This window comes from Mus caroli, unplaced genomic scaffold (assembly GCF_978045245.1).
Source record: "Mus caroli unplaced genomic scaffold, Mus_caroli_1 scaffold_8, whole genome shotgun sequence".
Lineage (NCBI taxonomy): Eukaryota > Metazoa > Chordata > Mammalia > Rodentia > Muridae > Mus > Mus caroli.
In genome coordinates this window covers 72,088,478-72,160,566 of record NW_028227263.1, presented here as the reverse complement: position 1 = coordinate 72,160,566, position 72,089 = coordinate 72,088,478, and the positions used below count along the sequence as shown (strand labels likewise).

Here is a 72,089-nt window from a genome sequence, read left to right as displayed (position 1 = left end):
AATTACCAGAACTAAGAGGCCCAGATATGAATAATGGACATTCCCTTTCCCTCCAAAAGAGACTGTAGGGCACCAAAGGTACTGGAATGGAGAGAACAGTGAGTGTTCATCATTAGCCTCTAAGCACTGTATCATGGTATAACAGAATGTTCATAGTGGCCCTAGGTGTTCATACTCAGCTGGCTCAACACCTCCTGTTTCAGGGAGTCTATGGCAGAGGAAAGGGCTGGGTTTTTTTAAAATACAATTATGAGCAAGGAATATGTCACTAGACATCTTTCAAAAGAAGCTGTGTGAAGTGCTTTGCATTCCTTAGAGCCTAAAATAGTGGAGGGAGAGCTATTTTCCTTCTCAAGGACAATGAATCCAAGGCTGAAACAGCTCAAGGTCTGGGCATCAGCAGTAACTGCAGAGATGGCAGATGCCATTCTGAAGAAGTTATTCATGACCTGCTAGGGCTAGGTGAGACACATCTGTGTATAGATACCATTCTCTAACTGCAAGTGATAAAGAGCCAATCATGACAGAGCAACTCAAAGACAAATGTTTTAGATAATAGAAACCATATATATCTCATAGAGACACGGTGTGAATGGTAGAAGTAAGTCAGGAGTAAGAGAGCATTTAGAATCGAGACATTTGCTCTCCAGAATGTCACAAGCCTTTTGCCCTCTGCACATGTATCTTCTCTCCTTGAGGGATGCTTCAGGGCACTCCACTTCTATGAGCTGATGATGAAATTTAGGCCCCACAGACCTTTGGGGAGTAATCCATTGCTTCAAATTCAGCCCATGTCCCCACTAACACATATAAGAGAGTACCTTACCTGCAATGTCATTAAAATAAGATCACTGCAATTGTAATCATTTAAGATTAGGATCTGCTGAAATAGGATGAGTCCCTTAACCAAAGGAGGGAGAGGAAGAACAAAGACATAAATATTTAGGCTGAAAAGAGTCATGTGACAACTGAAGCAGAAACTGAATGATATCTTCACAAGCTAAGAACCATCCCGGGTCACTGCCCAATCCAATACAAGGAAGGGGCAAGGAAGAATTTGTTCACCGTTGATCTCAGAGGGCAGCATAGGCTTGCTAAAACCTTGAGTTTGGATTTCTGCTTTCTAACAAACCCCCGCTGTTTAAACCATGTGGGTTGTGGTCTTTTGACATTAAAACCTTAGCAAATGAATATTTCAGGCTTCAGAAATTTTCACTGAATATATTTGGATCAGATCTATCAGCTATGACAATTCTCAAAGTTCTTGGGATTGCTAGAAATGTAGATTTCCAATCTCCAGCTCAGCCTTATTGAATGGGGAAACTCTGGAGATAGGTCCAAGGAACACATTAGCACAAGCTCTCTAAATGATCCTGATGAAGCCACAAATTTAGAACCCATGGGGCAGTTGCAAGAGTGGGTAGGTTTAAGGGGTGTGGGGAGAAGGGTTGTGCTGTCAGTGACAGGACTTCAGAGCTGTGAGTGTGTGGAGCTCTGACAGTTCCTGGAGAAAGAGGAAGATAAATTCAAGAAACTGAGTGGCCCTCTCCCTAGAACAAATGAGAGGCAGCTGAGGTGTCAATAATGCCACTAATAGGACTGGAACCAGAAATACTGTATTTTTGTTATTGCTGTTAAAGAGACAGCCATATTCCAAAGCTCATCTGGAGTAAGGCAACATATATTACCAATAACGAGTTGGCATAATTGCTCTAGTTACCTTAGTTTTCCCCACTCTCTGGAGCGGTGTTTCTGTACTAAACTTTTGGGTATATATTGAAACCCACTGGAGAGCTTTCCCAAATGGGTTCTGCCCACCAGTTCTCCGTCCATTGATTCATGATGAAACTTAGGCATTGGGAATTTAAAAACCTCCCCAGATAATTCCAGAATGCAGTTATATTTGAGAACTATTAGTCTTAAAATGTATCATCTCACATGTGAGCTTTAGTTACTTATTTTACTTTATGGTTTGCTCGTGGTAAGGAATACAATTTCCTAGGTTTGAGTTTCACGAGCAAAGGAAAAAACAGACAGGGCTTAACGAGCAAAGGAAAAAACAGACAGGGCTTAGCTTATCGGTGGTGTTTGCTTTGGTGGCATGAGGTTGTGTCTGTTATTATAGGAGACGAAGTTTAGCTCATTGAATCTTAATTAAACAAAAGGAACATGGTGGGACATTTGTCACAGTTCCATGCTTCTTTCTCTCTGTCTCTGTCTCTGTCTCTGTCCCTGTCTCTGTCTCTCTCTCTCTCTCTCTCTCTCTCTCTCTCTCTCTCTCTCTCTCTCTCACACACACACACACACACACACACACACACACAGAGCAATCAGATGCAGTGAGAACTGGGATGCTGTACTGTCTCCACTCTGCTAGTTCTCAGTGTTAGTGCAAACATGTATGTGACAGCCAGCATCCCATCATTGTAACAGAAGAGCTGAGGTACACAACTTAGGGGGATGAAAAAGTTCCCTTGGCCCATGGTTTAAGAGGGTTCAGTCCATGACTAGCCAGCTTCATTGCATTTAAGTCTGCAGCAAGGTAGAGACTTCCCAGTGGCAGGATGACGGTGTAGCAGAGAGACTGTTCATCTCACAATAGCCAGGAAGCAAAGAGAGAAAAGAAATGGCTGCGGATGAGACAGTCTCTCCTCAGATACCCATCCAATAAACGCCTCCTCCAAGAAGGCTCTGCCTCCTAAAGTTTCCACCACTTCCTAATGATTCCATTAAATGGCAACCAAGCCTGTAAGGTGCGCTTTTAAGAACATTTTAGTTAGAAACCACAACAGTGCATTGATTGATGAGACTGACTAGTGCTGTGCACGTTATGAGCCAGAGTGAAAACACCAGAGATTGCAAGTAACTTAATTTAGATTTAAAAGCTTATTATATGCTCAAAACCATATCCAAAAATCATGTCCACTTGAGCACTTAAATCTTAGTGTTAAATGAGGATTAGAGATGGAATTGTGATTAGTAATTATTTGTCAGCTACAAAATACAACCCGAAATTAATCTAAAATTACAGATAAAAGATGGAGTCAGATCTGTTGTTGCAGGATATTTGGTCACACCATGAACCCTGATATTACATTATTTACTGAAAAAACCTGATTTTAGTTGTGGTGTAGCTCAGCCTTAACACATGCCTTGAATCCAAGAACTTTCTGTTTGAATATTTTAAACAGAATTTTCAAAAGTGAGTCATAGGTCAAATGGTGGAAGGAGCAACCAGTTGACAGGAAGTGAACATAGGATTAATAAAAAAAAATGTAAAGACTAAGAGGGAATCAGGAGGATGGACAAGAGACACATACGGGAAGTAGAAGGGAGGGTCATTCCGTTTGAAGGAAGGTTGTCTTCAAAATGGCATTAGAGAGGGTCACTGTTTCTGGGATGTTGGCTGAGGAAGGAGATCAGCTGGGTGCTTTTTCTCCCTCTCTGAGCTAGCAGGCTTATATATATATATATATATAATATATATATATATATATATCAAGATATATGAGGAATACATAACTATTGCTTCAGGAGTATGGATACAGGTCCGTCATTCTAGCCACTTGGGAATGAAATATGAAAGATCAATCACAAGTCAAGTTCAAGGTTCTCTCTGACCAGGTCAAGTTCAGGGTAACTTGGGTAGCTTGGTGAAATCCAATCTCAAAACAGAAAGTGATATGAAGAGGCCTGAGATGTAGTCCAGCAATAAATAGAATACCGATCTGCACGGGCAAAGGCCCTCCATTCAGTCCCCAGGACTAGAAAAAGAGCAAAGAACTGAAAGACAGAGAAAGTACTGCTCTTCCAGCACTGGATGACAGAGTTGAATGAAGTTAGTGAGTCTTGTGGCCAAGCAGCACCTGAGGTGTTTCTGAAGCTGGGGCCTCCACTCTGTGTCCCCAGTGGTGTTCAGCCACAAGAGGTGCTGCTGGAGTGCTGTGTTGTCACATTTTAGTGGATCAGGACAGGAGCAATGGAAATGGGAAGCCTTTTCACAGTGGTGCACTCAGGTCACATGTGCTTTGTTGCTAAGGCATTACTGTCCTGCAAGGCTCTGAAGTCGTGTGTGTGTGTGTGTGTGTGTGTGTGTGTGTGTGTCTTCACAGCGGCTGCTCTAGGGACTTGTGCTCTTCTCTTCACACTGTAGCAGAAGGTAAATTTCTGTTGTAACAGTAAGTTCCTGGGGGCATTGGTCTAAATGGGCCAACTTCATATGCCCAAAGGGATACTGTTAATTGCAAAGGACAATTCACATATTCAGCTCACGAGGAAGAGTGTAGGTTCAGACAAATTGGCTAAGTGGAGAAGGGATGATGCCATTAAAGAATCGGTTGCTCTTTTTAACTCCACCAGTAGATGTTTGTTTTTGTTATTGGTGGTGGTGGTGGTGGTGGTGGTGTGTGTGTGTGTGTGTGTGTGTGTGTGTGTGTGTGTGTACGCGTGTATGCATACACATGTGCACATGTATGAGCTCGCATATGCCCACATACATGTGTTTAACTGGGTATAATGTAAAGTGGATACTATTTAAAGTGCTGGATGTTTACACAAAGTAATTTCAAAATCAGAAAAGAATGTGCACTCTGACTGCTGGCCATCTGCAGCCTGGGTTATGATTTATGATCTAGGAGGCTCAGGCAGTGTAGGTTTCAAGCCTCTGATGCACATGAAGATGCCATCATCAAATTAAAAAACCAAAAATTGCTTAGTCCCCTAGCTTCAGACCTTTAGTCTGGTATCCTGTTTGACTCCTGCTAGGCAGTTTCTTCTGCCCAGGACACCTATCTATCTGCTCTCACTAATGCCTCTCTTAAGAAACATCTTCCCAGATCCCTTTCTCTGGCTTCCACAGTAAAACACCACACCCTATTCATGACACTTTCTTGAAAGGTCTTCTGGGATACCTGCTGTACTAGTTTTATGTCTCAGTGACCAAAATACCTGGCAGAGAGGACTTAAGAAAGATTTGGCTCACAGTTTTGAGAAATTTCAGTCTGTCCCAGTATGGGAGGCATGGAACAGTGGTACCACCTGTGGTAGTAGGAGTTGGAGATGGAGGCTGTTAACATGCAGAAGACCAGGAAGCAGAGAGGATGTCAGAATCAGTGGCCTGCACAGGTCTATTTCCCAGAGGCTCTATGGCTTCCAAATTCATTTCATCAACTGATGAACAAGCTCACAAAACATAAGCCCAAGGGCTGGAGAGATGCCTCAGTGGTTAGGGGCACTTTCTGCTCTTGCTAATTATCTGAGATCTGAGTTCTGTTTCAAGAACTCACACACTGGCTCTCAACCGTCAGTTCCAGGGATTCTCTTGCCCTCCTCTGTCCTCCATGTGCACCATGGCATGCATGTGGTATACATTGCTTACATGAAGGCAAAATCACTCATATTCATAAAATGTTTTTAAAAATTAAAATATGAACCTGTAGGGGTCATTTAAGCATAAGTATACTTATGCAAGATCACCTGACATGACTGCCTTGTGCTATTGATTATTTGTATATCTTATCTTTCAGCTGAAATGACATTCTACATACAAGACATTCTCAGAGTAATTCTGTACTTTTCATGGTCTCCATGGTAGCAAGCATATTGTTAACTAGGAGTATATATCTGGTCTATTCCTGTTGCATAGATAAATGCAGGACCTATGTTATAAGGTCCACATGTGCCAAGGGTTTCCTTGTTGATTTTTTGAACTCTTCAATTACAATTTTTATATTTGGGGCAATATATTACCTTGTGGTCCCCAAATAGGATATTAATTGCCCTATGCCATCAAATGTGGAAGATTTCTCCAAGTAGAGACATGGAGAGATAAAGGTGTAAAATATATTGCAGGCAGATATTCACCTAGAATTGCAAGGGCCATAAACAGTGCAGTAGAGGACTGGCTAGAAATGTTCCATAGTTTCCCTGGTCCTTCTCCTCTGGGACATGTTGACCACTTTCTTGAATGCTGAAGAGACATTGAAGTTGTTGTTAAGCTTTTACTGATAAATATTTAATTAGAAAAAGCCACCTTCAAGTCTTCAAGTCTCTCTAATGCTATATGGACCAAATACTTGTGAAATAATAGACTTCTCTTAAATCACTCTGGGTTACTCAAACAAAGAAAACTCAACTCTGCAGAACCTACACAGCTATTTCCTTCACGTGGTAGCCTGGCTATCCCCTTTTCTGTTGGGTAAATCTTTAAGTACTGTATGTTTTTCTAATTATGTATAAATGCATTTTTTTACTTATTGAAATTATAATGTATGCTCATTATGGAAAAGGCACAGAAATACAAACCAGAGGGGGGAACACATCCCCATAGGAGCATTTTCTTTTGTAGAATTCTTAAGTGCTTTGACCAAGGATTTTGAGTGCATTCATAGAGAATTGCTAATTTCCTTCTCCCAGTATGTCTCGGCATGTGCCCCCACTGAGACCTTAAGATGCTATTTTAGAACAATTGGAGAGAAACCATCACTTCACCCACCCGTAGAAAAAGCCTTACCAATCTGTTAATGAACATGATTTAGATGAAGCTAGCAGGCTGGAGAAGTAGGTGTACGTATGTCAGGGAAGATGGATCCAAGCCCCGTGGGCCAAAGCTGCAGGCGACCTGATTTGCATGCAGAATCTAACTACATTTCAATTTCCAAGAGCAAATTATACTCTGAAAATATCTATTGTTAGAACGGCTTCTGGAATCTTTTGGTACCATTGTTAATTTCTTCCAATAAGAGACAAACCTATAAGAATTCTGAATTGTTTAGAGTGAACTATGAAGAGAAATGTAGTTTTGTATCAGGAATAGGTGCTAGAAGGCCAGATGTGGTGGGCTGGAGTGGGGAGTAGGGTTGGGACTGAGGAGTTGGGGATGAGGAAGGTATAGAGGAGGGATCAATTTCCACTGACTACTTCTTTGACCTTGAAAATCTACCATTTCTCAGGCCGTTGTGGATGTCAATCAATATCTAGACTAAACCTAGGCAGCACCAGCCTGGACTGTAAAAGTCATTGCCCCATAACCATATTCTTCAAACTTAGTGTGCCTTCTTTTCTCTTACTAACATACCACCCCTACTCCAAATTTTCAGTCTGCAATTACAGTCATTTGAAACTTTGTGAAAAAATATTTATTCCATATTTTTTAAAACCACTTTTTTGAGAAATGACTGACAAGTAATAAGCTGTGCATAGTTAATATACACATCTTAATGACTTTGGGAAAGTGTGCAGCTATGGAACATTTCCACCTCAAGGCTACATTCTAATACCACCTCCCAAGGGTGACTCCCACCCAGCCCATTCCCTTTACTCCTATTACTATGGTTATTTTTCATGAATTTTGTCTACAGTACAATATTAATAACTATAGGTATTGTGAAATATAAATATGTATATCAAGACTTATTTATCTTAGCATAACTGATATATAATAACTGATGTAGCTGACATAACTAACATATATACATGCACATACATATACATATATGTATACATACACACATATATGTGTGTGTGTCTCTCTCCATATATATATATGGAGAAAGACATGTGCTTTCTCCACATGTTAATTTCTTCCAATAAGAGACAAACCTATAAGAATTCTGAATTGTTTAGAGTGAACTATGAAGAGAAATGTAGTTTTGTATCAGGAATAGGTGCTAGAAGGCCAGATGTGGTGGGCTGGAGTGGGGAGTAGGGTTGGGACTGAGAAGTTGGGGATGAGGAAGGTATAGGGGAGAAAGCACATGTCTGATATGCATGAAGAGGTCATAGAACATTTTCCAGTCTTGCTTCCTAGGCACCAACCACCTTCTTTCTGAGATAGCGTCCCTCACTGACCTGGAGCTCAACAAATGCACTAGAACACCTAATGAGCATACCATAGGTTTTTGTCTTTCTCAGCCTTCTCAGCACTGGGATTACAAACATGAGCCATCTTTATTAGTCAATTAATTAATTAATGTTTTTATTTATTTATCAACCAGAGTGCCAATATGGAATCCTGGCTGCCCTCACCTCTCTATATAGACCAGGTTAGTCCGGAACTCATAGAGATCCTCCTGTTTCTACCTCACAACTGCTGGGGTTAAACATGTACACCACCATGCCCAAAACAATGCTTTTGTATATATGTTGGGTGGTGGTGAGTTTGGGGCTTAAGGTTCAGGTTTGTGCTTGTGAAGTATTTTACCAATTAAGCTATCTCTACAGCCCTGAAATATATGAGTCTTTCTTATTTCACTTAGCACAATGCCCTTTAGGCTATGTACATGTCTATCCATGCAGACTTAACAAACACAGGTCATTTTGGCAGCTTCTGTCATTTACCTTCTACTACAACCTATACAACAAGTGTTCCAGTCCTTGGTGTTCCAGGTTGGGTCATAGAGGGTAGGTTAAACACAGGGACAAAATAAACTGCCGTCCACAATAAGCATGCTTGTGGTATGTGCCTAGGTTTTCTGAATAAAGGTAAAAGTGACTCAACCCTTGGACTCTTATCTTACCTGATAGCTGTGTTTCAGTCTTGTTCATCAAACATTATCCCTTTAGCTGTGAAGTCATGGCCCCTTTGAGTGTCTTGATCCTCTTGTATTTGATTGAGCAAATGAATTGTGAATTAACATGAAGCTGAGAGACAGGGAAAAAGCCTTACCAATATGGGTATTTGGGAGGAATTGGAAGGATGAGAGGGCAGTGATTATAGCACTTCTTGGTTTCTGCACTGTAAACATTCCCATCCTATTGTGGCTGATTACAAACTACCACCACACCATTTGAAGATGTGGAGTTGTACACATTTGGCTCTTGTGTGCCCATGTGAGCTATTCCCAGCAATGCACACTGTGAGTCACTTTGGTGTTAAAGCCTTTAGGTCCTGACCCCCAAGAGCTCACCTTTCCTATATCATGGCAATTGCTATAATCTGAAAGTGTATCATTTCAACAAGGCTGCATGCTACTTCAAAGAGCAGAGTTCCCAGGTTTCTGGCAGTGATCAGGTCATATGAAAGAGAAATAAATAGTTGTTCAATTTCTTTAAGTCATGAGAATAACAGCCCAATATAATTAATACCAGTGACAAACTGACTTCTATGTTCATGTGTTCTTCAGGACTCATTGCTAATGAAAACCATTTAATTATTCCATTCTGCCCCTTTCTCCACACACAAAAAAAAACCCAAACAAACAAAATAAACACACACACACACACACACTGTTCAACTTTTTAGTTCAGCACCCTATATTCTGCAAATATGTTTACATGTTGCATTTTCTTAAGATTTATTATTGCTGTTTGTGTTTGTCTGTGTGCACTCTTGCATGGTGTATGTGTACATGATGTGTTGGGGGAGGGAATGTACAAATACCAAAGCATTCTTGCAGAGATCAGAGACCAAATTTGGGGAATTCTCTCCCTTCCATCTTTATGTGGATTCTAGATATTAAACTCAGGTTGCCAGGCTAATGCAGCAAGTACCTTTACCGGTTCAGCCCCCGCCCCCACCAGCCCTACCTTTTCTCTTACTGCCTACTTTCTTTGTACCCCCTCAGCTCCGCCCATGATGAGTCTTTTTGCTTTTTCATATCTCAATGCCTCTACCAGAAGCTTGCACAGTATCTTAAACTTGGAATGTTGTGAAATATTCTTTAGTTTTGTCTCTACTTACCTCATCAGATGACTCTTCCTTCAAATATAATGCTAAATATGAACATGTGCATTGGCATTTGCAGAGAATGTGTTCAGGTTACCTTCAGAAAAGGTAGGCGTGGGATCTACAAATAAAAGAACATATGACTTTTTTCTTTCTGGGTCTGGGTTACCACACTTAGTATATTTTCCAGTTCAATCCATGTACCAGAGAATCTCCCTATTTCATTTTCTCTTTACAGCAGAATAGAATTCCACTGTGATGGGGTATGGGAGTGCACACCTTTAATACCAGCACTCGGATGGGTCTCTGTGGGTTTGAGACTAGATTGGTCTACACAGTGAGTTCTGGGATAGTCGGGGCTACACAGAAGAATTTGGTCTTCAAACAGACAACAAAAATCAACAACAAAAAATTCCATTGTGTATATTTATCATGTTTTCATAATTCATTCATGTGTTTAAAGGCATTTAGGTAGTTTCATTCCCCATTATTGTGAGATAATTGATTTGCCTGAACAGTGTCTATGGAGTAGGATATCTTTGGGCAAATGTCAGTGAGTGCTATAGCTGGACCAGGAAGTATATGGAGCACTCCACATTGATTTCCAGAGTGGCTCCAACAGTTTGCAATCTCACCAACAGTGAATAAGGGTTCCCTTTGCCCATGTCCTCACAAGCATTTGTTGTCAGTTACCATTATTGTTATTTTTGCTATCTTACTTTTTCTGACTGAGGTAAAAGAAAATAATTTCCTTTTCCTGATTTCTAGAGATATTGAATACTTCTAAAGGTATTTATTAGCTATATTCTTTTGGGAAGTCTCTGTTCAACCCATAGTCCAATTTTTATTGGGTCATTTGTTTCCTTTATGATGTTTTTGAGTTGTTTTGTATATTCTGGATTTAAATCTTCTACTGAATGTACAGTGGAAAGGGATTCTCCCCCACACCGGTGGGGTTCCCTCCCGTTAGGTTGATGGTTTCTTTTGCCTTTATAAGTTTCATGAGGCCTCATTTGTTAATTGTCGGCCTCAATTCATAGAGTGAATGGAGTCCTATTAAGAAAGCTATTAATTTTTCTTTTGGCACATATACCTTACAAGGTCTTGCCTGTAGTTTTCCTAACAGTTACAATGTTTCACGGTTCACATTGAAGTATTTGACCCATTTGGAGTTGAATTTTTTGCAGGGTGATAGATATAGGTCTAATCTTATTCTTCAATGTGTGGACATCAAATGTTTCCCCAAATGTATATTTTGGCACCTTTTGTCCAATTATTCACTCATATTTATGTCTTCTTTTTTGTTCCACCAATTTTCATATCTGTGTTTATGCTAGTGCCATGATATTTTATCATTATAGTTGTCCTATAGATTTGTGCATACAACATGAAGTAACCATGAAAGCTAGGAACATTGAATAGGACCTTGGTGAATGGGGGGGGGGTGGAGAAGAATCCCTAGAACGTAGGATAATGGGCCCCAGATGCTATGAAAAAAAATGAGAAAAACAAGACAGACAACTTTAACTAGAGAGAGGGGGAATGGAAGATAATACAGATGAAGTGGGAGGAAGGAAAAATAAGTAACCTTAAAGATGTTTTGAATAGCCATGGGGAATAGGGAAATATTTTATAAGTTTGTGTGTGTGTGTGTGTGTGTGTGTGTGTGTGTGTGTGTGTGTGTGTGTATTTAGTACTATATGGCATGATAATGCTCACTCTAAGAACCATAGACTATCTAACAAAATTCCCAATGCCAGACATGGCAAACCTCCCTTTGAGTTGTTGGTCAGGGGAATCTATGAGGATTCCCAAATAATATAGACTATTGCCATTGCCCTTGTTTTTCTACCTGAACTTGAAAGTAAGAGTCTACTGCTGAAGACATCACACATGTAGGACATAGGGCACGGAGAAATGGAGCTGGAACTGGCCTTGAAGTCTTCTCACTGAGGACTAGCTCTCACAGTATCTGAAGGTGCTATGGGAGCTGCAGTAATTGTCTTAGTTAGGGATTCTATTGCTGTGATAAAATGCAAAGACCGAAAGTACCTGGGGAGGAAAGAGGTTTTATCAGGTCATCCTTCTACAATGCAGTCCATCATCTAAGAAAGTCAGGCAGGTAGGAATTCAAGGCAGGAATTGGTATAGGTCACAGGGTATTGCGTGAGAGACCTAACCATGTGTTTTAGGAAGAACTGTGGTGGCAGTTACACCATGTGTTACGTGTGTGTGTGTGTGTGTGTATTATACATGTGTGTTATCCATTTGTGTTATGCATACATGTGTACTATTCATACCTGGTATATGTGTTATGCCTGTGTGTATAGTATGCACATGCATTTGTTATGGATGCATATATAGTATACATATGTCCAGGATATGTGTGCTATGCATGTATGTAATATGCATGTGTGTGCAAATGTATTTCTCTATGCATGCATGTGTGGAAGTCAGAGTTTAGCATTGAGAGTGTTCCTCTATTTCTCTTTACCTTATTGGTTTTTAGACAAAGTTTCTCACTCTTCCTGGAGCTTACCAATTAGCCCACCTGGCTGGCCAGCAAGCTTACAGGATGCACTTGTTTTTGTCCCCTAGCACTGGGGTCACAGATGGGCACCTTTGCCCCTTGGCTTTTATGTGTGTACTGTGGATTCAAACTCAAGTCCTTATGCCTGTGTAACAAGCATTTTATCCACTGATCCATCTCTCTACTGTTTGACATAAAACAATAATCTTTTCTAGAACACTTGAGTTGTAGATTTTATGCAAAATTCAAAATCCTAAATCACCCTAAATGATAAAGCAGAAATTAAGTCCATCCTCTGGCTCCAGTGTTCATTTTCTTTAAAATCTACATATTTTGCCTGTGTGGGCACTGCCTGATATTCATGAAAATTACTCTTGCTTATGATGGCCAAGGTACATTTTCTTATATGACATTCCATTATCCTAGGCAAAGAAATATGTCACATATTTTAAAAGGATTTTTCAAGAGAAAAAGACTCTCACAATTTAAAAAATGTTAGTCTTCTTGATTTTTTTCTTTTTCACCCACTCAAAACTAATATATCTCCACTTTCAAGATTCTTGTTCACTAATTATTAGACCCAGCTCAAAACTAAGCATTCATTGAAGCCTTCACCATGGCCTTTACACACTGGGTGCTGGCAAATGTTAAATACCTAGAAAACACTGTGAGATATGTGGGCTCCTTGAAAGACAAATGTGATATGAGGTCAGAGCAACATCATTCATCAAACTGAACAACCTATTACAATGGTTTGTGGTCATAATTTATATTCAATGTCCTGTCACTGATAATAATTCAGGTGGCAAATGTGCAGTGTAGCTTATATAATACACACTTTGAAGTGCTCAAAGTGTCTCACACTTGTATCTCCAGAACTTGGGAGGTGGCTGCAACAAGATTGCTATAAGTTTAGGGACAGGCTGGGCAACAGACTGAAACCCTGTACTAAGTACAAGGAGGAGAGGCCAGCCAGGGTAGTATAGTGAGATCTCATGTCAGAAACCAACCAAATACACACACACACACACACACACACACACACACACAGAGGAGAGAGACGTGGGGAGGCAGAAGTAGGAAGCAACACATAAACAGAGAGAGACTTTATGGTTTTGAATAAAATGCTGAATATAATAGCAATATGATTTTATAATTGTGTCAGAGCTTTAAAATATAAAAGTAACATAAGAAAAGCAAAAGGAAAAGCCATAGAATTCATACTTAAAAGGAGATAATGTCCTGAGACAGTGTCATCTTTATTCTTATATTTAGACTCTGGAGATTCACATGGTGAAAAATGTGATCACACTATATGGAAGAAGCATTAATAATGAATACAAATGCATTCCTTAAAATATACACACAATTAAAGGTCCTCAGGATACACATGGTATAATACGATCACGAAGTTTAGTAATACAGTTGTAGCATTATAAATGAGCTTTGATGACAGGTGGGCCTACTGGTCCATCTTAACTCATGACTTGTGGACGTTGTCCTAATAGATTTCTGGAAGTGACAAGATTATTCCCATAATCACAGGAGCAACACTTATGGATTCACAAGGAAAGGGAGTAGACATTTTCAGGTGGCAAACACAGGATGAAAAGACTATCATCATGGTACTCATAGCCTTTTGGTGGGACTACTGGAGACATTATTACAGAGCATACAGAAGAGGCTGGTGAGATGTTGATGAGATAAAGTGAGATGCCTTGAGAGTCTAGGAATAATGCTTTCAGATTAAAATGTCACACAATCTTGTATGTATCTCCTAGCAAACCGGGAGAATTCTCCAGAATTAGTCTCTTAAGACATAAGGTTGACTTAGACCCATTCTGTCTCCTACTGAATCCTTTTCATTTACACCATCATAACAGTGATAGTATTTACTTTATCTTGTTGCTAGGCAAACTAAATAGGTTACAATACATAGAAACACTGAACACCAACTTGGCAGAGAGGAATCTCCCTAGCTGTTTCTTCATGCAAGCATGCCCATGTCCAGGGTAATTCTTCTCTCTTATTTGTTGTTCAGATGATAAACAGCTCAAAGGGTCACTAGGAAGTCAGTGTGTAGGCAACACATTGGTAGCCAGAAGCTATCACATCTCTAGGAGTGTGCCTGTCTGCTTAGCGATCTTTCTGGTGCAGAGAAGCAAATTCCAAGTGTCCTGGAGTGAGTAAGTCCTGTGGCATGAGCAGTCTTCACAGTGACCAGCCCATGTCAAAACCATGGTAATCACAAGTCCTCCTTCCAATCTTCTTCTGCCATGTCCCTGATCATTGCCAAAGAGCGATATGCAAGATGATCTAGAAAAGGAGATAAGGGTTTTGTTTTGAGTGTCTGTGTATGTGTGTAAAGACTTGTTGTCCCCAAAGTTTGAACTGAACACTATCTGGCGTTGTAATCAAACTGACAGCACAATTTATTTTCTGCTCAACCACTGTAATCTACCCCTCCCTTTGCCCACAGAGTGTTGTGGCCCAATTTCTTTCTAATATCTCAGGAAATGCTTTGTGAGCAAATTAAAGGGAAGTCAAGAAGAACTGATCATTATCTATGCAGCAAACAGCATATTGTTCATTTCTACTCTGGCCACAAAAAAAAAAAAAAAAAAAAAAAAAAAGCCCTGGAAATGGTGACTTCCCTCAGGCTGGCACTGCAGCAGTAGTCAAAGGCATGTGGAGCAAGGGACATGACATCAAGCGATGGCGAAATGTAAGCAGTCCAGAGAAAAGCTCCTATCCTAGTTTCCTTTGATTGCTGTAACAAATAGCATGGCCGAAAACCGCTCAAAGGAGAAGTGTTTGTCTTGCACCTTGTCTTAGTTGGGGTTTTACTCCTATGAACAGACACCATGACCACAGCAGCTCTTATAAAGGACATTTAATTAGGGCTGGCTTACAGATTCTAAGGTTCAGTCCATTATCATCATGATGGGAAGTATAGCAGCATTCAGGCAGAAATGGTACTGGAGAACCTGAGAGTTAGGCAACTTATTCCAAAGGCAAACAGGAGAAGACTGTCTTGCAAGCAGCTAGGAGGAAGGTCTCAGAGTCAACCCCTACAGTGAGATACTTCCTCCAATGCCTCACCTATTCCAACAAGGTCACACTTACTCCAACAAGACCATAGAGCCATTCCTCGGACCAAGCATATTCAAACCACCACACGCCAAGATGTCATCATCCATCACTAAGGAAATTCAGGGCTTCCACTTTGGTTTCCTAGGAGACAGGACTTTTCACTGTTCCAGAATAGCATTTTTTAAAACTAGAATACTCTAGTTTTTAAAGACCCAGGGCTTTCTTCTGGAACCTTTCATAGATTCTACTCCTCAATTAAATGGGTAGCTTTTGAGAACTTGAAACATTTAATGTACTGGCTGGTCTTTACTCCTAACAATGCACTTTGGGGAAAAAATTTATTGGCGCTATTAAGGTCACTAATATTTTGACATCCAATTGCCTGATTTTAAATCTCAGTTTTGAAATTTATCAAATACATGATGGGGAACCAAAACTTTCCATTATGATTTACATCAACTGAGAGACCTTAAGGGAAATTGAAAGAATTATATCTACCAGTAGAGTGCACAGTCTACTGCAAACAGTCCAGATGTGAATGTACCTCTTCTCCTGGGTTTACTTTGTATGCACTTCCATTTGTCACCATCCTCTTAAATCACTAGATCTGGGGCTGTGAGCAGGTGCACACAAGTGCTTCCTAAACTAAGGGGCCATAAACCAGTAAGTTGGACAGTTCAGGACTCGTAGCTATGGTCACAGGGCTTCCCCCCTGACATCTTTCTTTCTTTATTTTAGTCAACACAGTATTTTAGTCTTTTTCTCTACCTTAAGGCAGTACTTCCTTCATTTGAAGAACTCTAAGATATTTTACTGGTTTAAGCCTGACATGAAAAGAACGTTTTTACAAATATTTTTAAAGTCAAGTTATGACTGACTCTCTCTCTCTCTCTCTCTCTCTCTCTCTCTCTCTCTCTCTCTCTCTCTCTCAGTATTGCCAGGTATAGTGATGGACTTGAAGGGCATTGGAGAGATAATTTAGATCAAAACAAAACAAAACAAAACAACTAGAGGAACCAGACTTCCTGCTTTCTAGGGGCTAGACCAGTTGATTTACAAGTATATAACTGGGTAGATAATGGGTAGTAGGGAGATTTAAAGTGACCAAGAATCATTGAAGTACTTTAACATTTTTTGTAAGTAAGTTAAAATACATTTTTATACTGAATGCTTGACTGTGGGAGTTCTGAATAAAATTGTATTTGATAACACTTAGCAAGTACAGTGCTTACTAGGGAAACTGTGAAAGGCAGTAATTTCAGAGTTAAGTGTGTTATTCCGTGGGACAAGATAGCAGCACAGCCTCTTATTTCACTTGACATTGCCTAGTGTCTAAGGAGGACAGGAGTATGGTGTGTGTTAAAAGGAATACACTCTTCATGTCTCACCAATTCTGGCTTGCGGTTCTGTGAACTGTTTGCATAGCGAGGAGTGTTTGCAAAGCCCCTTTAATCAATTATTAATCTCTCCCAGAACCAATCCTCACTTTTATGAACTCTTCACCCTCTCACTGATTCTCATCAAGAAACCAGTATGATGGCAATACTAATTTATCGCCACTCTCCTGTACAGGACGTAGCCATGGAGCCCAGCCCGAATGGCATGATCCTGAAGCCCCCACTTCCACAAGGTTGGCAGCAGCGAGTGGACACTGGATTCCAAAAGATCCGCAAATACAAGGCCCAACAGATGAAAGAGCGCTGCATTGCTCCTCGTCCTGCGCCCGGTTCCATCAGGCCCATAGTGAGGTACCCTACAGTTAGATACCACACCAGGGTCAGGGCTGGTAGGGACTTCAGCCTGGAAGAACTCAGAGTGGCTGGTATCCACAAGAAAATGGCTCGCACCATCGGCATCTCTGTGGATCCAAGGAGGCGAAACAAACCCACTGAATCACTACAGGCCAACGTGCAGTGCCTGAAGGAGTACCGCTCCAAGCTCATACTTTTCCTCAGGAAGCCTTCTGCTCCAAAGAAGGGATATAGTTCTGCTGAAGAACTTAAATTGGCCACTCAGCTAACAGGGCCTGTCATACCCATCCAGAATATATTCAGAAAGCCAGTGTTAGCATTTAGTCTAGGCTCCGCCCCCACAGTTGCCTGGCAACAGCCAGGTGTGCCTGCCTCATTATAAAAGGGGCTGCTTGGCCACCTCCTCTCTCTCATTCTTACCCTTGCTCCTGCTCCTTACTCTTTCTTTCTTTCTCCATTCCCCTCCCCCCTCTGTCTCCATATGCTCATGGACCAGTTCTCCCCCCTCCCTCTGCCTGCCTTTTATCTCTACTCTCTCAACTCCTCTCCCCATGACCTGAATAAACTCTATCCTATACTGTACCCTCCTGTGCCTGGTCCCTCAAGGGGAAGGGATATCTCAGCATGGGCCTACAAAGGCACCCCTTTCCACCACATCATACCATGCCTCTACCAAGCATATCTTTGGTCTCCCCTACCTTTTTATAAAACACAACACCCAGGGTTCAGAAAAGAACTTCAAGGCTTTTGCCAGTCTTCGAATGGCCCAGGGCCAATGCCTGGTTCTTTGGCATCTGAGCAAAAAGGGAGAAGGAAGCTGAAGAGCAAGACATTGATAAGAAAAAGTAATGCTGGGCTGGAGTGTTCCAATAAATTTTCCATAAAGAAAAAAATCATTCTAATCTTTAAATACCAGTATAACTTTTTCAGGTTGAGCTATACTTACTTGTGTTAGTGTTCATCAGTCCAGATTTATTATCCAGCAAAATTCGTTCAAAATATAATATTTTAAAGCTTGTGTCCTCTTATACAGATGCCTATTTCTAATGTAGTGTTAGAATGCACATTTAATATTTTGTTCTGTCTGAACACCAATGCCAATAGCCTGCAAGTCTCATTGAATACATTTTTAGTGTATTTGTTACAATGGACTCAAAATGAAGGCTTCTGTTGAAGGACCTTTATTTAAGTATAATCTCCCGATCTCAGCATGAAGCTAACAGGCGGCAAGCACTACTACTATTGAGAAGTTGATAGGTTGAATGATACTTTCATCACTTTGGGTGAAGTATTTCTTTAGTGATTTTATTTTTTGTTTTGTTTTATTTTGTTTTCGAAACATGGTCTTACCATGTATCTATCCCTACTGGTCTAGAATTCACTTGAAAGACTAGGCTGGCTTTGACTCACAGAGTTCTACCTGCCTCTGCCTCTGAGGGCTGGGATTAAAGGAGTGCACCACTATACTTGAACCATTTCTTTGAGATAAAAGAGAGACCATTGCATCCAGGGAAATAAGCTTGCTACACTCTTAATATAAACACACACACACACACACACACACACACATGAAAATTACATCAAATCATTCACATTTTCACTGTTTATCATTATTGAAATTTGATGTCTTTGAAGTTATTTGACTTACATGTGAGATACACAGAGTCACATAGTTGTACAGTTAGAGATTATTTTATTTGCTTCTTCTCCAACCCGGGCATCTGGAGAACACCTTGATGGGTCTTTAGGTCCACATAGGACTTGAGCTGCAGAAGACATTTAATGACTGTGGTCAGCAAACTGTAGAGTACCACTGATTATTTATGCGATTCTGTTTCTTGATTTTACAAAACAAGAGCAAAAGTCAAAGCCCAAGCCCCAGAGGCAGGCTATGAATTCTACTAACAGCTTTTATTCTCCATGTCTCTGGAAACAGGTGGTGCAGTCAGCTTCTGTTCTGTACAAATATTAATGTGTTATGTCTTGGAGTTGCCATGACTCTTTCAGGAGCTGGAATTAATGAGTGTTTGACTCTGAATAAATGCTCAACTTTCTACCTGAAACATTTATCCATGTAGCCTTGTTTCTTCTAGGAAGAAAATGGAATCAATGACCTCTTAACCTGCTGCAAATGTTAATCTTTCATTTGTCTTGCAAAATTTAATGCAGATGCCTCTAAGTTCATGAGATTGAATTTAGAATTTAGTTTTATTACTATTATGTTATTAGAGAAATAGTCTTTTCATATTTTATGTACTTAAGGTAAAATGGTCCCCAAACAAATAATTCCTCAAGAGATAAACATATGAAAGTACTTACCGTGTAAGTAAAAGATGGCAGAGACATTTATTCTTAACGATGAGATAGCATCCTAAGGGAGGAGTGTAGACTTAGGTCTGTATATTATGCTACCCAAAGAAAACTCAACAAGTCTAGAGAATTAAATGGAGCTCTGATTTTTGTTTTAAAAGTGTACTCAAGAGTGTAAGATTTCCTAGTTGGGATTTCTGTGTTGGCAAAAGTTGGAGAGTTTAGTTGGTGAGACCTTGCTGGAGAGAGTATATGACAGAGTCGGTCCTTGGGATCACCTTATCTCTGAAGGGAGTAGATGGCAGAGAGTAGGCCCTTGGGATCACCTTATCCCTGGCCCTGTCTTGCCTGACTCTTCACTGCTTCCTGGCTGCCATATGCTTTGCAGCCGCCCCTACAATCTGCTCTCATTTTCCTGATGCTCTGCTTCCTCTCAGCCCAAAGCTAAGTAGCCAGACAACCACAGAGTGATACCTCTAAAACCGTGAGCCGAGACAAAGCATTCCTCCTCTGAAGTGCCTCTGTCAGGTGTTTCCACAGTGGCAAGGAATATCCACCAACACTACTGACATCCTGATTGAACATTTTAAAAAGTGATTAGTGAATTGATATTCTCTGCCTTCTCAAAACACCTAAATCCTCTCTTCTGGAAATGATTAGCTTTTTCCAAGAAGGCATTACTATATATAAAATGAATATGTCACGGTTAGAGAGATGGGCAGCAGTTGAGAGCCCTGGCAGCTCTTATAGAGCACCAGGGGATTCAATTCCCAGCATTCCATGGTGGCTCACAACTGTCCCTGGTTGCAGGGATCAAACACACTCTTCTGGCCTTCTTGTAGACTGGGCATACATGTGGTACATGGACTAGCATGCAGACAAAACACTCATCCATATAAAAATATAAACAACATTTTAAAACTTTAAAACAAATAAAATTCCTAAGTCACTGTTCTGCAAATTTACTTTTGACTGTTTTGTAGGTTTTGATTTGGTTCACAGACCTACATTTTCTCACCAAGTTTTCTAAATGAATGACATTTATGTACTATGATTCTACCGAGTTTGAAGAAATTCTTTTGTGTCTGGTCATTTTAATAGGTGCTTATAATTTTAGCATGTGATCATAGATTTTTCATATATGTAATGTGGATCTGGAGTACCTCAGAAATAATGATATCTTTTTTTTCTTAGCTAACAGAAAAGTGCAGCTTAATTATTCTTATTGTTAAATGGTATGCAATTGTTTTTTTGCAAGATAAATAAAATGGTGTGGAAATGGGTGATTGTAACCATTACATGACTGTGTGAACATGCTTAGTGGCACTGGGCTCCACATATGAACTGTTCAGATGGTTAATTATACCTTTATCTCACAAAATACATAATAAATGATGGTGAATACTGCCTTGGAATGCATCATGCTCTATTCTCAAAGGGTGTTTGTGGATCTATGGAAGTTCCTTGTATAGATACAAATGTTCTCTACTACTTTCTCTGTATTCTCTCATTGGTCCATAACACTACAATAATATATTTTAGGGGTGGATTTGCAATCATCTAACATTTATTAAGAATTTAGATTGTGCCAGAAACTCTGCTAGAAGCTTTATTTACCCTGAAAGTGAGAGATGAGTTTTACTAGGGCTGCTGTGGAGAGTCAAGCCCAGGAGAACCCAGAACACACCGTAGGGATAGTGCTGGAATTCCTTGTTGACTTCTAAAGCAAAGTTCTTCATTTTCCAGAAGCATTAGCATCGGTCGCATCCTCCACACAGAGGAATTTCTTGGGTAAATACAGTGTATTATATTTTTTTAGTCAATATTAAAAATTTTGGAAGATTCTCACTGAATTGTAAAATGTGCTTTCTTGTTTCACTGTGTTTGTGTGTGTGTGTGTGTGTGTGTGTGTGTGTGCTCGCGAGTGCATGCAAGGGTCAGAAAACACCTTGCAGAAATCAGTTCTTACCTTCTACCATATGGGTCCTGGGAATGGAGTTCATGTTGTCAGCCTGGGCATCAGGCTCTTTTACCTTGTAAGACATCTCACTGTTGTTCCAGCCTGCCCACCTTTAAGTTTTTATTGATCCTTTGTGAGTTTCACATCATGTACTACAACCCCACTCATCTTCCTGTTATTTATATCTGTCCTCTGTCCTTAAAACACCTTCCCCCCCCCCAAATAAAATAAAACAGAATAACAAAAAAAGTCTTGTCATGAAAGTTATAGTGTGTCACAGTGTGTCCGTATACCCTATGTTCCACACAACTTTACTTGCAAATGTTTATTGTAATGAGTCATTAGTCTGGTTTGAGGCCTCTGGCTTCTGTGATTCCTTCAATACCACCACCTCACTGTCAGATAGCCTGTTGTAGACCTGTGTCATGGAGACCTTGCAGCTTTGAATCTGCAGGATCAACTCTTTCATGGATTCTGGCCCTTTCATGGGTTTATAGATGGGATAGACATTGGGATGTGCCAACTCAAAATCTTGGATCTGGGCCTGGAAGGCAGCTGTTTAGCCCAGCAGTGTTCCTGCATCCACACCATTAGGTTGAGCTCTCCAGCATTGCCCTGACTAGATCATTTAATGCTGCAGCTGACAAGGGGCAGGGTCAGCTCTCTTGCTCCTATGTCCTCAGGGCCAGCTAACCTGTGCCTTCACCACTAGGGCCAGTTCTACTGTGATTCCCAGGTGAGGTACAGGGACCACTCTCTGGAAAGCTACAGCCTGTGGGGGTGTTGATAGGGTGCAGCACACCTGCTCTCCTGACCTCAGGGCCAGCTAACCCATTTCCCACATGAAGAGAGAGATAGAACCAGCTCACCCACACCTCCACTAACAGGGCCAGCTCTACTGTGCTACCCAGGCAAGGTGCAGAGCCCATTCACCAGAGTGCTACAGCCAATGGTCAGCTCTCCTGTCTGACATAAGTGTTGAGGGAGTAGGGGAAAGGGCCCCTAACCAAGCTACCCCATGGCAGACTAGGGACAAGGCCATCTCTCCAACACATGGCCTTAAGGGTGAGCTCACCTGTTCTGCCTCCATAGGGGTCCGCTCTACTGTTCTGCATAGCAAGGAGCAAGGCCTTTTCTCCCAAATGTGGTGGCTGGCAAGAAGCAGGCCAGCTCAGCACAGTTCCTCATGAACAGGACATCTGAATGGCCTTTGATGGTAATATGGGTCTGGGACATCAACAAAAATCCCAGTTGCCACATAACAATGGACCCACATATAACTCCTGGCAGCAGTCTGGGTCTGGATGTCCCTATGTCCTTAGATGGCAGCTCAGGCCACTCAAATCTGACTGATCCCCCTCCCTTAGTAGAATGTCCCTTAGATAATCCTCATGGTCTCAGGGTGCAGCCCAGACCACAGACATCCATTTGACCTTTGGTGGTAACTCAGGTCACAGGCATCATCACAGAGCCATATTCAGAAGGACCGTCGACCCAGACATGGCCCTTGGTGGCAGCCCATGCCAGGATCTCACCATGGCCTCCTCACATCTGCCTGCTCCTCACTGTCATCAAGTCTCCATTTCCACCTTTCTCCACACGGTATAAACTCCCAGCTTTGCTTTTTCTTCCATCTCTCTACTGTGAACTTCATCTTTCCCATCTTTCCATCATACATTCATCCATCACTGTGGCACTGGCAGAAGGTGCTTGGTCTCTTTCTTAGCCCTGCCCACTTTGGCACACACTGGTGGGTGGATGGAACACCTCCCTAACATGCTCTGAAGCTGCAGCCACCTGCTATTCACTGAAGATTGGAAGCAACAGCCATTTCCCAGATGCTCACTGTAATGCTGTCCTTTGCAGCAGCAAAATATGTCTTGCACACATGCACTTATGAAAAGTGGGGAGATATAAAATGTACGGCTGGAGGAGAATGAACATAACCATACGGGAGAGACATTCATCCCAAGGCACCTAGCATGGAAGTCACCAGGCTGGTCCTCAACCTTAGAAATGCTGCAAGACAACAGGAGGAGAACTGGAAGGATATCCTAGAAGAAAAAAACCATGAAACCCAAAAGGAGGGAATTGGAAGAGAGACTAGGAGTGTGACTGAGCATCCCATTCCAGGACAGAGTTAGAAGCAGGAAAAGATGCAGGGCTGAGAGTAACTCCGTACTGGGAGAATTCTCAGAATGGGGAATTTTGGAATGTGGGTGAATTTAAAAATAGGTGGGTGAATTTAAAAATAGGTGGATGTTCATTTTAGTTTTTTTTTTTTTAAGTTTCCCTTTTAGGCTTGTGGGATTGTGAAAACCAAAGATAAAGCAGGTAAACACCTCATAGAGAACATGAACTTTAAATTATTTTAAATTATAATGAAATGCACAGGATATAATTTTTTAAAAAGCTGCAAAAGAAGAATAGCCTGCTTGTCCCTTGCAGGACTATCTTCCTATGTATTATCAAATTTCCTTTCTACTTGTTCACCTTGTAAATTGTATCTGCTACCAAGACTTGAACTAGCAAGGCCAATGACTTGAATACAAAGACTTGAATTAGAAGTTGAGTTCATGGAGATAAAACCTCTTTGTGCTTTTTGTCCAGTCTGAAAATGTGATCATAAATATCGAGTAAGGGTATTTTCTTAGCTGGAACAGAACTGCTACATAATCCTGACATCGCAAGCAATTAGTGCTTTGGTCTGACAGAGTTTATGTGTGGAAGAGTGACCTTTCTTCTTCTATTCTTGATACTACAATTGGTTCAGCTATGGTCTCCTTCCTAGCTTCATTACCCAATGCGATGAACAAAGCTCAAAAGCACTTAAACCAACCTGACTTATCACTAGCCAGATGTCTTTGTTTCCTTCAGCCTGAGACGCTGGTTCCAGATGCTGGTTGTCATCTCACCAATCCAGCTGTCAGTTCTCTTAATCATCCCCCAACCACTCACTTGATCAACTAGCAATACAGTGAAAGCCATAGGCAGAAGTAAGTAATGGATGCCTTAAAAATGTTTTCTTGCCTTCTCATGGGATAGTTAAGAATGAGAGGGTAGGAGAGAGGAAGGAGGAAAGGGAGAACGGGAGAGGGAATAAAGGAAAAGGAGGAGTAGGGAAGGTAAGAAGGCAGGAGAGAAGGGGGAAAGGGAAGAAGAAGGGAGGGAAGAAGCAGACCCAGCAAAGGGAAGAGGAAAACACTGTTCATTGACCAAGGTTGCCTTAACAAAGCACTGCACACTGAATGGCTTAGCCAAAATGAATGTGTCCTCTCACACCTTTGGAGGCTACAAATTCAAGATCCTGGTGTCAACAGAACTGGGTCCTTCAGAGGCAGAAGGGAAGGGTCTCTTCCTAGCCTTTCTCCCTAGGCTGTCCATGGGTGTGCTGTGGGCTTCCTCTGTAATTGTCTGCAGATTTCCGTCTCTTCTAAGTATTCCAACTATTGGATCAGGACCCACCTTAAGGCCCTACTCTTTGAAAGCTTGTCTCTAAGTACATTCACATACTGAGGTCTTTGGGTTGAGGATTTTGGCATAGGAATTTGAAGGTGATTTACCCCATAACAGCCCTCTCTTCTGCTTTTATCAACTCATAGAGAATAGTGAGAAAACCTTCAAGTAACCATAAGTAAAAATCATTCAGTTCAAACCAGAGTGAATCACTGTCAATATTTTGACATGATTTTCTTTTCAACTTCATTCTTTTGGTAATGTGTAGTTTTGTTTCCTGTACATGATTGAAATCATACCATGTATACAATCTTGATCTAGCTTTTGGGACATATGCCTGCTGAGGCTCTTCATTTCATGAGTATTCATATTTATGCTCTTTTAAAGAACATAGATCCATTTTTATGTTCTAATTTCATAACACTTATTAATATAGTAAGACACAATTATTTTATATTGAAAAATTACCCTTTTTAGTTTAAAATATTTCATTTACCCAAGTTTCTATACTTGCTCATTGATTTTTATCAACACCAATTTTATTAAGTTCCTGAAATACGAAATTGTGATATTTATCATTTACATTTTCTTATACTTTTTTTGAAATTTGTCATTTTGGGTTTTTTGCCTTTGATTTTCCTTGATATGATTATGCTTTTAATATTTGCAGCTTTAGAGAAAGTACCCAAGGAGCTAAAGGGATCTGCAACCCTATAGGTGGAATAACATTATGAAGTAACCAGTACCCCAGAGCTCTTGACTCTAGCTGCATATGTATCAAAAGATGGCCTAGTCGGCCATCAATGGAAAGAGAGGCCCATTGGACTTGCAAACTTTATATGCCCCAGTACAGGGGAATGCCAGGACCAAAAAGTGGGAGTGGGTGGGTAGGGTAGTGGGGGAGGGTATGGGGGACTTTTGGGATAGCGTTGGAAATGTAAATGAGGAAAATACCTAATAAAATATTTTAAAAATATTTGCAGCTTTAACTGAATTCACCAAAAGTACATTTTCCTTCTTTAAACATACTTATTTTTTTAAAAAGATGTATGTGTATATGTGTAAGCTTTCCTGAGAATGTGTGCACTACATATATACAGGAACCCATGGAGGCCCAAAAACAGTGTTGGATGTCCTGGAACTGGAGTTACAAATGGTTGTAAGCTGCCATGTGGGTACTGGGAATTGAAACCTAGTTGTCTGCAAGAGTAGAAAATGTCCTTAGTGACTGCCCTGCTCATAAATTATTATGCTTCTTAAGAAATAGATCTTGAATCATGCACTGTCAACTACCCATAAAATTTTTTGTGAAATCCACTTATATTTTATTAAAACATTAGGGACCGTGGTTAACTTTGCTGTTCATGCTTCTACCTCATCCTCTTGAGAGACTGATGCTAGAGATGAGTGTCATCATGCCAAGCTTCCAAGTATTTTATTGTTACTAAGTATTTCATCTATATAAGTGTAATAATTAACTCCTTAACCAATGGGCTTCTGCCTTTGATCCTTATGAGCTAGGCTTTGGAAAAACAGTCCAGTGATAAGCTAGTGTACCTGGTGACCCTATGCAGTTGTATAAGTTGGGCTGTGCATGCCATGCACCTTAGAAAATTCTGTGTGGAAGGGGCTTTATGGATAGAAACCTCCCACATTGTATGGATAGGTAGATATATAACTTTCGAAGCCTTAAAAATAAGGTTCAGGATTTTTTTTTAATCTGAAGAAAATAATTCTTAGTCATGAAGGAGAAAATATTGAGAACAATGATCATATTTCAGTGTTGGCTGCCATAGGAAAACATGATGCTAAATTTCATAAACTTAAGTATTCTATACTTGAAGTAGATGAACTATTCTACTCTAACTAATAACAACACTTGTCAATTTAGTGATTGTGTGTGGGACAGAAAGGGATGAGAGATAGATGAAGAGAGAGGAAAGAGAGACAAAGAGAAAGAGGAGATTAAGTTCATGTTCTTGTGGGTACCAGCACACATGTGTATGAGTGCATGCACTGCTGTGTGTGTTCATGTGTATAGAGGTCAGAGGACAGTCTTACGTGTCTTTCCTCAGGTGAGTTCCACTATTTTGGGTCTATAACACCACCAAGTAGCTTAGGTTGGCTGGCAAGTGAGCTCCAGGGATCTGCCTATCTCTCTTTCCAACCTTATCATTGTTGGGATCCAAAGCATGGCTCAACCATACCCAGTTTTTTAAATATTGAGTTCTGGGGAATCTCGGGTCCTCAAGCTTGAGGACCAAGCATTTTATAAACTGAGTTGTCAACCCAGTTCATGATACTTGTTTAGGAAAACAAACAAAGCTGGGCGGTGGTGGCACACGCCTTTATCCCAGCACTTGGGAGGCAGAGGAAGGAGGATTTCTGAGTTCAAGGCCAGCCTGGTCTACAGAGTGAGTTCCAAGACAGCCAGGGCTACACAGAGAAAGCCTGTCTCGAAAAAAAACCAAACAAACAAAATTACAGGAAAACAAGCAAACAAACACAGAGTGAATACCTATAGTACATTCTTAATCGAAGAAATACAAATTATTGCATCCATTCTGATTGTGACTCTTTATATCTATATTTACCTTCATGGGAAAAACCAGAAAACAAAAATTAGAACAAATTCTCTCATTTATAAAAATTATTCTCAAAATTTGTGGTTACATATAATATTTTTTTTCTTAATGCAACCAAAAGAAAAGAGGCGCAGCTTTAAGAAAATTAGCAGTTAGTGCTTTTAAAGGTCAGAGCATTATTCTTTTGAATGAAAAACATTTTTTAAAAAGGGCACTGCAAGCCTTAAGTGCTCTGCCCAGACTTGCTATGGAGAGACTGACTGTGCTTTTTGTCACACATCTCTCCCTGTCACTATGCATCTTTTCACCAAATCCACCCCAGAGCGCTGCCCGACCAGTTGACCATAATCAGCAAGCCTGGAGAGGTTTCTCCTCTCTCCAACAGTAGGGATCCACAAGAATGGTGGTTTTCACACAGGGAAATAGAAATTGGTGGCAGGTGGTTTTCAGTCATTTTGACAGTACCTCAATTGAGCTGGCTCTACTTTCTAAAGCTCAGCAGGGGCTCGGGGAATGGCTCAGTTGTCATCACTATCTGAAAACTTGCCCTTTTCGGGAATTTCCCCCCAAAAGCTTGCCTAATGTATGGTTTAAAAAAAAATCAGAAACCCTGGCTGCCTTGAACAGCAGACAGAACATTAGAGCAGTGTGGCAGGGCTATTTAGCTTCACCTGGAAGTTGTTTGCAACTGTGTTTATTCCAAGAGGGCGGGTTACATGGATGCTATATGAATCTAGTAAGACAGGAAGCAGACTTTTCTGATAAGGTCAGAGGAGACTCCCATTTCTGATCCAACACCTTTATTAATGTCAGGCTCTGGAAAAAGAAAATATAGGGCATTCAGACAAAATAAAAAGACGATGACATTGACATTGAACCATTGCTTGTAATGGTAGCAGCGAACAGGTGAGTCCTTCAACTAGGACATGGCTGACTGAAGAAGCATTAATATTTGATCCTAGGATGACATCTTCCCCAAAAAGCCATCACACAACACACGATGCATGATCAACATAATGTCTTGGCTTCAGACAATTCTCGAAGCCTGTTCTATAGATATGGCTTTCAAAGTGAATTCACGATGAAGGAATAATTAGGTTTAGATTTACAAATTGGATTTCATTGTTTGCCTCATGTGGTCTCTGAGTTCTCTTTTACGGTTCTCATTAATTTTATACTTTAGTATTGAAATGCAAATGTTTGGCAGTATATAATCTAAGGACTAGGCACCGCTGTTCTGTGGTAAAAAAGTCACTAAATCTATGTGAATTATATATTCAGAAATTTCTGGAAGTTTGACTCATGCCTTTCTCTTGTTTTCTCAGCCCTCTGTCTGGTCTTCATCGTTCCTGGGGGAAGCCTGAGACACCTTGGAGCGAGAGGGAACTGGAGATGGCAGGTTGCTCTTGAATCCTGGATCTGAGAGGGCTGTTCAGAGGCAGAAGGGAGGGAAACGTCAAGAGTTTAGACACCAGACAGAAATCCATATACCTTCAATAGCCAAAGAAGAGACAAAGTAGTGGTGGGAACAATGAAAAGGCCAAAAACCCAGGAAGAAGATTCTTCAGGCAAAGTGGCAGTGGCTAGAGGCTCTACCCTGTGTGTCTTTCTGTGCCTTGTTTGTGCCTGAAATAGTCTGATGCAAGAACAGCAGGAAGGAAGCTTTTGGATTATTGTAAAGCAAAACAAACCAAATCCAAATGCTATGAATTCGGTGACACTTATTCCCATAGCTTGGGAGTCACTAACTAATGGAATGTTGCTGAGCTAATGAATCCCAAAGCCAGGGCAGAAGAGGACAGGGATGCAGCTCCTGCCTGCTCTACTAGAGCTCTAGCCCAACATCTGTCAGTAGTCGATTTGACTTCCTGGGAGCAGCTGTGATGGGAAGGAGACCAAGCCATGTAGTAAAGCCTCATAGAAGAGCTCCGACCCACAGCCCCAGGTGGTATCAACCACTAGACATGACAGCAAACATGTCTTCAAAAAAAATTCCAGGGCCAGTATTTATAACAGAAACTGAATTGAATGTTTTCAGTTAAGATCCCAGATTGCAAAAAATCCAGTATTACTCTATCTCCACTGGGTCCTGATTATAATCCAACAGTTATTTTGTGTCAGTCAGTTTTGAAGCCCCATATTATTTTTTTAGTAGTTACTTCAAAATATAAAAATGTAGTAGTTACTAAATTTGGGTGTGATCTTACCTACCTGTAATTTTGGTACTATAGGTCTGAGGTACGTGATCATTCTGAGGCCGATCTGCAAGCCCCTCAAGGCACTCAAGTGGCTGGGCTTCCCCTGAGACTAGTCTAATAGCTGTAAAGACCATTTTTAGCCCCTCAAGACACAGGCGCCTAACCTCTGTCCTACAAGGAAAAAGGCCAAAGATCAGACCACAGAATCTCACCAATCCCTGAGTTTGTCCCAAGATTAGGTCACAAAAGTCCTCCAAACCTGGGCCATCCTAGACAGCTCCAATCTCTGAGAAACCCTATAAAAAAGTCTGCCCCCTGCTTAGTTTTTTTGCTGCTTCTCTCTAGAGCAATGACAAACACCTTCTTTGTGTCTTTTTCAATAAATCTCGTGTGTGAGGTTTGTTATGTGGTGTGACTTTGTCTTGGCTCCTTACTGCCAAGGTACCTATTCCTTCATAGCTTTAACACATACACAGCCTAGACTCTGAAGTGAGTTCTAGAGCAGCCTAGAGATGCTGTATTAAACATACATACAAATTAAAGGGAACAGTTTAAAAACAAACAAACAACAAACAAACGAACATAGCAGTTTAATCAGTATCTGCAAGTTCACTTTGCTTTTCAAACCTATATTCTGAAAGTCTTAAGCAAACCTCCCTCTTTAGAGAGGGCAAGAAGGCAGCAATGGATCCATTTAAGCTACAAGACCACATTCCTAGTGGAAGAAATAGAACAGGCTAATCTGACATTTGTAAATTGAGATCCCAGCAAGAGTTTGGCTAAACTCAAAATCACATGAAAAGTGCAAAGGAAAGAAAGAAGAAAAAAGGGAGAGAACAAAGAAAATTGAAAGTGAGTGGAATTCACAACAGTCATCTGTTAGGGTTTGGGTTGGTTGGTTTAATGATTTATTTTTACTTTAGGTGTGCTGGTGTTTTGCCTGGTGTGTGTCTGTGGACCACCCATAGTCCTGTTGCCTGGAGAGGGCAGTAGAAAGCATTAGTTTTCCTGTAATGAGTTATAGATAGTTGTTAGGCACCATGTGGGTGCTGAGAACTGAGCACAGGTCCTCTGGAAGAACAGATAGTACTCAGCCACGGAGCCATCGCTCCTGTCTCAGTTTTTGTTTGAATTGTTTTATTTTGTCATTGAGATACAATATATGAGAGGATACCTTCAAGGAGTAAGGATTATTTCTGCTCCAACATTTCAGTCAATGTCCGTCCAGAGCTCCACTGACTCTGGGCTGATGTGGAGGGAGAGTATCATAGCATGTTGAGCAGGGTGCTGTTCATCTCATGGCAGATGGGAAACAGACGGAGGTACAGCCTTCAAAGTCTTGATACCCAGTGACTACTTCCTCCAACTAGGCCTCACCTTCAAGAGTTTTCAGAACCTCCCCAAATAGCTGGGGAGCAAGCATTTAACACATGAACCTACAGAGAATAGCTCTTATTCAAACCATAGCACTTTCCTTACATTTTTTCCTTTTTTATTGGATCTTTTCTTTATTTACATTTCAAATGTTTTCCCCTTTCCCAGTCCCCCCCTGAAACTCCCTATCCCATCCCCACTCCCCATGCTTCCATGAGGGTGTTTACACACACACATACACACACACACACACACACACACACACACACACACACACACACACTCCCAATCCCTGCCCTCAAACTCTCCTACCCTGAGGCATCGAGCTGTCATAGGACCAAGGGCCTCTTCTCCCATTGATGCCCAATAAGGCCATCCTCTGCTACATATGCAGCTGGAGCCATGGGTCCTTCCATGTGTACTCTTTGGTTGGTGGTTTAGTCCCTGGCTACAACTCTTGACAATATATATATATATATATATATATATATATATATATATATATATATATTTGCAACAGGGTTTTATTTTATATCCCCACTGGCCTGGAACTCATGTGATTCAAGATGGCATCAAACTCATAGCAATTCTCTTGCTTCAGTCTCCCTACAATACATTTTAAAAGTAGAAGATGTGACAATATGTGTCTGAACTGAACAGCATGGTGTGTGTGTGTGTGTGTGTGTGTGTGTGTGTGTGTGTGTGTGTGTGTGTGTGTGTATTTGTGTCCCTGTGCATCTTCCTACAAGCATAAGTGCCTTCTAGGACCTGGAAAGGCAACAAGAGCTTGCCCGGGAATGACTCCATTTTAAATAGAAACAAAGTTAAAGTTAATGATTAAGCCGAGATAGAAACTATCTGCATAAAGTTGCATTGCATGATAGCTTTTGATATTTTACTTCTAGAGGCCAACAGCAATGTGGTACCTGACTGAGTCAGCCAGAGTTAAGTTGGCCTTCTGTAGTCATTTTTATTAGCATGTTCTTGCATTTCAGGGATAGTTCTTTCAGCATTCCAACCTTCTTAGATATAGACCAAGGTAAATAGCTGCACAAAAAGTCATTGCACTAGAGATACAATTGAATATGGTTTAATTTAGAGTTTCCAGTGATTGAAGACAGTGCTCAGGATGCTTAACTCTGAGAATGAATACATTCTACTATAAAAGTTGATATCTTTAAGCTGGTGACATAACTCAACAAGCATGCTTGATGCCAAGCCTGTCTACCTGAGTTGAATTCTCAGGACCTCCACAGTGGAAGCCAAGAAGCAACTCCTGGAAATTATCCTTTGATCTACACACTCACATGTATGGTGTTCTCCAGTTCCCTCAGAACTAAATAAAATAAATTTTGAAAAATGATGAAGAATAGCAGTTTTTGCTTTACCCTTGCAAATGCAAAATAGACCGGGCCGTCTATGAACTAGTGAGGGATGATGAAGCAGATGCTCTGAGAACATAGCACAGAATGATGAACAGGAAAAAGATGGTCCAGACAAAGTCCTGTCATTTCAGAAAATACAACCAGAAGTCTCTTAGTACGGAGTTCACATTTGCCATTTTGTCTATGTAGCTTGGTACTTGAGTACACTCCTTCATGATGAATTGTTACTCTCATTTAACCTGCATTTTGTTGGGTTAAAGGCTCTTTGTTAAACTCTAGGGTTAAAGCTATCTACATGACAGTTTAAAATAATAGGAACAGGGTTATGCACAGTCTTGCCAGGAAGATCAGGAAATCAAGTTTTATAAAGTGGGCTAAAGGTTACACTGGCAAAGCCATAGCTCAAATGATATGTTAGAACTGTTACTGTGGGAACTGGACTGCTCTCCCTGGACACTGGGAACAGATGCAGGTGATGTTCAAACAAGCCATGTCTGTCTTTTCTTTTCCTTCACCTTCCTTGATTCCTTTCTTCCCCCCTTTCCCCTCTCCCCGTCCCTCCCTCCCTCCCTCCCTCCCTCCCTCCCTCCCTTCCTTCCTTCCTTCCTTCCTTCCTTCCTAGCACCTACCTTTGGCCAAATTCTAACCAGATGCATCTGAAAGGTCAAACAGAGTAAATACATCTGACTAGTTAAATGTGGGTGTCATGGAGCAGTTTCCTCTATGATTGAAACAGTCCACTCTGCCTGAAAGTGCTTTCAGACAGAAAGTAAACAACTCAAAATAGCTTTAGGAACTCCCTGAAAATAGCTAGATTTACCAGATCCCTCCTCCCAAGTGTAAACCAAAAAGACCTCAAGAGCCACTCTCAGAGGAACCAAGCTGCAAAGAAGTCTCAGCAAAGTTCAGATGTCTAGAAGAAGCAGAAGCACATAACTATCTCTAAGAGGTTAAGACCAACTGATTGACCATACTCTTCAGCCTGCTGAGTGGCTGCCAAGCTGTGCAGTGTGCTCCAGGTTTCAGCTTCTGTAAACTGTCCTGCATGCTGTGGAGCGCTTTCATGATGCAGCTGTCTTAGAGTCATTTCTGCTCATGTAAATAACTCTTCACCCATATTATTGTAAATAGCCCCAATACAACTCATGGTTAACTAAGTTGGAGTTTAGAATTATATATACTTTGTTCTGTCTGGGTGGGAAGAGATGTGTGTGTGTGTTACATCTTGCCAGGAAAGTCTATCACACAACAGGTACCTAAGGTTAGCTTCAAGGGATTCCAGGAAAATGAGTTTTCAATCACTATCTCCACTCAAGATTCAAAACTTAGGGAATTACTTAAATATAGGAATAGCATATAGTCGGAGTTTGGGTGTGGTTTGAATGTGGCCCTCAGTGGACTATGTGCTGGAAGCTTTGTTCCCAGAGTGTTAGTGTTGGGCTGGGATGGAAATGCCCAGAGGTGGAGCTTAGAAGGAGGTAATCCAATCACAGAGGCATCACTCTTATGAATGGACCAGCATTGCCTTATGGGGGTTGTAGTTCATGTGAGATCAGCTTAGTACTACAAGAGTTAGGTGGTACAAGGCTTGACTCCCCCATACCCCACTCTCACCCCAAACACATCTGCATGCAACCATTTATATTTCCTCTTATCTATCATGTTGTAATGAAGCCCAGGGGTCCCTCTACAGTGGCTATATAGATGAGACCACACTACTGTGAATGCAGCATCCAAAACTGTGAAAGTGGAATTCTTTTTTATCAGTGACCCAGTGCCCAGTATTCTATTACAGAACCATAGAAGCACATGCCAAATGAACAAAGGACAAAAATACAACTAAGAGTGCCAATCATGAGATGGCAATTTTTTAAAATTTATTACTTTATTTACTTATTTATGTGTTTGCTTGTGTATAGACATATGTGCATAGGTGTGCATATGTGTGAAGGACAAAGGGCAACTTGCAGAAGTCAATTTTCTCATGCAACCCCATGAGTTCCAGAGACTGAACTCAGGTCAGCAGGCTTGGCCACAGTTGTGTCTGCCCACTGGAAATCTCACCCACTACTGAACAGCTTTCCAAATCATTTTCTTGTTTATTCTAACAATCATCCTTACAGAATTGCTGACTTTACCACTCACACAGAGCTGAGAAAATTGACATTTAAAGAACTTAAATAATTTTCCAAACTCATAGACATAAAATCCTAGTTCTTTCAAGTAACAAAGTATTATTAGAAATGAAGCATCTAAACAACATGGACTCTGCTTGCAGTGGGTGCAGGGGGCTAGCAAATTTAGTCAAAGCCCAGTTAAGCCTAAAGTTTATGGGATTTAATTTTATGGATGGAGAATCAAGAGAATGGATTTTTAATCAGCAAATTTATTTCATCTCCAATATTTTAATTGATGAATTATGTAAATGAAAATTATGACTACCAAAATGGTTCTGGAAGCTGATTTAAGTGGTTGGTAGCAATGTAAATGTTCTGGAGAAACATGGTCAAGGAAACTGTTCTTGGATTCTCATATGATGGGGACCAAAACCATCTTCTTCTTGGGCAGTGACTTCTCACAGGATTTCAATTGCTCCTCCAAATAGCTGGTAGGCCACACATTCTGTGAAGCAGTATAAAACTGCACTGATTGTATTATTTTTAAAAATGTATTAAGGCTCAAAGCATTACTGTCAGAGGTGGCAGAAGAACACTGGGATGCTGTGACACCATCTCCCTGAAGCAGTGATTGAGATGTCCCCTGTCACCAGAAATTTCAAAATACTAACGTAACTGGCATTTGTTACTGTGGAAATCAACATGCCCTCCTAGGAGTCTTAGACTGGGTAAAGACTAAGAACTGGCTAAAATGGAAGTTTGAGGATAGTTTTATTGGAGTTTAAAAGAAAACTCCAGGGTAGACAAGCTGTAAATCTTGGCAGCTGCCTGGAGGAAGAAGATTGAAGAGACTAAAGGAAAACATTCTTTTAGAGATAAACCAGTGTAGATGTCAGCTACATTGTGGACAAACACGTAGGAAAGGTCTTTAGAGATGGAGTAAGGCAGCCCAAAGGAACAGAGAAAATATACTTATGCTCTTACCAGGGTAGGGGAAAAAGTATGGAAGAGAAGAAAAAGAAATAGTTAATACCTTCTTAAGTCAGGACTTAGAAAAGTGGACAGACCCAGCCAAACCTTATGCTAGCTCCTATGGAATATCAGGATTTGAGAAATGAAACATTCATAATCTCATTAAATGTGTAAGTATTCCTCTTACTGCTATTAGCATAGCTTAAAGTGGACTCACCTTCTTGAAAAGTGGTCCCTTGATCAAGTGATTTACCTGCCTAACTGGGTTTATGCATAAGAAGGAAAACAAGGGCATGTCTGTAGGCATAATTTTTTTCTTAACCTACTTTAATAAGTGCACCACCTCCCTTCTAGCCCACCACCCACCAGAGGTAGTGGAAAAGAAAAGTTATTAGGACACAGGGAAGTGGACCTATTTAGAAATAGTTCTTGGAGAGGATTCTAATCTTTGTTGTCAGGATATCAGCAGTTCAGTCAACTAGCAAACACCAAGTATGAATCAGCAGCTGCAGTCCAGTCCACTTAGCAGTCACCACACGTGAACCAGCAAGGGCAGTTCAATCCAGAAGAAACCACAAGGCTTATCAACTGACTGGAGGCTTTGGAAGCAGCAGGAAGTCGCAGGAACCTCACAAGAAGTTCTTTGGAAAGTTTCTATGGCATACCACAAGCAGAGCTGAGTTTCTCTCTAGGGCATCACACAAGTGGAACTCAGCAATGCAATGTAAAGCAAACCAATGCATGCTTGCCCTATATGAACAACAGCAAGATGGAGCAAAGCAAACCAACGCTCACACTCCAACTGTCTGTGGGGGTCATTTTAATATTTTTTCATCATGAGTCCTTTCACATGTTTGCTATAGCAAAACATCCTTTTACCTGTGTGCCCCAGCAAAATGTCATTTGACATAACTGACTTTCCAAAGAGACCAGAAGTTCCCACTTCACATGTCTCTACATGGAGATAGATTCTGTTTATCCCAAAGATAAGAGGAGACAGACGACCACCAATCCAAATGACAGTGGCCAAATTATTTAAATCAGGCAAACTGATTAAGGCTAGCTTTTCTATTCCTGTACATGGGCTGCCTCCAGGGTGTGAGAGGTCAGAGTTGGAGGAGAGGAAGACAAGGCTTTTAAAGTTCAGGGGTAAAGGGTTTCCAAATGGGGGATTTGGTGGGGAGAATAGGTGGGGTTCCAGGAGCAAAACATAAGTATAACAAGTTAGTCCTCATGGCCTGTGATAGGTCATTTCTTTGCTGGTGAAATGAGCCAGTTCAAGCCAGATTTGAATATATTAAAGGCAGGCTTATTGGGAATCTGCTCTTAGGTGAGTTCACTGGCCTCAAGGACCAAGGCCAGGGAAGTCACCATGGGGGTTGGGGAAGAGAGAAAAAGAGAAAGGGCAAACATGCAGAGAGAAAAGGGAAAGAGGAGAACATGTAGAGAGAAAAGGGAAAGAGAAGAAAAGAGAGAGACCAAAATATCTACATTATATAGGGAAGATCCTCTGGGAGAAGGGCAGCCCAGCCTCTGGACTGGAAAGTTCAGGGTTGGGGGCCGGGTATGCCAGGTAGGGATGCTAGAAGAACCTCATGGTCAGGTCTACTTTGATATGTAAAATATGCACCTTGTCCAGGGGTCTGAATCCAAACATGCTGAAACAAAGACATGATTGCAAGGTGGCCTTAACCACAGATAATTCTGACAAGGTAGCCATAATATAACCCTTTTGAAACAAAGGTAGGGTTGCAAGATGGTTATTAGCTTTTTGAAACAAAGACATGATTGCCATTCCTGGACCCCTGGACCGAACAGTACAGAACTATGCATAGTTAAGGCTACAGGCAGGGCATAGCCTAAATCCAGAGACTGAACTGTAACCAGGGATGCACCTAGATGACTTTGAAGTCTAAGATGGAGGCATACTACTTCTTCAGTTATATCCTCTCTATAGCTCTCTCAATGGAGGACTATAATATTTTTCCATACAGAAAGTATCACCCATAAGCCCCAGAGTGTGCCCTCTGTAAATGGAATGTAATCTTGAGATAATATTCTTACATCCCTGAGCTTGAGCAGACTTCAAGAACACGTGTGTGCCTGTCATACAGTGCATTATTGCCATTACTATGCACTCTGGGCTTGAGCTAAGTGGCTCTGTGCTGGGGGCAGGTTAGTTTTATGAGGTTCTTTTGTACTGAAGGAGGAAGAAGGAAGAAAGAGGTATGCCATAATTTTCCAGTGAAAAGAAACAGAGGTACATCAGCTCAGGAGGCCTACCTTCTCCTCTCACACACTCCCCTTGCATATGTTGCCTACAACGATGCTCCATAGAGTTCACGGTGTCCTTTGACCTTGGTGGTCCATTCTCTATTTCATACTCTCCAAATGCAAAGCCTAAGTGACTGCTTGCATTTGAGTACAGGTTGTTCATACAGAGGTCGCTCCAGGAAGATGTCAGACGTGGGCCAGGGAGCAGAGGAAAATAAATAAGAGGCACACCACAGATCAGAGTGGCTCGGTGGGGATGCTGGGCGCTTGCTGATTGTTGATGTAGACAATAGGCCATGTTAATCTGAGCAGGCTTCTATGGCAGAACCCCTGAGGCTGGGTATAAACAGCAGGAGCATATTTTCCCACACTCTCAAGGCTGGAGGTCCCTGATCAGCTGTAAATGCAGTTTGGGCTAAGCACTGTATTCCTAGTTTTGAAGCAGTTATCTTCTGCTTTGTCTTCAGACAGCCTCTTAGTGTATGCCCATCGAAAAAAATAGCTTTGAAGTGCAAATTTTTAGAACACTTACCCTATTGGATCAGAGCCCCTGCTTCATGGTTGCAGCCAACTCTATTTCCTATAAAGAGGAGGCTCCATCTCCTAATACAGACACTCTGGAAGTTAGGGCTTCAGTTTATGAATTTGCAGGAGAAAAAGCATTTAGCTTATTCCCAATGGAGCAAGAGACTTGGGAGATTTCCCTAGTAACATGAACCTCTTGTGGGCCTAACCACTCCTGAATTTTGAGTACAGGCTGAATGTGCCAGGCAGCCAGGGAACATACTTAAGCATAGACATGGAAATCCAGGTACCTTCAGCAGATGTGTTCCACAAGTAGACTGGGTGAGTTGACACAGTCATGGTGGTATCTGCAGACGACTGGGATGAGGCTATCTTGCCATCTGCTTGTCTCATGGTACATCAGCCTTAATGACAAATCTTGAATCCCAAGGCCCTAGACATAGTCATATATAAGACTATACAAATCCCATTGGCCGTTCTGGGGTGCAGAGCCCTGCACTGGATGGTGGATGGATGGCTGTCAGCCCTCTGGTAGCGTGTTCACTGAGTGTGGAACCAGTGAAGAAGACCATAAGGGAAATGAAGCTTTATACCCTCACACCAAATACATTGCAGACTCTGCAATTGGGGACTTTTTAAGTGTTCATTAGTTGGAAGGTTAGTCCGAAAAACTCTTGGTCACACTTCTTGTTCAATGGCCACTCTGTTCTGGTGTTTCTCCCAGATACCCAATACCATGTATGTCTCAGATAGCTTCCAAGCTAGCAACCACACACTTCATTATATAGTGTCACCTTGAGAACTCACACAAATGCATGCTCCAAGTGTCCCCATAACTGGCATAACATGGGCAGTTACAGGGCTTTTCCTTTTGTACAAAATCTACTTTTGAGTGACTTATGGTTGTTAATCAACGATTAGGCTGCCAGACATGCATGTATACCAATTTCAATTTACATAGTGTAGATGTCAGCCTTCTTGGAACCAGAATATAGCAGAGCTTCATGTTTTACATAAATTCATCACAGGAAGAAAAAAAGATACAAATGCGTATTTGTTTGGTCCCTTACTCTCATCACTAAAGGTAATGCTTTTATGGCACTCCCTGAGACAGAGACACAGTCTAACGGTTTTACATATTTAAATTTATGAAGTCTTAGGAAAACACCATGTAACAGGTTTTATTATTTTCATCCTTTAGATAAGGACACTGAACTACTGGGAGAATAAGTAGCTTTTCTGCAATCACATAGCTAACAGAGGAGAACAGGATGAAGACAGACAGGCTGGCTCCCTGGGCCAGTCTTAAGCGTAGCTAGTTCTCCTTCTCCAAGTTCAATTATGTGTTCTAAGGCTGGTTAGAAACCTGTCAAAGACATGTAGATAATAAATCGTGGTCTGCTTAACCCCCAACAGTTTCCATTGTATATTCTGAAGTCAAAACGAGGCAACTCTTCATGTTATAAACTAAGCTTGCTTCCACCAGCCCTTCCTTAGTATTTTCCTGACACACTTTCATGACAATCTGTTTGATGAGAAACTCTACATATCCAATTTTTATTTATTTCTATATCTGGACTGAAGCTTACTTTATGGAGAATTTGACGTAGCTAATTTTCCATCTATTTTGTTTCTCAATCTGGATTTTTGGATTTGTTAAACTTAGTCACACAGAGAAGGGGCTGGTAGATTAGTCAAAAAAGCTCATGGAAGATAGATTTAGGACAAATAAATATAAAGATCATATGGAGCTCACTGTCCCAAGATAGGAAAATATAAATAGGTTCAAAGACCGCTAAGATAAATTTGTAAATGACAGCCCTTTAAGATGTTATTAAGAAAAATTGGACATAGATGAAATGTGTCTTGCCTATTTATGGAGTTTTGTGTGGATGCTTATTTCCTCGTTCTGCCATTTTCAGAATGATTCATCTTGGTCTCATAATGAGAGGAGGCTTCTGGAGCCTCCTGCTTTACCCTGTTCCTAGTAAAGTTCTAAAAACGAGAGGACTAAACTTGGAGAGAATGCCTTGTACCTTGGCATAGGGGACCCTGCATCCAGGGCATACTTACTCCATCTGGCCACATATCCCTGTTCTATAGTAAGCCCTTGGCACTAAGGCAGTAGCTCAAAAATGTACTTCTCACTACATGTTTAACATGAACAGGAATAACAATATCATACTACACAGAGCTATCCATTTCACAAATATTTTAAAAGGCTGAATGTACCAATTAAGGGCAAGTGCATGAAGGCTAATCCATTTAGTTTATAGGTGAGAAAAGTAAGGCCCAGTGTTTCAGCAATGTGTTGTTCTGTAGCAAACTCTCTCCATATTTTGACATTCAAACAATATTTTCATTGGATCTCACAATGTTGGAGACATGGATTTTGAAAAGGCTCCGGGAGGTGATGTGTTTGCCCACCTACTGTGCTGTACTGTGGCTGCTGGAGGATCATCCCATTCCCCTAGATTTTAGATCAGGACATTTGACTTACTTGTGGATCATTTTTCCAAAGGTGGGTAGCTTTGTCATTTGGAGAACTCCAAATTGCTTTCCAAAGGTATTTTCCAATGGCCAAGGGCCACAAGGTTATATCATGTGATGTATCATGATGTAGAAAAGCATACTTCTTACTCTGATTGGTCTTTCAATCTCCTCTTCCCCTTCACCTACTCCTCTTCCTCCACCACATCCTTCACAACTTCCTTCTTTCTTTGATTCTTGAAAGAGTGTCCTCTATAGCACAAGGTGATCTCTCACCTGAGGTCTTCCTTTATCTGTCTCCTGAGTGCTGGGATTCTAATAAGCACGGGCCAATAGGAGCCTCAAGGTCTTCTCTTTAAAACAGGCCATCATCTGTTAGCTACTATTAGCTTTCTTTTCTTATTTTCATCTTCCCACATATCCTTTCAGCATGTACCTTCTCTAATTATTGGTGAAGTGCATTTGTCTCTGTATCAGGAGGAAGCAAGGAGCCGAGTGGGCCCGACATGTGCCCCTGAGCCAGCAGTTCGAATGTAAGCATTTTCCCAGTACTGTACGTTCTGTTACTTGGTGACGAATAGGTAGCAGGTGTTGAGGGAAAGCAGCAGTTTATACCGTTATTATTTCTGGATAGGCCAGCTGTTCTGAATGATGGCACATAATATGAATCTGGGACCAGGTACCTTCGGGCCTTAGAATTTTCTTCCTTCCTCTTAGTGCTAAAACATGATAACACATACACATGGACACCGTGCATATGAGCCACAGGTGATTTCTTAGTTTCAAGTGACTGTGAACACTAAAGGCTGAGGCAGAAGAAGCTCAAAGCCATCTTTCTTGCTGGTAGTTTGAATGCTAGGAAGAATAATAAACAGTACCGGTTAATCACAAACACCAGCAAACATGAATGTGTTTACTATGCCAACAGCACCTGTCAAGGGATTGTTTATTCAGGACTATAATGGGCTTCGAGAGGGTATACAGAGGCCAATCCTTTTATTTACTAAGTTGGCATACTGGGGACCAGTCTCTTCATTTTCCCTATCCATGTTTTTGTTTTCCATCCTTCCTATTCTCCTATCTCTCCAGGACCAGCAGGAAGCATATGTGAGGATTATAGGGATACCCATTCAACAGGGAAATTTATTTTAGTAGAAATAAAAGAGTTGAGCAAAACAGAGGACTTCCAAGTGTGATAGAAGCAGCCGTGCTTTGGCATGAGAATGGTTTGATACAACTTTTGCTTTGCTCCTTGCCATTAAGTTTCAGTCAGTTTATAACCTCTGTGACTGTCAACATGCTCAACTGCCAAGTGGGCATAGCTACTTATTCCTGTATAGTGATACTAAGGGTGAAACAGGCTTGGCAGTGTCAGTCATTCGCTAAATGCTAATACACATTGCTCATGGAAGAACAGTGAGCAAACAAGATAGACAGGCATTAACTGACCAAAGCATGCTTTTACAGAGAGAGAGACATAGAAATGGGAGATCATAGGAGGTTATTCTCAGCATTCCACACTGTAGACACCTGCCTCTGTGGATGCAATACAAAACTGCATATTCTCAGTTCCCAAGCAGGGGAAGTGGAAGTCTGTGAAAGAAAACACAGAAACACAACACAAAAAGCTTATGACTGTCAGAGGGGGTGCAGATTGATGAGGGGCTAGGACTGTGGATGTGAAGTAATTGACTGCTTTATGTTTCTGTTGCCTTGACTCTCCTACTATGAAAAAATGAAAAAATTAGAATTTTAGAAGATGTACATGTACTGCTATTTAAAACTTGGCTAACAAAGAAACGCATAATTGTTCATATGTTATGTCAAAGGGTTTGGCCCATTTTAAAACTTTTGTTAATTGAAAATAGATTCTTTTCTCATACAATGCATCCCAACCACTGATTTCCCTCCCTCCACTCCTCCCAGCTTCTCCTGCCCCCCCCACCTCCGCTACATACCTCTCCTCCCCCTGAATACCCTTCCCTCCATCTCCATTCAGAAAATAGAAGACCTCCAAGGGATACAACAAAATGCAACAACAACAACAAAAAAAATACAATAAGACAAAAGCCCTCATCCAGAGGCTGGACAAGGCAACTGGACAGGAGGAAAAGAGACCCAAGGGGCAGCAAAAGAATTGAAGACACACCGGATCCTACAGTTAGGAGTTCTGAAGAAACACCAAGCTAATAGCTGCAACATATATGCAGAGGACGTAGTACAGATCCCTGAAGGCCCCAGGCTTGCCACTCCAGCCTCTGTGAGTTCACATATGCTCTGCTTAGTTAATTCAGAAGGCCTTGCTCTCCTGGTTTCCTCCATCCTGGCCCCTACAATCATTCCTCCACTCCCCTGAGTACTTAGGGGAGGACCCTATGGAGACCTTTCATTTAGACTTTCTCTCCATATAATGTCTGGCTGTGGGTCTCTGCATCTGCTCCCATCTGCTGTTGGAGGAAGCCTCTCTGGTGATGACTGGACAAGGCACTGATCCATGAGTACAGCAGAATATCATTAAGAATCATTTCATTGGAGGGGTTGGGGATTTAACTCAGTGGTAGAGCACTTGCCTAGCCAGGGCAAGGCCCTGGGTTTGGTCTTCAGCTCTGAAAAAAAAATACAATCATTTCATTGATATTAAAAAAAAAAAAGACCAGTCATGTTTGTTTCTACTCTAGGTCTCAGTGATATCTAGTCTATGATTCCTGGCCATTCAGGTCATACAGAACATGGGCTCTCTCCTATGGAGTGGGCCTAAAGTTAAATCAAATGTTGTTTGGGCCCTTGTATAAGTTCTATACCACCACTACCCCAACATATCTTGTAAGTAGGACAGACTGTAGGTCAAAGGTTTTATGGCTGGGATAGTGTCCATATTTTTCTTTTGCAAGCCTTCAGAGTACCTTCCTGAACCAAAGAGACTAGAACATAGAGTGAAGGCTCTATGTCGTCACTCACTAGACCTCTCTATGTTCAATGAGCTGTGAGGATGGCATTCTCAGCAACTGGCCCCACTGTCAGTTTAGAGAGAGCAACTCTTTGTCCTAGCATCATCCTGGATGGTTTAGGAATCTTCATGGAAGCCCTTCAGCCAACAACTAAACTGAATATAACTAAGTAAGTCCCAACTAGGAGCCTTACCTGGCTGCAAGAGGTGGCCAGTTCAGACTCTGTATCCTAAATTATTAAGAGTCATTACTGGGATCACCCTCATAGATTCCAGGAAGTTTCCACTCTACTAGGTTTCCACCCCTCAAGTCTCTCCAGTTTTAGCCATCTCTTCCCTCACACTCTCTAAAATAAGATTTAGAGAAAAGTAGCAAAGATAAATAGTACTCAGAATTGCTGTGTGTATGTAACTCTAGTTCCTTAAAAATTGATGTCAAGGCAAATAAATAGCCATTGTCTTATATTCTCTCTCTGTTTCTGCCTCTCTCTCTCTCTCTCTCTCTCTCTCTCTCTCTCTCTCTCTCTCTCTCACACACACACACACACACACACACACACACACACACGCACATGCACATGCACATGCACACACATATGCACATTGGTCTATTTACCAATCATCTATCATTCATCTTTCCTCTATTTCTTTGAACCATGTAAATGAATGATACTCCTTATGGTAGTTTGAATATGCTTGGCTCGGGGATTGGCACTACTGGGAGGTATGGCCTTGTTGGAATAGGTGTTGCCTTGTTGAAGGAAGTGTGTCACTATGGGGGTGGGCTTTTGAGACCCTTCTCCTACACTGTGGGAGACAGTCTGCTCCTGGTTTCCTTTAGATAAAGGTGTAGAATTCTCAGCTCCTTCTACAGCACTATGTCTGCCTGGACGCTGTCATGCTTCCTGCTATGATGATAATGGACTGAACCTCTGAACCTGTTAGCCAGCCCCAATTAAATGTTGTCCTTTATAAGAGTTTCCTTGGTCATGTTGCCTTTTTGCAGCAAGGGAAACCTAACTAAAACACTCCTATACCTCTAAATATTTGTGCTTCCTAAAAACATTAATGGCATCTAACCTAAGCACAGTATATCAAAACCAGGAACTTAAGTTTTATACAGCAGTATTGAATATTGAATTCTACTCATTGCCCCACTGAATGTTATATTAAAAAATCTTTTATGGCTCAGGATTTTATTCAGAAACACATGGCAGTTATGTGAAATGTCACCAAAGGTTCTCTTAATCCAAAACAGGTCCTAGTCTTTTCTGATCGGCATTTTAAAATAATGCACGCATGACTTCTGTGGACCGTTCCTCAGTTTGTCTCTTCCTGATGTGTCCTTGCATATAGATTCATGGTACGTGTACCTGTTCATCCCATCCTGTCATTTCCTGAGGCACATGATGATAATATCTCTCATTCTCGAGGCTACAGGTTGAGGATTTGTGCTTTTCATTTTATATGTTAAAAGACTGACCCTCACAATGGTAGTAGCAGGAGGTAGGGCTTTTGGAGAGTGATATGTCAGAAGGAATTAGCACTGTCAGTGGAATTAGTGTCTGTTAGAGGAAGATTCATGAGCACCCCCATTGATCTTCTACCACATGAGAATGAAATAAAGAGACACATTGTAAACAAGACGTGCACTGAAAGTCCGTTGACACTTTGACCTTACATTATCATCCTTTATACTCTAAGATATAAGTTCACTTTTTAAAGAAGACATCTAGTCTATGATATCCTGCTGTGGTAAGATTCAGTGATAAAATCATGCACAATGATTTCTACCAATAGGTTACAGTGATGTCTATAACATGTTTCTACTGCAACAGTCTTTTTTCCTTAGAGTTATCAGGTACCTTATGAAGATATTATGTACATATGCCAGCTTTCATTATATCCTTGTCCATTAGGTGTGGCATCCTTACTTCTTACCTGAATCAATTACTGCTATAATGGTTGCCAATACATAGTGGCCATCTATTTTCTTCTATTTCTCCTATCTATAGTTACAAGAATTCCTCTGTGAGGGTTTGCTTTCTTTCTTCAATGCCCTTCAGATTTTTACTATGTTCTGTGGGAATTTTTGTTGCTAAAAATGTTTTGCATGTTCCCGAAAAGCCATCAACAGAGATGCTGGGAGAGGTGCCACCTAGCTTTTGAATAGATGAAGATATGAAAAAAGAGAAAGGTGAACAAAGCAAGGCAATGAACAATCAAAGAGCAGCTAGAAACTTACCAGATAAATTTGCCAGCATCTATCTTGAAGAAAAATAAGCTATAAATGTCTAAGCATTGAGGAACTAAGCACATCATATTTCATTATTTGACAACAATCAGACAAAGTTTTGAGACTAAGAAAAATTAAGAGTATGGTTCAACTAATCTCGCATTTCTATTTTCAAATTCATATTTTATATTTTTCCCACAGTAGATGAAGTAAAAGAAAAATGTTTTCTTTAAGGGTGGATGTTGTGACTTAAGGTTGAGCAGAGATCTTGGCTAGTTCAACATGTAATTTGTCCAGTGGGATTTTATCTAAATAGACCTGCATTTGGTGTCGTCACTGCCTGCCGTCTCTGCTTTTGGAGCTGCCCACTCCTCAGGTTTAATACTGCTTACTTTCTGGAAATCACCCCCATTAGAGATATCTCCTCTACTTTCCACCACTGGCCTTCAAGTAAGTACATTGACTTGTATTTCCCTGCTATAGGCACTGAATGTAGTTGGAAAGCTGGGACCATCAACATCCTTGGTCCCATCACTCATGAAGAAGTGTTTCAGACTTCTGCTATGAGCAACATATCACCTCTGTACACTGCCCCCAAAAGCAGGAGGTTAGAATCTCAAGTCCCAAGCACCTCTATACTTCTGCTTCTTACTTCAACTCTGAAGTGGATGTTTTCCCTGTAATATTTTATTACAAATGTAGTTGGTCCCAGTAATCCAGGGTGAGTTTTGTTCTAGGATCTCCAGATACCAAGGAATATAGCTCAATTGGGAGAAAGTGTCCCTAGCACTCATGAGGCTCTGAGTTTAAGCCTCAGCACCACATAAATTGCACGGCCCTGGACTATTCCAGTTTGTTTTCAGTGTCAGAGAAAAGTCTTGGCTCTTCTGGGATGGTGGGGCAAGGTGCCAAACACAAAATTTCCATCATATGTTTCTGGTAATGGCCATACCGTCTCTTGGAGTTCTTGCTTATTTCCTAATAAATTTGTAGCTTTGGTTTATCAGTTCATTTGAAAGAAAAAAAGGAGAGCATTTGGCAAACAATTCTTATGCTTTTTGTTTTGTACCTCACAAACTAATTTGGACATACATATTGTAGAAAATTATTCTTAATGTGAAATTCAAATTGACCTGGACAGTCTGAGTTTTATCTAGTAACCAGTCTCTTGGATAGAAACCAGTACAGACTTCTGCTCCGAGTATTTTTCCCTCCTGAGCACATCAGGAACCAGTACCCCTTCTAAACAGCCTGTAGAGCATGCCCTAAACCTCTTATAGTACTGCAGTGTGAGGCTGGTGGCTAAATTGGGTGTCGTAGGAATTTTTAATCATATAGTATATACATACTCCCAAAGATAAATTGCCCAAATTAGTTTGTATTTAAAGAATAATTGAATATGAGAATAGAAAATTAGTGTAATGTATTGATGCCATCTGGGGCTGTAATTTTATGGTAATTTTTAAAATCTGTCTTAATTTAAATGAGATTGAATTTCCCACCTATATATAATTTTGCTTCATTAGTTACTTTGATTTTACTAAGATACCATCATGTTAACCATGAGCTGAAGTGAATTTAAAAATTTGTAAACAATGTAACAGAGATGATGTCTTTAAGAAAACCAATGTTCCTCATAGTTGTACAGCTACTGAAACCCTTTACCTACATTCCAAGATTGAGTGCCTTCCAAAATAACCTTGCACCTCTCCAGGGATGTATTCCAGCAGAGTTCAAGGAATTCACTCATGTATACTTTCTGTGTCTATTAACCACCTACTATGTGCCACAGACTTACTGGGAACCAAACAGAGACAGAAATATAAAACATAGCCCTAATATTTTAAGCTGGCAAGAGAACCAGACCTATAAACAGATAATAACTGTGTGATCCAATAATACACAATTTCAGAGCTCTGGGAACATGGAGAAAAGAGTCCTGATCTGATAAAAGGAAGAGAAATGAGCGAGGAAGCCAGAGAAATGAGCAATGGGGCAGCAAGGAATGATAGTCACACAATCGCATTTTCTAGCTCCATTGTTGCTTATGAAACACACTCATAGACGTATCCTCCACATAGACACACAGACACACTGGAAAGAAGGTCTGTGAGGTTGCCTTTAACTACAAAGTACAAAGCAGAATAAGATAAACACAGATGAGTTGGCATTTTGAGAGCTTTGCAGAGAACAAAGAGTAAAACATGTTCAACTCATCTAGTCTGGGGTTTGGGCTTATGCAGAGTTCGTCCTTTAGATTTATCAATGTTTTCTAAAAATTTCTGTCTATTGCTTGTATTGCTGTTGTGAATATTTTTAAAGAAATATTTGTGAGACAAAGGAAAGCTATGGAAAATTTCCAGATTCCAGGAAGCTAAGGTATTGCATTTTAGTGCCAGCACTAGGCAGGATTCATACTGGAACAAATTCAATGTGGGTTCAGATTGAGTCCATTGATAAAGCTATGAGTTGAATATACACAGTCTTATATATACTCGCACACCCAGATGAGCATGAAGATAGAAACAATAACAGATAAAACAGATAAGATAAAGAATTGACAATGAGTGAATCTGGGGTAAGGTATGCATGTATAATTTGTGCTATTTTTACTCTTGCAACTTAAAATTATTAGTCAAAAATTTTCTCAAGAGAAGTTTTTTAAAAAGCACCTTTAGAAATATAGTTTAAATCCTCATAACCACCAAGTAATAAAGGACCCATTGTATAGATGAATAAATGAAACTGAAATGCCCAGAGTGACACAGACTACAGTGAGACCTGCCTCTCTCCACACCATACTTGGGAATCACACAACACACCTCCTGCAAATACATGGAAAGGAGGGATTGTGCTTGGTTATCACACTGGCTTCCAATACCCTTTAAGTGACATCTGCCCTTTCCTATAGCACCCATTGTGAATGCATGCCTTACAGCTGAGCTGATATTCCAAGACTCATCTCTGAACATTACTTCAAGAAACTTGAGTGTCATGGTGGAAAATGTTTTCTCTATCTTCTGAATCATTTTTACTTTTTGAGCTCTTTGCCATAGTTGAAATCTGTTTCTTCCATGAGAACTTGCCTCTCTGGCATCTTTTCCACATGACAGACACTGTGCCAGGCTCTCCTTCTGAATGTTGTCTTTCTTTCTAGTGCCTGATCCACATCCTAGCACATCTCTGTGTTGTGTGAAATTTCCAATAGATTTTAGTGAGATTATTCCATCTCCAGCCCCATTTTCTACACTGTTGCCAAATAATCCCATCTCATTTTCTAAGGGACTCAACATCCAATTTATCATTTTCCTTGTCTGCTAAACTTTTTCCATCATTTTGTGTGATAGTTTTGGGCTTTCCTTTGATCACCTCCTCTCCACACTTTCCCCACCCACTTCCAGGTTGTGTCTCAGACCCTCTGATTCTGCAAAACAACTTTTTTGTATGGAGGGACAGAGGTTGTAAACAACAGAGGTTAAGTCTGAATTATTGCAGTCCAAGAGAGAGTCACCGGAAAGAGCGATGCTACCATGTAGAATGACAGGGAAAAAAATAATTGTGAGCCAGAAAATAGCCAGGGGAAAGAACACGGCTTGATCCTTAATGATGGGGAATAAACTTAACAACACTGTGCACTGTCACTGCAGCTGGCATTGTGGGGGTTTGGTGTCCATCTTCATATATATCAGGATATCAGCTGCTTCATCACATCTGTTACAAGTAATCACAAATGTCCCTGTTTTCTCATCCATATTTGTTTACCATTAGGAATTTCAGGGCACAGTTGATGAACATTAGTCTAATATAATCCATGTGAACATACCTTCCTATGTCTAGAGAGCTCTAATTAGAATTGTCTCCTTCAACTCAGCTTTCCCAGTGGAGGTCGGGATATGTCTTCCTATTTTAAGATTACCTAGATGGGAAAAACAATGACTACAGGCAAGCCAAATTTGGTCAAGTTCATTATGATCACACATGCTCATCAAGAAGGCATCCTCATCTGTTCTTCCTCCCAAATCCACCTCTCAAAATTGATTGCTCACATAACTACAAACCTGTTTTTGAATGCTGAAAACCCATTCACACCCTGGTCCACCCATAGCTTAACCAAAGAGATCTTGGAAATTTTTCAGCTTAATGCCTCTATCTCTGAGGCTAGTGTATCTTCATAAAGCCTGCTCTGATCTTGTTTTTCACTTGATTTCACTTCATATTTTGACAATTTGAATCAATAAAACCAAAAATATATCTGGGAGGTCAACCATAAGTTGTTCCAAGGTTATGGTTGATGCATAGTATTTGATACTATCATTGTTCACTAGGCCTTCAGTCAGCACCCAAGGTGATCGCAAATGTTTGCCTAGTGGGGCTACTCAAACCTTCCTTCCCACAGGACGTTGGACCTTTTGTGGTCCTGCCTACTTGTATGTTGTGTTCAGCATGACTGAACTAAACGGTCCCCAGGGGAGCACCTGTGCTACATTTATAACTACTCACAGCCCACTGCTTAATTAAACACTGCTTTTTCTTTGTAGAATTAAGTACCCTAGCCAATGATCTAGCATTTTTTTTCTGATGGTTGAGTGGATAGCACAAGGATTTCTGAATGGCCAGATGGCATTCTGAGTGTCTAAATTTTGTAGCACTACTGTTAAATTCATGGGTGTGGGCAGTTTTCTAACTAGATTTTAAGACTTCTGGCCTAATAAAGATTGTAGTTGCATATTGTGTGGGAGAAAAGCAAAGGATACGATAGATTAGTAGTCATCGGTATAATATAGTATGTTCACCATTTTTGCCACTTGATCACCAGAGTCAATGAATGATACACTAAATGACATATGAGAATCTCAATTAACAAGACTACATCTCTCTCAAGAAATGTTTTGTCTGTCATGTTTCAGCAACGGTGTGACTGATGAGGAAATGAGGATCAAATTCAGAACTGAACATTTCTGAAAGGGGACAGATGGTTTCAGATTATTAAGAGGACTTTACAGACCTTCTACCTGCTAGGTACCTACATGTTTCTCCAAGATACTTTGATACAAATTTGTAGTGAGTTGTAAATGTAGGGAAGTTGGCTTCTCAGCAGTGGATAGTCTGATAAGCTTGGCAAAGAGTACACCACGCTCCTGGGGACTCTATTCTTGCTACCAGCCATCTGCCCATTGGAAGGTCACTGGGAACCCGAGGGAAACAGGATGATAGACATTCCCAGATGGGGAAGGGTTTTCTTCCTGACATTCTCAGAGCTTCTTTGCAGTAGAGTGCAGGCACTCTTACCTCTGGGAGCTATTTCAGAAGCGCTGTAAGAATCTTCTTCAAAAGTCTTTGGTCACCAATGCTTTTGCTTCCTTCAAGCTTGAGACCATGAGGCCAAGCTTTTAGCCACTGCCCACAAATCCTCCCCAAGCTGTTTCTCCTTCTAAATCAAATAGCCAAGAACGTGGGCTTCTGGTGCTGAGCCAACACCAAGTTGCCTTCTAATTCCTTTTCAAGATCATCTCGGCATAACTGTAAAATTACAGTCCTAAAATATGTCAGTTTACTTTGACAATTGTCAGACTATCTATCATACTCTATCATTTAACTTTTCTTTCTTCTTTATTGACTTGCAACCTTTGAGTACAAGGATGTGGTTTGGGGGAGAATAACACACATGAATAATACCTTGTTTTCTATGAAGCCCAAAGCCACCCTATATCTCTAGATTATATACATATATGTGTATATGTATATACATATATGTGTGTATATATATAAATATATGTGTTTATGTATATACATATATATACATAATATTTTTATAGAATACATTCTGTATTTATAGAATACATTCTGTATTACCCTCACACACCTCCTCAGAGATTCTCCCCATGTTCCTACTCACACAACTCCATGTTGTTTCTTTCTCTTTCTTTAGAGAACAATCAGACTAAAAAAACCAACCAACAACCAGCATTTAAAAAACAAAAAGAAAAGAAAAAGTACAAGGTGCTCATGTGCGCACATGCACATACACACACACACACACACACACAGAGAGAGAGAGAGAGAGAGAGAGAGAGAGAGAGAGAGAGAGAGAGAGAGAAGATTAAAATCACAGAATTGGAAACCATAATATATAAGCAAAGGCTAACAAGACAAAAATATGCCCAAAACAAAGCAATATGGGACAAAAAGTCTATAAAAATACCATGAAGTTCATTTTGTGTTGTATACAATATGCAGTTTTTATATGTTTATGCTCATGTTCTGTATATATGCATATTTGTGTACACACATATAAATCTCAAATACTTATATGCATATAGAATGTTATTAAGAATTGACAGGGGAATCTGGAGAGATAGCTGAGTAGTGAAAAGTGCTGCACTTGTAGAGAACCAGAGTTCATTAGGTCTCCAGCATCCATATCTGGTGCCTCACAATTGCCTGTACCCCCAGCTCCAGGGAATTATACTCTGTCTTCTAGCCTTTGCAGGCACTTGGACATACTTATACCTGCACACACACGCGCACACACACACACACACACACACACACACACACACACCCTGATACAGACACACAGACACACACATACACAATGACAATATAGATATAAAAAGAAATATTAAAAAGGGTAATTTCAAGTGAACCCACCAGGTCCAGGATAGTTCCAAACCTAAGGTCACACAGAAGTTACTGATTAAAACTAGTGAGTCACAAATCAAAACAAAAGGACATAAGTGTGGGAAAGGAGCCTTAAAAAAGCAGGGAGGAACATAGGGGTAGAAGAGAGTTAGGAGAGGGTGGAGTTGAAGGTAAACAGGACGCATTGCATATATCTATGAAATTATTGAACAAATTTCACCAATAAATAAAAGGAATTTTGAAGAACAAAGATCACCTATCATTTCCCTGGTCCTTCCCATAAAGGCAAGGTTTCTCTGTGTGGCCGTGACTGTACTGGAATTCACTCTGTAGACCAGGCTGGCCTCACACTCAGAGATTTTCCTGCCTCTGCTTTAATGAGTGCTGGGATTAAAGGTGTGTGCCTGGCACCAGCTAACATTCTTAACTGCTTTGTTTTCAGCATCTAGCCCAAGGTCTGGATTATCTTAGTAGTGTTATTAGACTCATCACATAAAAACAGCATAGACAAGTGCAAATTAATTCCAGATGAACAAATAAATTTGATGTAAATATATCATATCCCATGTAATATTCAGGACATACTTGTGTTAGTTGGTTTTTGTCAGCTTGACACAAGCCTAGACTTACCTGTACATGAGCTTATATCAAGGGTGGTAGTGCTACCCCTGACATAAGAAATCAGGCTGAGAAATCCATGAGGAGCAATCCAGTAAGCAGTGTTCCTCCATGGTTTCTGCTTCAGTTCCTGCCTCCAGGTTCCTGCTTTGCATTTCTACACCAACTTCCTTTATTGATGGACTGTGACCTTGAAGAGTAAGTGAACTAAAACCACACCTCCGTGTTGTTCATGGCAATTATTAGAACATTAGAAGCCTAACTAAGACTTATTTATGGTTAAAACATATTTTATTCTGATATTCAAGTTTAAGCAAATATTCTAGCAGTGGATTCTGAAGAAGAGCTTCTATACAAACAAAGAAGCAAAGTAAGTGCCTCAAATATTGGGATTCACTTAGTTTCTACTATACCTGGTTCAAACATGGGTATGTTAGTTGGTGGTTGGTAGAGATGACTGCCTTTGCCTCAGCTGATAATTTGTGCTGAGGAAGCCAGCAGGAAAAACTGTAAAGGCATCTTTGTAAAATTGGAAAGTTACACAATAGTCTCAAACCAGTATTCTCTCTCTCTCTCTCTCTCTCTCTCTCTCTCTCTCTCTCTGTGTGTGTGTGTGTGTGTGTGTGTGTGTGTGTGTGTGTGTGTATGTGAGTTGCTGTGTGTGGGTGAGTGTGCATGTGTATGGACATATTGTGCAAGGGTATGTGCATTACATGGTACATATGTGAGAGTGTGTGTGCTATGTGTGTGTGTGTGCAGTATATGTGCAGATGTTCATACATGTCTGCACAATTTGGCAGCTCTCTCTGCCTTAGCTCTGGTTTCTGCCATCACCAATGTGGACAGAACACATTGGCCATGCTAGCGCTATTTGTTCAAAGAAGATGCTGTTTTTATCTTAATTAGTTTTTTTTTTCTACTCAACTTACAAAGTAATCTTAGCAATGTTCCTATTTCATGTTCAAGAAGACCAAGGCTGAGAATTTGGGTGATTTGCCCAGAGCTATGGGAGAAGTTAGCACTGCTGCCAGAACCCACATGGACTGGGTAGGAAGCCTGGGGCTTGCTTCCCATTGCTTCTGTGCTGTGTGACTCCAGGTTGCTTTCCTCTGAAGGTTATTCTCATCTCTCTTGCCTCAGGTGCCACAGAAGGACTCTGAGATGTTGGCTCCCTGCCACAGCTGTATAAAACTGCTGAGAAGATTCCTGAAGTGAACCCAGCCCATTCCTCTATGGGAGTTTGGTAAAGGTTTAGCAACTAAGAGTACCAGAGACAAGAAAGGCGTCTCCTCCAGCAAACTTTGGGAAAGCAGAGCTTTCTCACCTCCAGCCAGCCTGAGACATCTTCCTGCATGCAAAGGACACCAGGCTGCTCTTGCCATGTACACTAGCAGGCCGTCACAGGAGGCTTGGCTGGCTCAAACAGCTGTCCTGAAGTTTCAATACATCTAGTAGCACTCTATTTATTGCGCTCCTGGCTGTGCCTGAAGCCTTATCAGCTGCTGCTGAGTCAGAGGGTAGGTAGTTAATTAAAGTCATTGTGGCACTGTAGAAATGAAGGACTGGGATGGTAGCCAGTCTCAGCAGCCCTTGTCACTGGTTCCACTGCCAGGTCCCAGCAAACAACGCAACCAGTCCCTGTGGGAAAGCCTGTCCCTCCTGGAGTGTTCAGCTCCAACAGTGTGGCATTGAACTTTATGAAGCTGTGCTCTTGAATGGAGGGAACGGAACGGAAGTTCTATGGAATGAAGCAAATCACTGTGCAGAGCCTGTGGTCATGGTTTAAAGGTGAGTTGTACTATTATTGAATTGCATCAGGGACCAAACTCTGTTTCTTGACTGACGCACACAAGGAACAGTGGGACATGAAGAACCAAGGTGCCTCTAGCTGCACTTGTTAGATTGGATTTGGCTTCAAACAGTACTCATGGGCTATCCTGTGATCTGGGCTGGGGTAGTGGCCAAGGCCAAGGTTGAGGGGTCCTTTTAATCCATTAAGCCCCCAATATAATGTAGGGTGTGATGATTCTCAGGCAGCAGGTACTTGAGGTACCACAAGTACATGAGCAGGCGGGTTTGTATGGCCATGGGTAGAGACCCAGGCGGGGAGGAACACCAGACCACCTGGGTTGTTCTAGCAGGTTGAGGTACTCAGCTTGCTATGAGATAGTAAAAGTAAGCATCCGTCACCAGAGCCTCACTGGTTCACGTATAGTCATGTGGACCAGCAGAAGGTCAACTATTCCTGCCAGGCACAGTCCCCAAAATTCTGACCTGATGAGAGGCATGGACCCTTTGCATGTTCCCAATGGGCTGCTATCCGAGGTTTAAGTGTAACACGTAGCACTTCAAGTGACTGGAATTTCATGAAAGCTAACAGATTTTCTAAAAGTTCAATGATGCACAAGGATGTATCTCTACCCTCTGGAAACCTTCTCAGGTCTCAGTTCCTTACTGGCCCTCTTCTTTTCTGCCATTGGCTGAAAATTGTGGGGAAAGTGTCTCTGGTTCTTTGTTTCCATTCATGAAAAAAAATGATCATGCTATTCCACCTCTGAATTGTGATTATGACGATCTAATAAAATCGTCTCCAATTTCCCTCATATCCATGAGAGAATGACTCCAGGACTCCCCACCAAATCCCTATCAAAATCCTACAGTGCTACTTTTCCCAGTCTTCACAATCCTCCTTTCGTAGTTACTTTTTCCTGTTGTGATAAAATAATCTTACAAAAGTAACTTAAAGAAGAAAGGGTTTGTTTTTGGCTCACAGTTCAAGATAGATAGGCGTGATCACCAGGGCAGAAGCTTAAAGGGAGTGTTGCAGTGCATCCTCACTCAGAAAACAAGAGCAATGCTTGCTTCTGCTCACCTCCCTTTCTCCTTTGTATATGATCCCAGATCCCATCCCCGGGAATGGTGTTACACACATAGGTCTTCCCACTTCCAATACCCCGATGCAGATTAATCCCCCACAGGCATACTGAAGGTGATTCAAAATTTCATCAAGTTGACCATTGTGATAAATCTTCATACTCCTTGTGTATTTTCAATCATCTCTAATGCATGTAATGCCCAATATAAGAGATAGCTGCTATTCTGTATTATTTAGAGAATATACAGATGAAAGTTTGCCCGGGTAGAAATTCTGAGGATCTTTTTCATCCACATGTTGTTGGGTCCAGAGCCACAGAATCCAGATGTGGTTGACATCATTTGCTGAGCCTTGTATCTTCAGTCTTGTTATTCTCCATCCACCTATGTGCTATGTGCTCAGTTTTCTGACTTCGTCCTCCCTGAATGATGTAAGTTTTCCATCTTTTCAGTGGCAAAACCCAAAATTCTCAGCATGTCATTTAGTTAAGAAGTCAGGTGGTTAACCTATTCCATCCATTAGTGGCTGATTAAAGCTCTCAGAAGTGAGGCTCTTTCTGTCTTTTTTGTTTTATAATGTCCATTACCCCAGGGGGAAAACGGTGCACAGTATTGGGAACTTAGCTACCTTATTTTTCTAGGAATGAAATGAAATAAATAACATAGCAAATTTGGAGCTAAACCCCCAAGTAAAATGACGGCAATTGTCTCTGCACAGCCTGTGCTTAGACTCATTGACGTTTTATATAAGTCTTAACTGATTCATCTCTTATGTAAAATCACAAATAAAGACCATGTTTACAGAGCTTAAAATCTACAGTTGCTGAGTTATTCAGCTCAGCCAGGGTTCCCCAGGAGAAAATTAGCTGCTGCTGAAAAGAAGCGAAATAGAAGTGTGCCTGCCACTCTACACAGTCTGCAGCTTTGGGCTCAACAGGACTGATGCTTTTAATTTCTTCTTGAGCTGCAATGGAAGCAAGGGCACTTAGCCACCCAGTTTTCATGGTTTCAGTCTTTGAAATCTGTCAGGAGCTGAGTAATGGAGGGGTGATATCCTGACTTCAGAAATAGTTTCTATAAAGGGCAGCTCTTGAGTATCACTGGGAAGCACTTGATTCTCAGAACGTTCTTATGCCTTGATATTTTAATGGAAGTGAAATTTCTTGGTGGAACATAAGATGCTGAAAGGCAGGGACTGTACAGTCCATTCCAGCAGTCATCACTGGCCTAGCCTTCTGTCAGCAGCAGACTTCTGGTTGCCAAAGATAATGTCTTACATACACACACACACACACAGAGAGAGAGAGAGAGAGAGAGAGAGAGAGAGACAGAGACAGAGACAGAGACAGAGACAGAGACAGAGAGAGACAGAGAGACAGAGAGATAGGGAGACAGAGACAGAGAGACATATTTATATGAATATATATTTAACATGTATGTAGTCTTAGGGTTTCTATTGATGAGCAAAAAAAAAAAAATACCATGAACAATGTAAGTCAGGGAGGAAAGAATTTATTTGGCTCACACATCCATACTAATGTTCATTACTAATGGAAGTCAGGGCAGGAACTCAAACAGGGTAGGAACCCAGATGCAGAAGCTCATGCAAAAGCCATGGAGGGGTGCTGTTTACTGACCTGCTCCACATGGCTTGCTCAGCCTGCTTTCTTATAGAACCCAGGACCATCAGTCCAGGAGTTTCCCCACCCACAATATGGTGGGACCTCCTCCAACAATCACTAATTAAGAAAATGCCTTACAACTGGATCTTAGGAAGACATTTTCTCAATTGAGGTGCCCTCCTGTCAGATGAGTCTAGGTTGTATCAAGGTGACATAAGACTATCTACCATATATATATTTTAAAAAAACATGTAGATAACTATAATATGTTAATAATAATTAATATATTATATATTCACATGTATTGGTTATACAGATTACTATAATTCACTGATATCTCCATACATGCATTTTATGGATTGTTCATTACCATGACTCTTTCCTTCCCAGTCCCTAGAAATCTCATTCTTCCTAACATGTTTTTTTTTCCAAATATGTGAATATCATGTGTGATACATTTTATCTTTATTCCCCCCATGGGACTTTCAGAATCATACTCTAATGGTAGAACGTAAGCCACCTAGAGGGACAAGGGGCTACAAATAGTGTTGTATCTATTCTATTTTATTTTTAGTATTGGATCTTATAAAAAATAGTTGTCTTCTAGGATTTAAAAGTGTTATATAGGTTTATTCTCAAGATGTGTCTAATTTTGTGGTTAATTGTTGAGACAAATAGAATTCTAAAAGTAAAAACTAGATTCTGTGCAATTTGGAGCAGGCTCTACCATGACACCTCCTTTGATTATATGGAATTGAACATCTTCTTCACTTTTCTGGTTTTAAGCCTTGAAGTGTTTGTGTCTTCTCTCTGACCTAAATACTCTCATCAGAAATATGTGCCATAGTTGAGCTGTTGAGAGACCTGAGAAAAATGACTGGAAGATGGATGTGAGCATCTCTTTACATACCTACCTTAAGTGGAAACTTCTAGTTTCTTTAGAAAGTCAGAGATGTCAACTGATTTTTTGGGGGGCACACAGGTGAAATAATGTCTTGCTAAAGCAGACATGTGAAAGGATGCATGATGGAGGGTTATAACTATGACCCCACAGGCAGTGGGAGCGGGAGCATTGGTTTGATTTTCTCTGCCTCACTCTTCTTTACTAACAACACACATGCATTGGTTTGCCTTACAGTGTTGTTGAGCTCCACTCATGGTAATGCTGCCATTGAGAGAAACCTGCCCAGAAAACTGCTTGTGTGATTCCTGCAACTTCTTACCACTTCAGCGGCCTTGGTTTGGTTGGTGAGCTTTGCAGATTCTTCATGATTGAACTACAGTTGCTGGTTCATGCCTGTGGAGAGGACTTGTCTGCATCTGCTGATTTTTATCTGGTGTTTGCTACAGCATTGATTTACTGACAAAGAAGATTTGAGCCCACCCCCAAGAACTATTGCTAAACAGGTTCACTTCCCCCATATCCTAATACCTTTTCTCTTCCACTACCTCTGATGGGTGGTAGGATGGAGGAGAGGTTGATCCCTTATTAAAATAGACTGCAAAAAATGTATGCCTACAACTACTCAAGACGTCATTATGTCCTCATATATGAGTACTTATAAATTATATGTCAGTATCACATAGCACTTTCTCTCTCTCTCTCTCACTCTCTCTCTCTCTCTATATATATATACATATATATATAGAGAGAGGGCTTGAGGACAGACAGGGAAAAGACAAAGGCTGTTTGTTAGTTACGCCTGGAATACATGGTGGCTGCTTTATCAGATCTCAAATGGAACTATTTTGCCTCCCAGGAGCTACTTGGCAATTCCTGGAGACATAGGATTACACAATAGGGGAGATCCTGCAACCTATAAAGCTGTATTACACACACACACATCAGTAGTGCTGAGCTTGAAAGCTCATTGCTTAGGAAATGATAATCAATCTCACCGAGACTTTCCTGGAAGAACAATAGGAAAGGCTCAATTATTTCTACTTGGATTGAATACCACCATACTAAGGAGGGTGTGCTTTTGAAGGAGCTTGCTTAGATTCTAAATGACTTCCCCTCAGGGCTGTATTGGAAAATGGAGCTGAGAGAAAAACCACATCCTCCTTGGAACTGGGGTTATTAAGCCTCTGTAATCTCCTCTACCCCCAGCACTCTCCCCTCCCTGAGAGCCCTTCTCTCAGGATAGAATTTGCCATTCTAATGAGAAATCAGCACACACACACTGGAAAAAAATGATAGCGGTGCAAAACACAATTCCCTTGAGTAAACTTAATTTAGGTCTATAAAATTTCAATTGAAAAAAATGTCTTTTTAAAAATATTTTTTCCAGATTTTTACCTTGTAATAAATGTGGCTTCCATGGTATCCCTAGGAGAGAGTTGCCAAGGAAACCAAAAGCTATCCTCACTGCTGATGCACTCCATCCCATGGATTACCATTATGGCCCATCAGTCATTTTGAGAGTTAGAGACACCACAGCGAACAAAATGATGACTTTATCTGTTTATCCCAGGAGAACAGTTTGGAGAAATAGATTTACACAATGCCATCAGAAGATTAGCGAATGACCCCTCTTGGTAATGAAACAGAAAATGGATGTTGCTCACAGTAATGCCACCTTAGAATACATTCCCAGGTCGTTAATACTGTTATTATAAAGATGCAAAGTATAGCTTCTTGTATATGAAAGACTACAGCACAATAGTGACTCTTGGTGAGGGCAATTATGCACTGGTTATCCATACCCAATGTTTGGAGCACACTGCATTAACTAAAATATAAGCCTTGTATAGTTGTTACAAAAGCTGACATCCCCCACCCCCCAAAAATCATGAAACTCTCCAACAGAGTGCCAGGTACAAAACTATTTTTAGGGGATTTATTTTACTATGTGGTTATATTTGGAACAATACAACAAACAATGGCTAGAAAAAGGTTTCAGTCAATGTGACCAGATTTCAATGTGATACAGGCCAGCTCTTAGGAATTTTTGGATAGTCTCCGTGATAGGGATTATTATAGGAAAGTAAAGATTGTCTCCTATAATTAGTAGGGCTGACCTGCCAGTGAGCCCAAGGTGTCACTTGAAGCTACAGCAGCTCAAACATGGGGTATTCTAGGTTCATAAAGATAGAGGCCTCCCCAACTCTGGTCTGCAATGATTTCAAGTTTGTTGGTTTCTTCTTTGCTTGCCTACCTAGTAGCTTAAAGGGGTTTGTTTGCCCCATATCTAACAACCTAGACACTTTTTGCTCCACCACTCATGGCCATCCCTTAACTCCCATATAGGTGGGTGAACATTGCTCTCCTGTGCCCAGGAATTTGTTTCATACTCTCAGAACATGCATAATAAACATGGCCCTGATTCCCTTGCCCACCTGCTCAGGTTTATGTACATGGACTCTGGTTTTGCCTGCCCCACCCCTGGGAACTACCTCTGCACTAAAGCCAGTGAGCTTCCTCACCACTGGTGGACTTAACTCACCTGTACCTTATTTAATGAGATAATAACCTGTCTCCGTTTGTTTCTCTCTTCTAGTGGTAAACACCATGATCAAATGCAACTTGGCAGAGGGAAGAAGGTATTCATCATCAAGGGAAGCCAAGGCAGGCACTTAAGCAGGAACCTGGAGGCAGGAACTGGAGCCAAGCCCATATGGACTGCTGCTTACTGGCTTGCTCAGCCTGCTTTCTTATACTAACTAAGACTGCTTATTGAAGAGATGGTACTGCCATAGTGGCCTGTCCCCATTCTATCATCAATCAAGAAAATGTCGCACAGATATGTCCCCAGGCCAATCTGATGGAAGCAATTTCTCAGTTGTGTTTGCATCTTCTCAGATGACTCTCCGTTGTGTCACCACAGAGCTCATTCCAAATCTGTTCTTATGGGGATAATCTTGCTCCATCGCAGGTAGCTCTTCTGATTTAACTTCTCAGCTTTACATTACTGTCCAGAAAAAGCCACAGGGCTCCTCATATTGCTCCTCTCCCACTGTAACTACTTCACCAGGTCTTCTTTCTGGTTGTATCCAGGATACACCTCTCTCCCTTCTGTTCTAGCACCCTTGAGTCGATTTCAGATCATAAACATAAAAGTCTAGGTTATTGTCATGTGTAAAATCTATGAATGGATACAGGTCTCAGAGGCTATCCCATGCTTCCCAGGGACTGGTCTCCAAGAAGTCAACTGTAGATTGCTCTGAAGATGCTTACCCTAAAGCCAGCCCAGCTTTTCTAGTGTCTGAGGAAATCCAAATGCTCTTCAGATAGGAAATCTCCCTTTGTTTCAACAAAGCACAGTGATGTCTAAAGTCATATTACATCAGAATCCCAGTCTGTGTTTCTCAGAAAGACAGTGTTGTTTTCTCTTCTCTATTCCATAAGTGTGAGTCTCTCTGCCTATGAACACATAGTTCCTCCTCCCTCTCTGTGTATATACTTTGGGGTGCATGTGCATGTGATGTGGTTACTATTGAATAATAACACATGTGCATTAACTTTGCGTATTAACTCATTTAATCTCAATCATATCACGAGACAGACACAGTTAATGCTTTCATTTGCCAATGAAGAAACCAAGGCCATCGGGGCTCGGTTTAACTTGCTCAAGGCTGTTTATAGCCTGGCATGTCTCAGGTCACCTGTACCAATATCATGGTTGACTCTCTAAAATAGGAGATCAGATGATAATGATCTTGTGACCCTAGGGATGTGTCTCTTTGTTCTACATGATTGAACATGGAAGCATGACAATCACAAACATGATGAGTTCTGTTATCTCATTTGTGTTCAGCCTGCTGTGTTGGAGATGGAGAATGAAAGTCAGGATTTTCCTGCCTTTCCTCCTTTTCCCAGGCTGATGAGTCAGTTCCTTTCCAGATATCTCACCTCCCACTTCACAAGGAAAGCTGAAGAGAGCAAGGATACACTGACCAGAGGTGATGGTTATCCTGAGTTTCAAGTTCTAAAGCATTTGGGGGTGTAGTAAATAGAACAAGGTAGACAAGGAAGAATGCTTTTATAATTATCAAAATTATAATACTTCTGAGAGTAAATTGGGATTCGGAAAACAGCCATTGTGGTATGAATCACAGAATCTATAACTGATCTGGCAAACATGGGCATGCAGCAGGCCTGCTCAAAGTAGGGGTAAGACAACCAAAAGCTAGCCAGGACTCAACTAAATGGGTCTGTGGACTGAAGGATTTTAATGAGGGTACTGTAATAAGGGAAATGATACAAAATCCAAAGGGGTAGTGATCAGCAAGGGAAGAATACAGGCAGCAGGAATTCCCACTATTGAGCAGAATGAGCTGGAGAAGGAAAAGAGGTAGGACATACAGGAATACTGATGTTGACAGAACTATCTCTGCCTCCTCCAACTTTTGACCAGTGTGAGCTACCTATTGACCAAAGCCAACTTGGAGCCAGAGGACAAAGTAGCCTAGATAGCGATCTGAAAGGAAACCAGTTTCTTGTGAACCAAGGAAGGATATAGGATGGGTTTGGAAACAGAGTTGTGCAAAAGCATCAGTATTCTGGCAGTCCCTTGCATCTCTCTATTAGGCATTAGATCTCATGTCCTGGTTTGTCAACTGTTGTTGTGATAAAACAAACAAACAAACAAACAAACAACATGGGCAAAAGCAACTTAGGGAAGGAAAGGGCCCATTTCATCTTCACTTGCATGTAATAGTCTGTCACTAAGACAAGTCAGAGCAGAAACTCACGACAGAAACTAAAGCAGAGACTGTGGAGAAATTCTACTTATTGGGTTGTTCTCTAGATCATGCTCAGTTAGCTTTATTATATAACCCAGACCCACCTGCTCAGGGAGGATGCCACTGATGTTGTGCTGGTCCATCCCACATCAATCACTAACCAAGACAATAGCTCACAGACAAGGCTACATATCAGTCTGGTTTTGGAAATCCCTCAGTAGAGACTCTCAGATGGCTTTAGGCTGTGTCAAGTTGACAGATGGAGCTAACCATAAAGGTTGTAGAGTGTCAAGATCTCAGATGGCTTCCAATCACCTGGATACCCATGGCAGGACCTACAGCACATGCCCTTGTCTGACTTCCCACTGGGGCTCCCAATTTCCGACTCCCTCCTCTGGAGTTCTGAAACCTATCAAAATCTTCGTTAGCTTCAGGTTCCCTTCCCAATGCTCCATTTAGCTTTTGTTTTTCCGTTGCACTGTAACATATTGGAAGCAATCATAAGGAACCCACCATGCCATCCCATCACAGTATCTATCTGTGACCCTGAATATATGCACCATTTCCTGCTTTTATGGATATAAATTTGTACTCCTTCTTCAGTCCCAACCCCTTTAGCAACATACCTATTGCTTGTCATAGTTTCCTTACATTAAAAAAAAAAAAAAGCAATTCTTACCTGCTACAACCCCTCTTTAGATAACACATGCATTTCTCTGCCCCTTTAAAAATATCCCTTAAAATTAGTAGTAGCTTAACTTAACCACAGATCTGCAGTGTGGCCATGGTTAGGTAGTTAGTGTCTGCTATACGGTAGAATTGTGGCAGCTCAAAAGGTGGTGTGAAGAGTCATCTGGGGCTAAGCCACTCATATATAAGGAAGATTGTGCTGGGTTTCCATTGAGGACACAGATGGGTAGCATTTAGCCCTGCTATGTGACTCTTTGGGTTCAACATAATTTGGAGGCAACATTACCAAAAGAGCCCATTGGGTAGCTTCATTGCCTTTTCTGACTTAGACTTGGAGATCTGCTGTGTTTTACTCCTGGAAGCCTTTCTGGAACTAAAAGGAGGAAATACAGACCCTATTGTAGATGAATGGATCCCATTCCCATCATGCCTTAGAATGAAATACATCAGTGCATTTATATTTGAAAAGTTAAAAACCCCTCCCTCAAAGAATGTGATATGTGTATTTTCCTAACAAAACATAGGAAGGCAACAGGGGAAATGAAGTCTGATCTGGTGACCCAAATAGCTTCCAAACAAAATGAAAGTGACTGGACTAGGGAAAGGGAGGGTAAGAGAAGCAGGAAATGAAGTCAAGATTTACATTCCTGGATCTGAATTGGGCTACTTTAACATACCAAAGGACTCCAAAGACAACAGAAGAAGGATAAGCAGCACACAAAGGGGCATATTCACAGGACTGTAGAGAGAGCTTAGCATTAAGAGCACACACTGCTCTTACAGATGACACACTAGTCTGGTTTTCATTATCTATACTTAGGCAACTTACTCCTGCCTGTAACTCTAGGGGATCTGATGTCTTCTTCTGACTTCCACAGGCATCTGCACAACATGTGTATCACACACACACACACACACACACACACACACACACAGACACACACACACACATAAAAGGAAGAGGGCATGTTCACCTACAAAAGCACATTGCCCTTAGGGAACATATTTGTATTTCTTCCTAGTATCCCCCAAGAGTCTTGGAGTCCCTACTAGGTGCTATGTGAAAGTAAAGTTGCATGTTTATTGATATTATTTTAAGTATCCATATCTCAAATGGACTCCCAGGCAGAACAGGAGTACTATATGAAATAAGACCCTGTCATTGACTAGTAAGTGACACCTCATCTTGTAATAGAGGAAAATCAAGAATGTTGCCTCTGTTTCTGCAGAGAGAATGCAGGTAATCTGTTTTAGAGATAGGCTGGAGTCAACACAAGGCCATTTGACTTTCTTTTGGATACATACATCACTACCACCTTCTCTCTAGCAAGAGTGAGCTCTATTCTCTAATAACTACCATTGGGACTTCAACAATACCACACCCATAACCCACTGGTTTTCAATCTGTGGGTCAAGACCCCTTTGGGGGTAGGACAAGCCTTTCACAGGGGTTACCTAAGACTTTATTCATATTAGATTTTTACATTATGTTTCATAACTGTAACTAAATTAGTTATGAAGTAGCAATGAAAATAATTTTATGGTTGAGATCACCACAACATGAAGAACTGTATTAAAGGGGCTTAGCATTAGGAAGGTTGAGAACCACTGACATAGTCCATCATCTACCAACCGAAAACAGTTCATACCTACTACATCAAGCTCCTTCCTTTTCATAAGCATACATGAGAGGGCACTTGCTTTAAAATCAGACAGTTCTCAGCTCCAGCTTCAACTCTGTTTCTTTCCAGTTGTTTGACCATTAGCAAGCTGTTTAACCTTCTGGGCCTTAGTTTTCTTCTCTGTAAAATGATAATCAAGACTATAGGTTATAGGGATTACTGTAAAGGGTAAATGCAACAACAAGAAAGTAATGCAGATGCATTGTAGGTGTTCAGTGAGTTGTCACAACAGTTATTAGCCATGAAAGGACTAAGATGTCACACTATTTAGCAGTCCATTGCTCAGTTCCTAACATCTGGCACTAGGCATCCAGCATGCCCGAGAACAATGCCATTGCCTGCTGGCCATGGTCATGTTGCATCCTTTCATGGCTCAGTGACTTAACATTTAGAAGATGGAACTTTCACAGTCAGAGCAAGTTGGAAACTAAGTAAAGCTCCAGAGAGCACTTAGACAGGCACAAACCAACTTAGAGGCAGGTGGATTTCTCAGCTCTGCCTGCCAGCTGGAATGGTTTTTGTATTCTGCCCAAGCAAAACTATTCTGTCCCAGAGGTTTTTGCAAATTCACCAGGGCTGAATGCATGTCAGAAACTCAGGGAGAGATTAGCTTTGAAAAGCTGACATTTTGGTACATATCAAAAAAGCCCGGAGCAAATGGGGGTCTAAGAAACACTTTGAAGGCCTTCATAGGGTCAGTGAGAGCTGTCACCAGACGCAACCTTGCAAGTAGCAGGGGAAGTACAGAAGGTCATTCAGGCCATCTAGATACCAGCAAGGCTGCAGGCCCTTGGAAGCACCCAGATGATTGAATTTTTTTTTCCTGTTTAAAAAAAAATCTTCTCTGTAGTCTTCTATCAGATGGTTCAATATAGCCTAGTTTAATGCATTCCTACTGATATGTCAAAATCTAATCTTTTCCTGGGAGCTCCCCCTGATAAAGGGGGCTTTCTTCTTGCTATCAGGTATGGCCTCTTCTCATTGAGCATCCCAAAGGTGCCAGGCACTGTAACAGATTTTACACCATGATCTCATTTCTTCCTAACATTTGATCATCTGTGGAACAGATAGTAACTGACTTTCTAAGAGGTGTCAGTCTCAGGGTACCATTTTATTATGAGCCCCTTAAGTTTCAAAGAAGGAGAGATGCCTTGGGTCAAGTCCTTTAAGGGGTGCATAGGGGATTCAGAACCTGCAAGAACATTTCCCACTTTCTGAGTTGTTTCCAGGGGTTTGTGCTTCCTGGGAATTGGAGGGAGAGGGCAGATGATGGTGGTCAGCAGTATGGATGGTTTATGTTGAGTGCCAACCTGATGGGATTTAGAATCACCATGGAAACAAATCTCTGGACAGCCTTCGGGGAGGGAGGAGTTTCTAGATTAGGTTAACTGAGTTGTGAAGTCCCTGCCTAAATGTGGGCAACACCGTTCCATGGGCTGGGACTGAACAAGAAGGAGAAAACAAACGGAGGGCTAGTATTTCATCTCTCTGCTCTCTGAGTGCAAATGCAAGGTGGCCAGCTAATCCATGCCTCTGCCACCATGTCCTCTCTAGTATTATGGGATGTATTCTCAAACTGTGAGCCAAAGCAAGCCCTTCCTGCCTTAAGTTGCTTTTGTTGGGTATTTTGTAGCAGTAAGACAAGTAAATGATACAGGGAACTAATGCCCTGTATTCAATAAAAGGAGCACAACCCAGTAAAAGTCTGAAGGTCTAAGGGTTCTGCTTGGCTAATTACTACAGTTCATGATGTTGGGGATGCCATTGAGTTTATGTCCCATTATATTTTTATCACCATAGCAAACAATTAAATGGTTTTAAATTAAAGAGTTTAAATGTTTCTATGAGAATTAAAGGCCATGTAGTAGCAATATGGATTTAAAAAAAAAAACAGTATGTCACACTAATGAGGGTAGACTCTGTATGGACCCACAGCGACTTAGACACAAGTCAAGAGAATAAGAAGCAAAGATACTGTTTTCTTTCAGGAAAGTTGTAGAGAGCTAGGATTGTATTAGAGGCAGTTCAGAAAATGCCCTATTTTTAATGTTTTTAGAAATCATACATGAGTGAAATGACTTTGAAAATGGCGGATGTACTATTTCATTGAGTGTAGTTTCAGCACCCCATCCTCTGCCTGTGCTGAGGCCCAGGGAACTGGTGAAGACTGAAGTCAGTGAGTATACTGAGCTTCCAAAGAACCTCAAATCTCCAGCAGGCTGCTGTTCTACTTGGAAACACCATTGGTGGATTCCTCGGATCTGCTCAGATGACGGCCATGTCAGGGAATTCACTACTTTGTAAAACTGTGATCCTGGAAGTCACATTTGTCACAACCTGCTCACCTGCAGCTTTCACTCGGAAACCTGTAACAACACCAAGGGAGCCTATGACTATTTTCTTGCTCTCTTCAAACTTGCAATTTTTCATGTAAACGTACCAGTATTTAATTCCATTGTATAGTTAGTCAATCTTAAAGTTACTATCCTAGGACAAAATAAATATAATAAGGTACAATAAATAATACATTTTTTCTCTGATGTATATCATTTTTTATTTGCCAGATTTCAACACATGGTCCCATTTTTTGTGCCTTTAACTATTCATAGGCAACTTTATTTTCATACTTTATTTGGCTTAAAAATAAAAAAATGGGAGGGTGGAGTGGTGGCCCTGCAGTTAAGATTATTTCCTGCTTTTCTAAGGGACCTGAGTTCAGTTGCCAGTACCCATGTTTGGTAGTTTACAACTTTATGTCAGCCAAATTCCAGGGGATGTGACAGCTTCTTCTGGCCTTCTAGGGCCCCTGTACAATGTGGCATATTCTCCCACAGATTCACATGCAAACATATAAATGAAAATAAATTTTAAATGTGTAAAATAGAGCTGAGGAGGTGGCTTACTTGCTGCACATCACCGTCATATAGATCAAAGCATGGTGGTGAGCATCTACAATGTCAGCAACAAGGAGGAGGAATCAAGAATGTCCACAGCCTACTAATGGTCTCCAGATTCAGAGAAAGGTCTGTCAAAAAAAAAAAAACCCTAAGGTGAAGAGTGAAGCACTGTCACAGGCATGTGCTCCATAAACACCTGTATACTTACATCAGTGTGTACATGCACATAGAAAATACAAAGTAACTCAAATTCATTTTAAGACATGGTCCTTCATAATATCCATAGGAATATTATTCACCATAATATCCACCACACTCTCTTCCAAGACCATCGAAGAAGTAGTTGCTATAAACACATTGATCTAACAATTGGTGAATATTCTACTAGTTATTTTATAGAAAACTATGAATTTTCCACTCATAAGTTTTCTACTTATTATAACAACACAGATGCATTCAAATTCTGTTTGCTCTCTGTGGACAATGAGACACAGTATTCTATGAAAGAAGAAAAGGAGGTGATGTGGAGTGGTAGAGACTGGGGAAACTGAGGCAGTCACCAGCATCTAAGACCATGAATTCTCCACTCTGTGACATTATTGCCTGTCATCACAAAGGGTCCTCTGGCTTCTAAATCGATTTTCCAGGAGAAGTCAAAAACCCAAATTCATTCATATGCAAATACACACACACACACACATACACACACACGTGTGTATGTGTGTGTGTGTGTGTGTGTGTGTGTGTGTGTGTGTATTTGTCTTTTAAACATTGACAACTAAATCAACTGTCAACTTTCTTAAGAAAAAACACTAGCCTCTGGTATGTCAATTTGAAACCTCCTTTACCAGCATCAGTCAGCTTCTTTTTGCTTTTCATGTAGATTATATGACAGGTACTGTTCCAGGTCTGTATTCATGTGGCTGCATGGTATTTAATTGTATAGCTGTATGTTTCTCCAGGCCTTTATTGTTGATTCAGAACAGAGGATCTGACACCATCTTTTTAGCCTGGTGTGTACATTCATGTGTACCAAGCCCTTTCCTCATACCTACTCATAAATAAATACAAAGTAAAAAAAGAAATCTTTAAAACACCTAAACAATCCCCCAAACATTTAAGTACAAAAATTACATTTCTTGAATGTTACAACATTCAATCTTTTCATTAATTTTAAAGCAATCTCATAACAATTTTCTTGCCATGCTTCTTCTCCCAGAGTCATTTGTTGTTGTACTTATCACTTTCAGTAAAAATTCATTTAAAGTAAAAAAATGCTGGAGCATTTTAGTTCATACCCATTAGCATAGTCTACTTTTGCTTTCCCAGGTGTCCCACTGGGAAAATATGCTGCATGGATCCCAATTACCAAAAACCTATGGAACCATGGTTTGATTTTCATCACATTGTTATTGTTAATGCTATAACTTGGATATCCTGTGATATTATTTAAAATACCTTAAATACAAGTGGCTACTTTTTGCATTCTCATTAGCTGGATAAAACACATCTAATTTTAAAAACGTAGTTATTTCCTATTATTAATATTATAAATCTCATTGAAATACATGTCTTTAGGCAAAAGACCTGTCTTCATTTCTATTAATAGAATCCCAGAAATAGAATTTCCAGAGGAAAGCTTACAAATCTTCTCAAGACTCTTGAATTGCAATTCAACTTCTTGTCCTAGAGTCTCAAAATGCCTAATATTGTCTTCAGCTGTGCTAAGTATGTTCCTGGAAACACACACCCTCCAAATTTTAATTAGTTCTATTAACCTGTTAGGTTCAACAAGTGAGGTTGAAAATTGTTTAATGTTCATTATGATATATCTCAGCATTAGACTGCATTTTGACCTTCCCCCTTTATTTTCTGTGAAATTATACTCTTTCTAACTTTTAAAATAAATTGCTTTAGTGTTAAGAATATAAGAGCCAGAGGACTGGCAAATTTGTTGTAATAGTGTATCTCTTAGAAATAACAGGAAATTTTACACATAATATAGCAACAATATGGCTGCCTAAGTAAGACCTGAACAAGCACCTCCACTAGGTTCACTATCACATCCATATATATATATGTATGTATACACACACACATACACACATATGATAAATATATATCACATAAAGCAAACACATATAGCCCATGTATATGATATGTGTTGTATGCAGACATAAGGTTGGGTATACTTGCACATGCACATGGATGTAGAGGCCAGAGACTGACGTTGGGAATGGTCCTTATTTGCTCTTAGCCTTATTTTTTCAATATAAGGTCTGTCATTGAACATGGAACTTGTTGATTCAGCTACATTGGCTTGCCAATGAGCTCTAGAAATTTGTTCTTGCTAATGTGGAAGTATGAGGTCTCAAGGGCCCCTCCCCTCCTACACTACGACAAGTGACTAAGGAAGGCTGAGTGTGGGACAAAGAGTCTTCCTCAGGGGAGAGCACACTTAGCCAATTTCTCCTTTTTAGCTGAAGAAACAAAATTCCTCTCATTCCTATTTCTAGATTTGAATGTTATTTTCTTCTTTCTTTTACTATTTTTCATGCTTTAAAAAACAAAAACAAAAACAAAACAGGCTCACTGCTAAGCAAGGTTATGTGCTGTATGCCTGGAATTTAACAGGAAGTTACCTCTTACATTTTGCTTTGTTCTCTTTAGGAAACTCTGTTGCAGCAATTGATTGTGTATTTAATCGGGTGCCTTGGTTCCAAGGTAGTCATGAAAAGCTACAATTGAAAACATAAATAATGAAGAATAAATGGTTTTCTTCTTACATCATTTTTCAGATGGAGAAATGCTAATTGTTGCTTAGGCATAAGCATTCCTGGTTTTACCCAAACAATTTTGATTTATAGATATTAGGAGCTATGCATGAAATCAACCAAAGTGTTGAATTATTAAACTCTGATGTTTTCCAAGTACCTATGTGCCATATCTGACATCTGTAAAATGAATTCTAACACAAAGTATTTCTTTGAGTTGTTAACCAGAACTCAGTGACACAGGCCAGCATAACTTTGTAATGCAAAAGAAAATGCAAGGCAAACTCCCTCCTGTAACTACAGACCATTTATCACAGTTTGTTGGAGTGGTGAAGTGCATAATTTTTTGATCCAGCTGACACATTCAATTATCTTTAAAAGTTTCTATCACAGTACTCTTTTCAGCTATTTATTGGGTACAAAAACGTAATCCATAATTATAGATATTTCATGTGCCCTGCATCAAACACTCAACAGTCTTGTTCCCCAGGATTTCTGTCTACTAGAGAAACTGAGAAAAGAAAATAAATGCTTAGCAATCAAGACTTGCAAAGTGGCCATGAGGGGCCATCAAGACACTGACAGCTGAAAACAAGGAGAAGAAATATGTGCAGCATAGCCTGGGGTCTAGGCTTGCAGAGGAAATGACTTGGTGCGTAATCGCGGATTTGCAGATGTCTGGGGCTGAGGGAGCTTTGTGAGCATTAATTTGGTGCTTCTACCAGAGAGCTTTTAGCT

At 40.8% G+C, this 72,089-nt stretch overlaps 1 long non-coding RNA gene and 1 pseudogene across 1 annotated transcript; both read left to right on the top strand.

The window, feature by feature from the left end:
- The first annotated feature begins 16,868 nt into the window (after positions 1-16,868).
- On the top strand, positions 16,869-17,836 carry LOC110299220 (large ribosomal subunit protein eL13-like; annotated as a pseudogene).
- Positions 17,837-54,800: 36,964 nt separating this feature from the next.
- On the top strand, positions 54,801-61,461 carry LOC115031495 (uncharacterized). Its single transcript, XR_003837127.2, has 3 exons — positions 54,801-54,915; positions 58,762-58,871; positions 61,124-61,461. It is a non-coding gene; the product is annotated as an uncharacterized LOC115031495 (long non-coding RNA).
- Positions 61,462-72,089: the final 10,628 nt, after the last annotated feature.